Genomic DNA, 72,089 nt, shown 5'->3' with positions numbered 1-72,089 from the left:
CCCACTAGCCTCTTAGCAGTTTAACCATTTCGTTTAAGCGAAAATCAATGTTTATTTTTCAAATAATTTTTTTTTCTGTTTTCTGAGCAATAAAATGCATTTAGGATTAAATAAATTAAATACATTCATCTTTTTATGTCAATTAATTTAATTTATAAAACATTTTTTTGGACACCAGGTACAAATAATTATATTAATGTTTATATTAGTGAATAGAGAATTGAATACCCTTTCAAATGAGCTAGGCTTTCAAATGGGCATCACGCCCAGATGGATGACGCCACTACTAATGCCAAAAAATCCTAATTTAAAAATAAAAATCTACCTGTTTCAGGATTTTTCCTTACAATGGCAGGTTTACGGAATAATAAATGCACTGTATTTAAAATATTATGTACCGTACGGCTCTGGGTATAACAGAACAGAACAGGCACAGTATAAAGAGTGGAACAGGTATAAACTGTATAAACAGAAGGGGCGTGTCTGTCTGTCAAAATATTTTCTGAAGCCATAATTTATATTCGTCATAACTTTGTGGGGATTAACCAATTTTTATAAATATCGTGTAATACAAATCGATGTAGTTTTCGATAATATATGTATATAGATAATGTAAACTATTTATATTAATTTTAGTTGATTTCCAACAATGTTGTTGGATTCCTCATCGAGTTTCTAAAACCTACAAAGGCGAAAAAGTCCACGCCGATGGTCGTCCAGCATGTTGAATATGTATATTTTGATTTTCACAAGTAGAAATCTTTGTTTTTATAAGGATTTGATCAAAAATCCGCCGCTCTATTTTGCGTTTATTACCAAACTCATAATTTTTTAAATAATTTTAACAATTTTGAAATGAATTTTTTATACTTCTGCTCTGCTAACTAATTTTAACTCAAAAATAAATCTAACCATTTTAACTCGAATATAGACACATATGTACCTAAAGTTAACGTGAGAATTTATGTTACAGTATTTTTACAATAGTCTACCTATACAGGTTGAGGCTTCGAAAACGAAACAGGGACCGTCAAGATACATGTGCTGAGAAAAAAATTTAAAAACAGGTCAATTATTATTCCTATCTTCTTCTTCTTCTTCCTTTATTGGGTTATATCCCTCGGGATAATTCGCCCAGCTTACACCAGGGAAATACTCTTGTCTTGCTCTGGGCAGTCGAATATTTCCAAATATATATGTTAAAGCCTCAATTTTTTTTTTAAATATATATTAGCAGGAACATCTTCGTATAGGGCCAGACAGTCCCTACAGGAAAGGCAATATTATACCATAAGGGTTAAGGCTTCTATCATTTGGAGGTCCAATATCTTTTTATATCTTTATCTTCTTAATTTTTTTAATTCAAATTTGGGAATTGATTAATTTATAAATTAAGTTTGGCTAAGTTAAGGAATTTAAGGATCAGGTTAATCCTACGTGGATTAAGGTTGGACATAAGTAGGCAAATTTCAATGGGAGTAGGGATATTTGTCTTGGCTAATTCTTTATATAGGTCAAAATTGGGTGACATATTTATAGGGCACTCAAAAATCAGATGATTTAAGGACCCAACTCGGCCACAGTCACAATATGGGTCATCTTTTACTCCTATCCTGAATAGGTGAACTGGAGTAGCACAATGACCTGTCCTCATTCTAATAATGGTGGTTATATGTCTTCTGTCTTGGTATGCAAAATTGTGGTACCAGGGGAGTTTATCTATCTGACCTACAATTTTAGAGTAAAATGAATTATTTCGATTTTTCCCCTGCCATTCTTGCTTCCACCGATTCCAGATGGAATGCTTGATGTCTGGTAGAAAGTTGGAATAGTGAAGAGTGATACCAGCAGCTACATTTAAGGTTCTACCTATATTAGCTAGTTTATCAGCCACCATGTTCCCTTTAATATTCGAGTGTCCTGGAATCCATGCCAGACTAATATTAACGTTATTTTCTTTCGCTTCAATGATGCCTCTCTTGGTCATGAACGATGAATGTTCTGTTTCCATAGAATAGGTTGATCTGCCTATTTTCTGTAAGGCACTTTTAGAGTCCGAGCAGATGATTGCTTGTTTAATCCCATTTTTCAAAATAATTTGGAGGGCATGATTAATTGCGACAATCTCAGCCGTACATATTTGGGTATACTTAGGTAGTTTACTGGTATAAGAATAGTTGATCTCTCGGCTAAAGACACCAAAGCCTGCTGATCCTTCATCATCAACCGAGCCGTCCGTGAAGAATTTGGTGTGACTAGGTTTATTTAGAATTATTTTTTGGAGTTGAACTGAGGCAAGTTCATCTGAACGTTTAGATTGGATATTTATGATTGGAATTGTTGATAATTGATGGTCTAGTTCAAAGTTATGGCATGGGTATAAGTCACTTAAATATAAGTTGGGATAAGTACTTTTAAATTTGTTCTTTAAAAGCACTAGAAATGGAATACTTCTGTTTTTCCAATGATTTTGGTTCCTTTGAATTGCCAAATCTAACAGGTCGAGAGCGGAAATAATTGGGTTGCCAATTAACATTAAATTTTTTAATATAAATTTAGAGCTAAGCCATTCCCATCTAGATTTAAGCGAGATCTGACCACTTTCACTTAAGAGAGCATGGATTGGGGTAGATTTCATGCATCCAGTTATAATTCGGATACTTTTGTATTTTAGTTTCTCCAATCTTTTAATTAAGGAAGTTGGACAATCGAAAATTACCTGGCAGCCAAAGTCCAGATGGCTCTGAATCAGACCATTGTGTACAATTTGTAAGGTTTTTGGATCACTTCCCCAATAAGTCCCACAAAGAGCTCTCATCACATTCAGGCCACGATTTACTTTTAGTTCTATTGAGTTTACATATGAATTCCACTTTAAGTTTTTTTGAATATTTACCCCCAGGTATTTGACTGAATCCACCCAACCAATATTCTGGTTACAAAATATTACGTTAGGGGGAGAGATTTTCGTGTTTCCTTTTGTAAATAATATTGCAGAAGATTTGTTCTTAGACAGATTTAAATTGTGGTCTAGCAACCATGATTCCATCTGAATCAATAATTTATTTACATTAATTACCAATTCATTAATATCACTCCCTCTAATCAGAAGAACCAAATCGTCTGCATACTGAATTAGTTTGCATGAAGAGGGGATTAAATTATACAGGGAAAGACAATATAGGTTGAAGAGGATAGGGCTTAATGGGGAACCTTGGGGTAGTCCCAGACTTGATTTTCTTGGGCCATGGGTTTGTCCCAGTTTGTCTTTGACAAATAGCTCTCTATCATTTAGAAGGCAGAAAATCAAATTAGCCAGTTGGGTTGGAATGTTATACTTTAATAATTTGGAATACAAGAGTGATATATTGACATTATCATAAGCAGAAGAGATATCTAGAAATATGCCAACAGTGTATTGATTTTGAGCGAAGCCTATTTGAATTGTTGAGGTGAGGTATGTAAGACATTCCGTACAACCTCTACCCCTTCTAAATCCTAGTTGTAGTGGATTAAAAATCTTATTATGTTCCACAATCCACTCTATTCTATTCTTTATAAGAGTTTCGAGCATTTTGCCTACACATGAAGAAAGAGCTATTGGTCTAAAGTCCAACGGATTATTACAATCTTTATCTTTTTTGATTATAGGTAAAATTACTGATTGTTTCCACTGAACAGGAACTATACCCGTTCTAAGACTTTCATTGAAAAGTTGAATTAATAACAAAGATCCAACAACGGGAAGATTTTTTAACATTGAGTAGGAAATCTGATCCAAACCAGGAGCTGAGTCAGATTTAATTGAGAGGGAGTTCTGATACTCGTCGAGAGCAAATGGCGGTTCTAGGGCTTGAGGAGATCTAACCAATACTTTATTGACAGCGGAAAGGGGGGTTAAGCAACATAGAATTTCGTGGGATATAGGAGTAGAGGGCAATTGTGTATATATTGAAGGTTTCGAAGCCGATACCTTATTAATTTTCTCCCACACAACTTTTAGAGGAGTGTTTCTATTTAATTTACTGCAAAATAGTCTGAAACTATTTTTACGTTTTGATTTTAGGAATTTTCTTGATTTGGCTATATTCTTTTTAGCCTCGATATAGTTTTCCATTGAGGGGATATTTTTAAATTTTTTTAAGGCAGACACTCTCGCAGAGACGACTTCAGCACATGAGTCATCCCACCATGGAATGTGGTATTTGGAATTATTAGGAGGGTGAAGCCAAGGTATTGTTTCATCAGCTACCGATGATATGGAGTTAGTAAAAAATTCGTAATCTTCCCTGGGAGAAGCTAAGAAAATGCTGTTTAAATTGTTATGATAAGTAGACCAATCAGCTTTCTTTAGATTTCTTCTTTTACATGAATGCGGGGGAGATTGAGGACATACACCTATCTGACATATTATGGGGAAGTGGTCACTAGTTCCAGTATCTGAAATAGTGGACCACTTGCCCACACTGGCTGCCACATCGACTGATGCCATTGTTAGATCTACTACCGACTTACTGCCTCCTGGGGCCACCAGTCTAGTTGGGGACCCATCATTGAGAAATACTAGCTCAAGTTCCTCCAAAGAATCAAAAATAATCCTACCATTGTGACTGTCTCTAGAACTACCCCATGCCTTATGATTACAATTTAGATCACCCATGATTAAAAATGGCTTATTAAGTAATTTAACAAGGGAAAACCAGTTGGATTTGGAGATAGAGTTGTCTTGTGGACAGTATATATTAAGAATATTCAAATTAAAGTTAGGGAGAAATGTGAGTTGGAATTGGACATCATGATTGAAGCCTGGATTGGCAATTTGAATTTCCCTATAATCAATATTATTTTTGATAAGAGTAATTAATCCGCCATAGCCATCCTCTCGATCTTTTCTGATTATTTGATACCCTCTACATCTTATAACATGTTGGTTTGAGAACCAAGATTCGCTAATAAGGATTATATCTGGGTTAAGGTTTTTTATAAGGATTTTTAGATTGTCAGAATTAGTGTTATACGAACGTATATTCCACTGAATAATAGTTATCGGAGTGTTAGGATTCATTATAAAGAGTATGTTTGCTAGACCAAGGAGTCAAAAGATCTCGAATCCTCAGGCTCGAGATCCTCTATTCCCCTCCGACCCTGGTTTACATTTGTATTGAAAGGTGATACACTTTTGTTTATGCTAGTCTTTAGATCTGCCATATTGTAAGGAATGGAGTATGATTTTGAGTTTATTAAGTCCCCAATGAAGGTCATGACGAGCTCCCTGTGAGATTGGTTCAGCATAGACATGGCCTGATTGAAATCCAAATGAAGTTGGGATAAAGATTGTGAGTTAGTGATTTGAGAATCAGAGTGAGCAGGATTGAATTTTGAAGTCGAAGGCTCATTTATTCTTCTACCTGATGGATTAATAAGTAGTCTTTGGTGGGAGATTTTATCATAACCTGTATTTTCTTGTATTGAAGGTCTTCTTCTTTTTGGTGGAGATTGAGTGACTTGACTAAAAGGTTTTGAATATTGAGCTGAGGCTGCAGACCTCCTCTCCTGTGGTAAGATGCCATTAGAATTATTCTGATCGCTATGTAAGGGGGGGAAATCGTTTATGTTTAAAGATGAAATATTGTGGATCCTAGGAACCTGCTGACTTGCCTCATAGAAAGATAGATTAGAAAAGGACATTAGATCCTTAATATCTTTTTGTCTGACTCTCTCTCTACAATTACGACTATTTGATTCATGGTCAGAAGATTTGCAGAAAATGCAATATTTTGTACACGTATTAGATGAAGAATCCTCATGAGAAGTTCCGCATCTAGCACATTTCTTTTTTCCTCTACATTGGTTCGTAGAATGGCCATAAAGTAAGCAATTTCCACATTGAAGAACAGGGCTGATGAATGGTGTGACCCTCATTGGTAGTTGATATATGGAAATTTCTTTAGGAATAGTTTTTCCTGAAAAAGTTATGCTAATAGTTCCCGTGGAGACAAATTCAACCTTTGAATCCACTTGTACTCTCCGGTTCATTCGCTTTACACTTAATATCTTACATAAAGCCAAGTTGGTTTCTGATGCCTCCTTTATTTCTTCCTCTGTGAATCTTTTATTAACTCCCCTTACTATACCCCTACAAGAAATCTGATGAAATGGAATGAACACGTCATACCCTAGGGCTTCCCAATCTTTCCTCACAACGAAATCGTTGGCTGCTTTTCTAGTGGCAAATAATACCCCTATCCTGTTTTTACCTTTTCTACTGATTTTCGTGATGTCTTTAATTTTTAAAACAGAAATAGATTTAGCTATACTTAACACGTGGTAATCTCCAATATTTTTATCCTGACCCTGGACAAATACTTCATAAGGACCTATGTCGGTCTCCGAAAATAGTATTTGTTTTTTTCCTTTAAGACTTTTCTGAATAATTGGAGGTTGAGATTGACATTCATGTTGGTTGATTTTATTAGGAGGGTCAGGTGGTGGAGGAGGATCGGGAGGAACTTCTTCCTCCATCTTATGCGGCAGATTGACGAATTTAAAATCTATGCCAGTCGATGCAAATTAGAAATTAACAGGGAAATATAGATAGTTTTGGACCTTACCCTTTGGATGAGTCGTCCGTTCACCTCGAACGATAATCACAGATTTGTCTATTTTAAGTTTTCTTCCAAAAAATCAAATGTCAAACACAACAAAATTCACAACAGATATTCACTGCGAAAAGAAGCCGAGGCTGTTCATCCCAGCGGACCTCGACTTCTTATCAACGATAAATAAAAAATTAACAAGAATTAACAACTGTTTTCACACTAAATTAGGTTTGATGAGGTTTTTTTAGCAAAAATTAAAAACTGTCAACTGTGACGTTTTCAACCCAAAAACTCTATCCATTATTCCTATCTTTCTATCTATCAACATTCTATCATAACCTCAACTATCATACCTTTCTCCCCGCCCCTCGGTGACAGGTGACTGTCAGTCATACAATTTAAATAGGGAAAATACTAAGTGTGACACCTCGTTGAAAAGGTAATTTTATAAGTAATTCAGTCATGTGAATACTGGATACGTAACTTTATTTTGGCGGTATAGTATTTATAACTCTTGCGGTAAAAACAACTGTTGTAAAAAAGGGGTTTTAAAGAGTGAGCTGTTTATAACTTTATTTTTGTAAATATAAGTGTAATATTGGTGCAACTTTATGATGATAATTAGAGAGGACACCAATATATCCTTTCGAGTGGCGTACCTAGTTGTCCCTGTATATGTATATATAAAAAAATCCAATATGGAGGCCGAATTTTACAACATCAACCAAATTTGGTACTATACGGGGTTTTTTGGGATTGCTGATCATTAACACGAGATCACATTTACAACATTCAAAATAGTGATGTAACGAATATTCGTATTGGCATTCGCATTCGCGAATATTCGCATATTTTTGCATATTCGCATTCGCATCCGCATTCGCGAAGTTTGTGCGAATGTTTTGCGAATGTGAATATCAGAAAAAAAATCATTTGAAGATAATATTAGGTTAATAAAATCAAAATCTATTCACTTCTCTACTTTTTTTTTAATAAGAAAAGGTAACTTAACCTCGAATAATCACATTATCAGCTTTCACTTTATTTTATTATTTGGTATTATGTGATAAAGATTAAGATTCAGATTGATTTACACTAAATACCAATTAACTTTTCATTATAGATTTAGGAAACATTACAAAAATAGAAACAAATTATTAAAAAACTGGACATTCGCATTCGCATCCGCATTCGCGAATGTCGGTAGGAGATATTCGCATTCGCATTCGTATTCGCGAATGTTCAAAAAATGACATTCGTTACATCACTAATTCAAAATCGCGGATCCAATATTGGAATCTATTTTGTGAACATCAACCGATTAGCACCAAATTTTGGTATATAGAGGTGTTTGGAATCGCTGATACTAAATTCGGTTACTGAGTTTCAGCTATGTTGGGTCCACCATCTTGATTTTTGTAAATTTGAATACGGATTCGTAATCAGCGACGCCAAAAACCCCCCGATGTCGACTTTGGTGCACATCAAATATGGCGGTCAAAAATCCAATATGGGGGATCTTTCTGGGGATCTATGGGGGAGTCTTTGAAACTCAACCAAGTTGTTCCCGATTTTGTATACACAATCACGAATCTGAAATCAAATTTACAAAATTCAAGGGTGGACTCATATAGCAGAAACAGAGTAACTAGAGTTGCACAAGTTTGACTTGAATGTTTGAACTTGACTTGAGTTTGACTTAATTTCAAGTCAAACTCAAGTCAATCCTTCCGACAAATAATTCAAGTCAAGTCAAACTGGTCAATCGTACAGGTTTGAAAATTCAAACTGTTTGTCAAACTAGTTTGAAAAAGTTTGAAAAATAATTTTTTCTACGAGCGTGCAAAAATGTCTACTTCGCGCACGCGTTTTATTTTAGAAAGTTTTACTTTTCCGCACGCGTTTTACTTTTCCGCACTATTTTTCTGCACTGCATTTAGATATTTTAATATGGCCTTAAAATAATTATAATACATGCAATAAACTAATATTTAGATATTATTTACTAATTTATTTCAAATGTATCTTATTGTGTTCATGTTTTAATGAAATTCGATGAAATAAAATTATTTTGACATAATCTTCGAAAGTCAAATCAGTAGACAATAACAGTGGTTTTGAATCGTCGTCATGGAAACCAAGATCGTCGTCATGCTAACCAATTATGCTGAAAGTTTGGTTTTGACAACCTTGTCAAAGAATTAATTTGTGTATGTATTTTCATATTAATTATATTAATTGATTAAGATTTGGTCATTTTTTAAAGAGTCGTAGAAAAAATGTTGTTCCTAACTCTTGCAGAAAGTCTCTCTTCCGCACTCGACTGCTTGCCGAACTCCAGCTTCGCGTCGTTCGGCAAACTGCAGTCGCGTGCGGAAAAGTATGACTTTCTGCACTTGTTAGGAAAATAACTATATTTCGTAGAGATATACTTTTTTGTTGAGATAGACATACTGCCAATTAAGATAAGAAATTTAATAATACAATGAGTTCCATACAAAAGTAACTTGATATAGGAAGCGATTATAGTCAAAACAGGGTAATAAATTTCTTAAAAATGATTGCTATATGCTTAGAATTGCTTGCAAGTTTCGTTTTATCGATATCACTGTTTTATATTTTTATTTGAGTGGTGTTATTATATTCCTGGATCCCGCGAACAGTTTAAAAATTTGGAACGATCAGACCACGAAAACGGCACATGTATTTTGTCCGACAGAGCTCCCAATTGATTTGTTACCCTTTCATTAAACTCTCATGCCAAAATCAGGCTGTTATTTATCACCAAATGGGCATTATAATGAGTGGAACACGTAGAACATGTCAAATGACAGGAATTATGACAGGTGATAAATAGCAGTCTGATTTTTGCATGAGAGTTTAATGAAAGGGTAACAAATCAATTGGAAGTTCTGTCGGACAAAATACATGTGACGTTTTCGTGGTCTGACCGTTCAAAATTTTTAACCTGTTCCACAATTAAAACTTCCCCTGTTCCAGTGTTCTCGTACACCAAAGTTTGTCCGACTAGACACCCTTAAGTTATTAACAAATTTTCAACTTGCTATTAATCAACTTTTTTTTCATACGCGAGATGCAGATTAAAACAAAGAATTCGTTGAATGGTTTTTTTATCATAACAAGTATAATTTAGTCTACTTTAACAAAAATTTGTGAAGGAACAACAAAATATAATATTTTTAATAGAGTAAGTTTAATGCATTTTTGCGACTTTTCAATTTCGTTTTAAAGAATTAGCTCACTATTTGTAATTTTATAACGCTCTTCTTTATTTTTTCATATTATGCACTTTGCAATTGTGATTGTTTTGAAATAACCTGTCGCAACATCAAATAAATCAGTATATGTATTTATTTTTCTTAATTATTAATACTAGTTCAACTACAGATTGTTTCTCTTAATTTTTGCAGTGGGAATACCTTCAAAATCAGACTCAATTTGTTCTGGTACTTATTCTGAGCAGAAAAAAATATCCAGGTTCAGGTTCAGATATTATCTCACAAAGCACACACTTCAAAACGAGCGTAATAAACAAGCCAAACATAGACGTCTAAATATGAATTTGTGGATTAATTTTTTTTGACAAATTTAAATGTATATATGTAGTATAGAACAGGGGTCGGCAACCTTTTTCGGATGGTGGGCCATGTTCAAAATAAAATTTTTTATGCGGGCCGCATATTCAAAGTCTTCTTCTTCAGTCTGTTTGCATCCATCCATGGACAAAGTTCTCCCCATGAGTTCTTCACTTCTCTCTGTTTTGTGCTATTTAGTGCCAGTATCTACCCATTTTTGCTTTGACGTCGTCTACATCGTTTTTGTGGTTTTGCTTTAGTATGACCGGGCTCGTGTGGTTTCCAATGTATAATGTTTCGCGTCCACATTTCATTGCTTTGTCATGGCATGACCAGTTCAATTTTATTTGCGCAATTTTTCCAATTACATCTTCCACCTTCGTCCTGCGTCACACGTACTTATTTTTGTTTATGTCCTTTCAGCTTAGTCCTAACATAGCTTGTTCGATGGACCTCTGTGTTGATCTTAATCTATATTCATCTGTCATCCATTTTAAGGGATTTATAACGTCCTCGTTAGTAATTTTGGTAGTTCAGATTTTACATTTAATATGCCCATACCGCGGTTTTCTGGATTTTCTATGTTGAAAGAGTATAATTCTGTATAAATAGTAATATTCAATAATATTTATTAAATTATTTTTGTCATTCATAGTGATTCCATTTATATCTGTTGTCAGGTGTATTGGTTGTTGGTCTTTCCTATTTAGAGTTTTTAACAATTTCATACCCTTGATTTTCCCTATAATATTTTCGATTTGTTCGGTATTTTAGTCCCTGATGTCTTGTCTTATCCTTTTTTATTGCCTTATTAAGTTCCTTATATTTTAGTGAATGTCGGTCCATGCAACTGTTGTCGTTAAGCGTCTGTTGTCTTTCTGTCTTTAATTTATCATTTTTCATAAGTTTGTTGATTTTTTCCTAAAATTACATTAGTGCATTGACGGGCCGCGCAAAAAGTTTCAAAGGGCCGCATGTTGCCGACCCCTGGTAAAGAACATAGAAATGTATTAGCTGATATGATATTTAAATCACAAACCGACAAATAAACCCCAATAAACTAGGGTGACCAAATCTTAAACTGAGAAAACGGGACACATCCAAGGAGCAGTGGCGCACCTAGAATTTTTCTCTTTAGGGGAGGGGGGTTGGCTTGGGCGTCGAATTTTTTTTGTATTGTTTGTGAAAGACAAGTTACATTTTCATACTATCCTTTATATATTTTTCATATGCCTGGGGGAAAGGGGGTATAACCGCCAACCCCCCACCCCGTGCTCCTTTTTAATTTACCTTTTGATGTGTAATTTACATACGATCAAGACACTGCGAAACAAACAGAAAACTAAGAAACTCCGACAGAATGACATGGATCTACAACCCGTCAGAACAAAACAGAAAAATACAAAATAGAGAGAAACAAAGCCAACTCAACAAATAAAAAGAAGAAAGATGACTGTTTTCGCTGGAGGATATTGAGAAAGGCAGAGAAAACTATCGAATACAACAATCTTACAAATAAGTCAGAGCAACAAAAAATAAGCCCAGCATTAAAAACAGAGGATTAAAAAACCCAAAAAGAACAACCGTGTTTAAAGACAAACAGATCAGCAGAATATGGGAAGAATGTTACGATAAAATGCTATTCATCATGAAGGAAACACACTGCGATGAACAAGTAAGACCGTAGGTACAAGATAACGACGAAGTAGAAATTTTCACAGAAGACGTACAAAAACAAATATTAAAAACCTAGAAAACGGAAGAGAGCGGGAGAAGATGAAATAACAGTGGAATAAAATACGGAGGAAGAGAATTACATAAAGAAATAAACCAACTAAGACAAAAAATATGAACAAAACAGACTACCAGCCGATTGGAACGCAGGTAATAATACCTAAAAAAGGAGATCGGGAGGAGTGCGAGAATTACAGAGCAATATTTTATTTAACATACTAAACATAAACATAAGACTTAAATCATGCGCTGAACGAATATTAGAAGAATACAAAAATTGGTTCAGACCGGGGAGGTCGACCATTAATTCCATACATACAGTGGAGCAGATAATTCAAAAATTAAGAGAATACAAAAGAAAAATGCACCTAATATTCATGGATTTCAAAATCGCTTTTGATACAATCAATCGGACGAAAATGATGGAGGAGCTAGAGAATGTTGGAATTCCAGAAAAATTAAGGCTAATGCCGTAGATTGAATACACGAAGTATTCGTGTATTCAATCAACGCTTATGCTAACAGTGAGCCTAAAGAACACCAGAGCAAGGATCAGTTTCAACGAAACAACTTCTAAGGAGATTAGTTTAAACAAAGGCGTGAAATAAGGTGACTCCTGACTCTATATCTCCGACATTATTTAATCTGATAGTGCAAGTAATCATGAGGAGGACAAATTTTGCAAACAAAAACATTATTACTAATAACACAGAACCATAAATTTAAAACTGTATCCAACTTTAGCTACTTGGGAGTAACAATAGGGAAAACCGGAAAAGAGAGAACAGAAGAAAAAATTTTGAAAGACAGAAACACATATCTGCTAAGAAGCAACACTCTAAGTATAATATAAACCTGTATAAGACCTTAATAAGAGCTGTTGTTACATATGAGATAGAAACAACGACGATTAACAAGAAAGAGGAATATAGCCTTCTGAAATTTGAAAAAAAAAACAATAATGAAAACAATACTCGGCCACAATTTAAAAAAAGGGGGAAAAATCGGAATGAAAACAAATAATGCAGAAATTGATGAAAAATTAAAGAGAGAAAATATAGTCAGATACAATCATACCAACGCCAATACGGGACATTTAGGCGTCCCGAGAGACTTTTTCGCGACCCCGGACAAATCGTTAAAAAACGGGACAATCCCGTTTTTACGGGACGTTTGGTCACCCTACAATAAACTCGCTATTTAGAATAATTAAGAAAACTTAATGCATCTACATTAATTTATTTAAAATTTAAACTCAAACATAAAATTATTTGTAGCCTGTATCCGAAAAAAATATAAAACCAATAACCCTACAACGGTCAGTTTTGAATAGAAATACTTCTGTATTGTCGTATTTTCCAGGGAACTGCAGGTTGGTTGTTGGTAACCAGATGTTATTTTCGATGAGATAAATGCCTCTGTTACTAAAAGAAAGTCATAAAAACTCCAAATGAATATTTTGAATTGTCCATTGATAAACCAAATAGTATTTTTTTGCAACCATAAAAGGCATAGGCGTAACATGTCCTCTGTCAAAATTATCAATGTGTTTTAAATTTATTTTTTTTTTCGAATCCTGAGAAAACTAATAAATATTTTTGAAAAATTTAAACGCAGCATGAAAGATTACATTATTTCTGAGGGCCGAAAATCCCTGAAAACTTCTATAATTTTTATTTTAATAAGTTACAGAGTGAAAATAAAAGGGAAAATTTAGTGTGATTTTTAATTGAAATATTTCATTCAAAGAAACTTAGATATTATTTCAGGTTTTTAAAATTTTCGATCACAAACTAGTTTAAGGTGTATTTACTGCTGTTATATTTATTAATTTGAAGTTACTAATACTTTGAAGCTACTCTGCTCTATATTTTGTGCAATATTATCAGTTAGTGATTTTTTGCCCAAACAACAATAATGAATTTTGGTAATAACTATTTATTACATAATAATATAATTATTACATATTATTATATTTATTACATAAAACATTGTAATAAGTTATAAAAAAATATCAAAAAAGTTCCTCTTCTTCGTCATCCTCAACAGTTGGCTCGGTTATTGTATCTGGTATATTATTGGCTGTTGGTAGAGAAGCATACTATCCATGCAGTTTCTCTGGTATAATTTCTTTTTTACATAATTTCATCAAGTTCATCTTTTTCTGGTTACTAATAGGCAGCAGTTGATTGTAAGCTTTAATTTCATTCACACAATTTTGCCGACTTCCTCCGTGTACATTTAGTAGGTACAACGTAGGACTCTGTGTGACTGTAGCGAAATTTTATTATGTCTGGATTGGCTTTTTCATATCGCAAAGACTTGATTTCAAGCCATCTGACTATGTTACCATTCTCATCTTTCAGACGATTTTTAATTGTGCGTTTGAGAGATTTGTAAGATTAAAGATATCAGAAAAAGGCAGCTGTTTGACATGGTGGGGATTGTCGGAGCTTTTGTTTCTGTTTAATCTACCCCTTTTTTATTATGTTCATCCACTCCATAACAGAATTAACAGACACATGCCTTTTTCCCTTTCAATGGCACTATGCATGCTGTCAACTTCCATGAAAGGATCACCGGATTCTAGGTATTTCTGCTCTATGATTTGCTCATATAAAGCAGAAGCGCAGAGATGTACTGATTGCGATTTTGACCCCCACAAGTGTCTGAAAACAATGAAAACTCTGCAATATCCTTTGGAAGTCCATTAATCCACTTCATTAAAGCTGTATCAATTTCATTGCTGCCTCTTCTACCATACACCTCAGACCACAGCATGCAATATGCTTCATTTGGAAACCATGACTCGTAAACAGTGAAATTATAAAGGCAGAGTTTACGACAGTAATATAACAGATACTCTTCACCAGACGGTATTATTTGAAGAACACTCTGGAGGTCAAGCGTTGCAGACATAAATGAGGGGTCATTTTTATCGGATCTCATATTCTTTATTGCAATTGTCGCCTGCTTTTTTCTTTCTAAGTGGGCATTGTATTTTTGTTCTAATTCAGGTGTTACAGAATCTATTCGTTTTGCGTGTCTAAATTTACTACAGAGGGTACCTTGATCCTTTTTCGACAAGAAAAATGAAAAATTGTATCATTCGCAAAAAATTTGCCTGTACCTACTTTGAATATGTCATCGGAATTCGATTAATCTCATTGCAGTGGATAGTATACAAAGAAAACATTTTTCTAATAGACAATTTTTCATCTAAGTAACGTCTGTGAGTATTTTTCCTACAATAATGAGACTCTAGTGTAGGAAACATCTCGATGTGTTACTTCACAAAAGCCACATCTTCTGGTTTAATTTTAATACGAGGAGATTTTTTACCTCGTCTATCTTCTGCAGTAAAAACACCATCGTTGGAACCTTCAAAGTCTTTATTAATCGGACCGTTACTAATATTAAGAGTTTTTTGAAAGAAATTCAGACATACTCCATATTCATTGCTTATAAGAAAGTATGCTCAGGTGCACTTTCTCTTTTTATTATTTGAAACATTTGCCAAAGGTCTTGTCGGTTCTTTTGTTTGAACCATTTTTAAAATGAAATATTTCTGTCTTTTATAATTAGAAAGAGACCAGTACTTTTTACACATGCTGATCCTATCCAATTCTGAAAAATTTTGACTACATTTAAATTCACAAGATCTTTATACTCTTATACCTTTCGTTGTTTTATAGGGCAAACAGTTATTCTTCTCAATATTTTTTGACCATTTAGAGGGATCAGCTTTTCTATATCGAGAAAAAACTTTGTTTAGAGGTGTATTCTCATCATTATTCCCAACAGAATTATATATTTTTAACTATTAAACTTCAACAATCAGTTGTTATAACAATTCTAACAAGTAACGTCACCAAGGAATATTTTTTAGCAAAATAATTCGGGTTCACTCACTAACTGCATACCAATAACTGAAAAATACAAGAGTAAAATCAAACACAGCAGTGGTTTATTATTCTGGAAAAAGTCACTAAGTGCCATTAATGAGTTTTAACGCATATCTCTACAATTTATTCGTATGTAAAAAGTTACTAAGTCACTTAGGTATTTTTGGCTGCTTAATATTTTCTGTATTAACGGATTAGTGATTTTTCAATACACAGAAATAGTCATTTAGAAACACATTCAGCAAGTAATGACTTTTATAATAGAAAGATATAATGAATTTCATTCGATCGGCGAAGTTAATAGGTTTTTTTACAAAATGTCAGTTAGTGACTTTTCGCCGGGATATGACGATTTATTCTATGGGACTATAACTATAGCAAACCCTATAACTATAGGAAATCATATTTTCAACAATTTCAGTCCTTACTCTTTTTGTCGAAAAGTTAAAAATGGCGGAGATATTGAGCAAAAACGGTTCTTCTTTAAAATCAAGATGGCGGCTAACGTAACGGCGGAATTCATTCGCGATTTTAAATTTACACTACTATTGACCCCCTAAAGATTAGAAAAATAGAATCTTGCTTGGGTAGCTCGGCATGCAAGATCAAATGCTAACCCGACTGGACTATATATAATTTTGACTCTAATATTACTGCATGTAACTTTTCTTGTATTGTAAAATTATATAAATTCTTCGAACCAATTAAAGTCCTGTGTTTTGGCTATGTGGGGGCAAATTTTCAGCCAAATCGAAGAACTTATATTTTGGGAATGGAGGAACATGTAAAAAACAGTATTTTAACGTTTTCTACATTAAAATTTGATCAAAAACTTGTTTTAAATAAAAAACTTGTTATAATGCCTAATATTCATATTTTTGAGGCCCTTCTATTAAAACATTCTTTTTTCCATTGATATGTTACGATAAAAAAATGCAAATTTGTTTAAATAAACACCAAATCACTGAAAAATCGCTTAAAAATGATGGTTTGAGAAAAAAAGAAGAAGAAAACGGTTCGACTATCAATGTCTTATTTTTACCCCCCCCCCCCCCCCAAAGGCAAATTTCTCAGAGAGAATTGAAAATATACACGTTGCCCAATATGATATTCAAACTTCAAACTGTTTGAAGAAGTTTGATTTCAAGTCAAACCTAAAGATATCGAAATCAAGTCAAGTCAAACTTTTTTGCAAAAAAAAGTTTGGTTTTCAAGTCAAGTCAAGTTTGCTGAATAAAATCAAACTAGTTTGACTTGATGCATCTCTAAGAGTAACCGAATCCCTTATATTGGGTGCAAATATGACCTCTGATTCGTGATCACCGATTTCAAATACCTCCGTGTGCCAAATTTTGAGCACAATGGTTAATTTTCAAAAAATATGTTCGTCATATTGGATCTGCCAAATAAAAAAAAATCAAAATAATCTGAGAGAAGCGGTTTCAAAGAAAATGATAAACCAAGGCTTCGAACTACTACCGGAGATCTGAACTCGTAAGCAAAAACGCAGTATCTACACAAGATAACAGAAAATTAGGTTAACTTTGCAAAGCTGTCCTGAGTTTGAAAGTTACCCATCTGTCAAGGTTTTTTTTATTAGCAAGTTTGAATTTATAGAAAATTTGGTTTTTAATTAATATACAAAATATTTCATATTTATCAATAAAAAAGACAGATACTGTGTTAGTGCTAACAATTTGAGACTTTACCTTGTGTGGTTTGCTTAGAAAAGATGCGGCGAGATATATAAAAAATGGTTACTGCATTTTCGCTAAGTAACTCTGTCTAGAATAATTTAAATTTTTTTAGGAAAAATACAGTAGGAGTTGAGGAGAACTAATAATAATACTAATGATAGTTTGAACAAACATTTATTTAAGTTAGTTTTAAAGAGTAAATACTTAAACAGATACGAAAATATTGTAAATACACAACTATTTTTTTAACAGCAAAATAGTTTCAACAAACATACATTTTAAACAAATTGTTTTTGATATTATACAATACCGGCGCTAGGGTATAAGGGGTCTGCAAAAACTAGCATAAGGCGCCCTTCGGTTTTTTATAAATAGTATATAATAATATAAATAGTATTTTGTAAAACACCAATAAAAAAGCTCATTTTGGCGCCCCCCAAACAGGGGCGCCCTCCTGCAGTGCATCCCTTGCAGGCCTGTTATCGCCGGCCCTGATATTATACAGTATGTCCCTGTAAGTTGTATCCATATGGAAAACTTTCTTATTATTAATTTTACGAAAAAAAGTTATTCATCATAAAAAGCTTTGCATGATCCAAAACGTAACATTCAACCATCAGATATCAAATTTTTTGAATATTATACGAGGTATGTCAAAAAGTTTGAATTTCACTCAAGAGTAAAGTAGCTTTATTTTTCACAATATTGAAAATTGCTTTTATTAAAATTTGTTTGAAATTATAAATTATATTCTAGTATGCAATTACATCCTTCTAATTAATTTTTTTTTGAAAAATTATGGATGCCTGTTCAGTTATTTCAATTCAGATAACTCTTCTATTATTAATTTTACGAAAAAAGTGATTCTTAATAAAAAGTTCTGCATAGTCTAAAACCTAAAATACAACCATCTTATGTCAAATTTTATCAATTTTATACGAGGTATGTAAAAAGTATGAATTTCGCTTAAGAATAAAATACGTTTATTTTTCACAATATCGAAAATTGTTATTATGAAAAGTTATTTAGAATTAAAAACTATGTTTCAGTATGCAATTGCGTCCTTTTAATTGAAATATTCTGAACTATAAAGGTACTTTACATTAGATCTAAATTTATCTTTTTTGGCATACCTCCTATAACATTGATAAAATTTGATATAAGATGGTTGTATTTTAGGTTTTAGACCATCCAGAACTTTTTCTTAAAAATTACTTTTTTTCGTAAAATTAATAGTAAAAGGGTTATCAGAATTGAAATAACTGAAAATAATGTTAGTTATCCATAATTAAAAAAAATCAATTAGAAGGATGTAATTGCATATTAGAATATAGTTTTTAATTCCAAACAACTTTGCATAATATCAATTTTCAATGTTGTGAAAAATAAAGCTACTTTACTCTTGAATTAAATTCAAACTTTTTGACATACCTCGTATAACATTCATAAAATTTGATATAATATGGTTGAATCTTGGGTTTTGGACCATGCAGAACTTTTTATAAAGAATAACTTTTTTCGTAAAATTAATAATAAAAAAGTTTTCCATATGGATAGATACAACTTATAGGGACATACTGTATATTCTTTAACTTTCGTTTCTCACTCATCACGCACAGGCAAATTAATCCAAAAGTTTTTTCTGTTTTCAGGCATAACTGTATTAAGTTGCTTCAATAAGTTGTCACGTTTATTTTTTGAAATCCCATTGGTTTAGATAGTGATGGAGGGATTTCCACGTTTTTACATCAACTTTTGTTGTAAATCTGATATCGGATTAATGAGTTGTAATCGAAAAAATAACTACATATATACCAAATTTGATTGATGTTTATAAATTCAACTTCCACAGTAGATTTTTTATATACAGTGAGGACGTTTAGGTTTCCATAAATTCGATTATACATAAATGGGGCCGTAGTTAAAAAACGCTCACACAGGTCGATTGTTATTTTTAGTTGTGCATTTTTTCCAATAAAAACTTTTCATACAGAGCGTGTCGTGTAGCAGTGGCCAACACCAACTTTATTATTTTAAATACAATACCCTGTATATTATACTATTTTTGTAATTATCAGAATATTGTCACGGTCCCAGGCCGGCCCTGTCAACGCCAGAACTTTCTGGCGCCGAAGTGTCTGAAACCCTGTTCGTCGGCGAGACAGCTGTTTACGAACGTATCGGCATATCTAGAAGGTCACCTAATACACCTTTCTTTTGTTGCTTTGTAAATAATACATATCTTTCGATTTTTTTCTGGAAATCAGTAGATTAATTTTTATAACTATATAAAGAGACATTTTTGAAATTAGAGTTAGTTATAAATTTGTAGTCGTCGGTCGAGTAACATTTTTCGATGTTCGGACGCGAAATAAATGTAAATGTAAATGGTACATATTAGACATTTAGATAAATTGTTGTTTTAGTGTAATCTTTAATAAAGCCGTGGTTATTTTGTAACGAATAAAAATAATGTAGTATTTTAATGTTAAGTTTGTAAATTAGTGTTATTAAAGGATATAAATTCAGTGTTCTTTATTTCTTTAAGTGTAAGTTATTAAAAATAAATAAAGTCAATTAAATTAAACTTAGTGCCTAAAAACATAAACAATAAAATAGTAGAGTCAATCGCGTAACAAAATGGTGCAGAAGTGAGGATACTTGAAATACATAAATTTAACGTAAATTTTCGGTTTAAATAGAGTGTGGAACTTTTAAAAATAAATAAAATATAAATCGTAATAAATAAAGTGTGTGACAATGTCTTCACAACATAAGAAAATCACTGAATTGATCGTTAAGGAGCTCCGCAACCAGTTAGAAGAGAGAGACATGGACACTACTGGGAAAAAGGCTGATCTAGTCGAACGTCTAAAGAACGCTCTTCAAGAAGAGGGTCAAGATCCAGAAACCTATTTGTTTGAAGACAAGCATGCTGCTGTGATCTCGTCGATTTCGAAAGTTTCCTCCGATGTTTCTAAAGTATCGACAGACATTACATCGCTAGAGAACAAAGTCTCGACAGACATTACATCGCTAGAGAACAAAGTCTCGACAGACATTACATCTTTAGAGAACAAAGTTTCCACAGACATTACATCATTAGAGAAAAAGGTTTCTGGTGAAATCTCCCAAGTTTCTAGTGATATTTTGAAAGTTTCGGGTGATATTTCATCCCTTGAAAGCAAGATGACTGACAAGATCTCTAAAGTCACTTCGGATTTTGACGACAAGATATCGTCCATAAAATCTACTTTTGAAGAAAAGATCAAGGAAATAGAAAAGAAAATGGAGGAAACGGAAAAAGTAGACAAAGGGATGGAACCCATCTTAACAGACATCAAAGATGATGAAACCAAATACAAACTGGAGCCACGGTCGATAGTTGAAGGGAGTGTAGGTCATGCCCGTGTTAAGGTGCCAAATTTCGACGGAAAGTCATCATGGAACAACTACATGAAACAGTTCGAATCGGCGGCCAGAGCGAACGGATGGTCCGAAAAAGAAAAAGCTGTAAACCTCACTATTGCTCTTCGAGGCGACGCTTTGGATGTCCTCCAGACCATAGCCGTAGAGGAGACAGATGACTTCGAGCAGCTTAAAAAGAGACTGAATATGCGATATGGGCACGAACATTTAGAGCATGTCTATCAGTCGCAGTTTAAAAATCGAAGACAAAAGAAAGATGAAGCTCTTCAAGAATACGAGGTCGATATTGCCAGGTTGGTACGATATGCATATCCAACAGCTCCCGAAGACATGATGGAAAAGTTGGCTGTTCAAACATTTATTGATGGCCTTCGTGATCATGAAATGCAAAGAACACTGCGATTAGCTCGTCACAAGACGCTGGTCGATGTCTTGTCTGCCGCCCTCGAATACGAATCAGCTACCCAGGCCTCTGGTGGGTACAGTAAAGTGAGGACTGTGAAAGAGGAACAGGATGAGGACAAACTTGACCAGCTTGTTAATATGATGAAAGACATTGCATCCAAGAAAACGAAGACCATAAGGTGCTGGAACTGTGGGGAAATGGGACACGTACGGAGTTCATGTAAGTACCCTAGGTACAATAACAATCAAGAGACTCACCAGCAGGAAAACTAGAACGGGTCGGCCTTAGGGGGCAGCTTCGACCCGCAACTTTTCCAAAGACCCTCTCATACTAATAGCTTCTTTGAAATGTCGTGAGGATAGTGTATATGTGGATGGAGAAATAAACGGTAAAAAGTATACATTGTTGGTGGATACCGGAGCGACCAGGACCATTATACGACCGTCAGTTATAAACAGCCGTAAGAAACTCTTACCAACGAGGTTGCGACTGCGGACTGCCACAGGTGAAAATGCCAAAATCCACGGAGAAATCCAGATACAATTAGGGATTGGAGCAGAAAAGTTCGTCCATACTGTCATAGTTGCAGACATCGAAGAAGATGTTATATTAGGAATGGACGTAATGAATTTGCATGGATTTCAGTTGGATTTTAAGAACCGGGTAATCAAAGTTGGCAACGAGGAGGTATTTCTTCATCCACATGATGACATCACTGTGCTAGCAGCCATTAAAGAAGATACAGTTGTGCCTGCGAGGAGTGAAACGATCATCGTAGCGCGGCTACAGGGAATTGTGGAAGAAGGAACACCTATTATGATGGAGCCATGGAACCACGACGAGGAGGTTGGCCGAGGAATCATAATTGGAAAGGAATTGGTTACTTCTGCTAAAGAAATTCCCGTGAGATTGATTAATGTCAATGACTACCCAGTGACCATCAAGAAGGAGACAAAAGTAGAAACTTGTGTACCCGTGACGTCCATAATCCGCCAGACGACAACATCAGATAATTCCAACGACAAGTTCGACCAAATGGTTGCAGTTGCAGGCCAGTCTCTAAATCAAATGAAAAAAAGAAAATTAAGGGAATTTCTTAGGCAATATCGTGACATATTCGTACCGAAAGGAGGAAAGACAGGAAGAACGACAGTTGTCAAACATAAAATTGACACTGGTACCGCTAGGCCAATTCGTCAAACAGCTCGGCGATTACCACAGGCGAAGAGAGAGGAAGCTGAAAGGATTGTTCAAGAAATGAAGAAAGACGGGGTGATAGAAACTTCTACGAGCCCATGGGTCTCTCCGGTGGTCCTGGTCAAGAAGAAAGATGGAACTACGAGGTTCTGTGTGGACTACCGTTTGTTGAACAATGTTACCAAGAAAGATAGTTATCCTCTGCCTCGGATCGACGACACGTTGGACACATTGGCTGGAAGTAAATTGTTTTCTACGTTGGACTTGAAGTCTGGATATTGGCAGGTAGAGATGGATCCAATGGACAAAGAGAAGACGGCCTTTACGACAGGATCTGGATTATGGGAATTCAACGTTATGCCGTTTGGACTCTGTAACGCACCTGCGACATTTGAGAGGCTTATGGAAAATGTGTTGAGAGGGTTATCTTGGAAGACGTGCCTGGTGTATTTAGACGACATAATCGTTTTGGGGGAGACGTTTGAAGACCACCTGAAGAATTTAGAAGACGTTTTTAATCGACTTAAAGCTGCCCAGTTAATGTTAAACCCCAAGAAATGCCAGCTATTTCAAAGTAAAGTCAATTATCTAGGCCATATAGTCAGCAAAGAAGGAGTGGCCGTGGACAAAGGAAAAATCGATTCCATTAAGGAATGGCCGGAACCAACTGATAAACATCAAGTGAGAAGTTTCCTGGGACTATGTACTTACTACCGGAGATTCATTAAGAAGTTTGCAGATATCGCTAAGCCATTAACGCGACTTACAGAGGAAGCAAGGGATTATTGCTGGGATGGAGACTGCCAAACGGCCTTTGAAACTTTGAAGAGGCATTTAATTACAGCGCCAATATTAGGGTATCCACTGCCAGACGGAGAGTTCATCTTAGATACGGATGCAAGCAATGTGGGAATTGGAGGAGTGCTGTCGCAGATCCAAGGAGGACAGGAACGAGTCCTTGGATATTTTAGTAAAGTGCTTTCAAAACCTGAACGAAATTATTGCGTCACGAGAAGAGAACTTCTAGCAGTAGTAAAATCAGTGGAACACTTCTATCAATACCTCTACGGAAGGAAGTTTCTAATCCGAACCGACCATGCCGCCCTTAAATGGTTAATGCAGTTTAAGAATCCAGAGGGTCAGATAGCCAGATGGATTGAACGACTTCAAGAATATGATTTCAAGATCGAGCATCGGGCCGGAGTTAGCCACAGGAACGCTGATTCTCTATCTAGAAGACCGTGTCCAGCAGAATGTTGCCATTGCAACAAAACAGAGTCAAAGGAAGCAGCAGTACTAAGAACAACAGTGGTCAACGACGAGTGGACGCCTACCAAGATCAAGGAAGAACAAGAAAAAGATCCAGTTTTACAGAAGATTCGACAATGGAAAGAAGAAAATCGTCGACCATCTTGGCAAGAAATATCAAGCCTAGGCTCAGTAGTTAAGACGTATTGGGCCCAGTGGGACTCATTTATCTTGGAAGACAGCTTGCTTAAACGAGTAATAGAAAATGATGATGGTTCGGTGAGGAGAACACAGTTGGTGATTCCAAAGAGCAGAGTAGCCGAAGTACTTCGTCAGTTACACGACAGTCCATCAGGAGGGCATTTTGGTGTAAAGAAGACCCTTCAGAGAATTCGGGAACGATTTTATTGGATGAATAGTTCCGACGATGTGAAGGACTAATGTAAGAAATGTACTACCTGTGCTACAAGTAACGGGCCCTACCGGAAAAGAAAGGCTCCTATGAGACAGTACAATGTTGGAAGTCCGTTTGAAAGAATAGCTTTGGATATTGCCGGGCCATTTCCAGAAAGTGACAATGGATGCAAATACATGTTGGTGATAATGGATTACTTCACGAAGTGGGTGGAGATCTACGCAATTCCAGACCAGAAGGCCGCCACTATTGCAGATGTGTTAATCAAAGACTGCATCAGCCGATTTGGAGTACCTCTGGAGATCCATAGTGACCAAGGAAGGAACTTTGAGAGCGATCTATTTCAAGGAATCTGTGATAAACTAGGCATGAAGAAGACAAGAACCACGGCCTATCACCCGCAATCGGATGGAATGGTGGAGCGTATGAATAGGACAGTCGGCAAGTATTTGACAAAGATGGTGTCCAATCATCAACGAGACTGGGACCAGTACCTTCCGTTCTTCGCAATGGCCTATAGATCTGCTGTTAATGAATCAACTGGCCAAACACCAGCAAAAGTCCTATTTGGACGTGAGATGCGTCTACCCTGTGATCTAGAGTTTGGATGTCGACCTGGAGAAGATGTTGCTGGTGAGGATTACGTGAATGAATTACGAAGAAGAATGGACGATATACATGAGTTGGTCCGTTCTAATCTTCAGATCGCTAGCGACCGAATGAAGAAACGATACGATACCCAAGCTGAAAAGGGATGTTTCAAGGAGAACGACAAAGTCTGGCTTTATAATCCAAAGAAGCGAACAGGCTGCTCTCCCAAGTTGCAGCAGTTCTGGGAAGGTCCGTACCTCATTGTCAAGAAAATCAATGACGTTATCTACCGAATAAGCAAGATTCCTAGGGGAAAGCCGATGATAGTTCACCATAACCGGTTGGCGCCGTACGAGGGAGACCACGACGTAGATGAAGAAGTGGAAGTCAACCAAGTTCGAGAAATACCTGACCTCACGTTTGAGGAGTTCATGGGGGCCTATGGAGGTACCGGTAAAGCAAGCCATGGTGTTACCACTGAAGAAAAGCGAGATTTACTCGCACTTCCCGATGACTATTCACTGGCCCATACCATCCCGGCCAGTATCAAAGACGCACGAGGGTTGGCATCCGCCTTCCGAATGAAGTTTGGTCGAGTTGCAGAACTTCAATGCCAACTGCCAGCTCCTGGCAAAGCATTGAAACTCCAAGATGCATCACGTTACCTATTCTATCTGGTAACAAAAGACACTGTCCATGACCAACCTACCTACCAAGATGTATGGGATGCATTAATTCAATTGAGAGAGCACGTGTTGGAGTCCGACGTGCAAAAGTTAGCCATGCCAAAGTTAGAATGCAGCCAATTAGACTGGAGAGTTATCCGAAATATGGTAGAAGAAATTTTCCAAGACACCGAGGTCCAGGTGTTAGTCTGTTGCAATCCGCATAGTTACTGGTGCGGAGAGAAGACCGTCCCCTGTCACTTTTATACAACTGGGAGTTGTAAAAGAGGGTCCAGTTGCAGATACCAGCATCCAGTTCCAGTACCGACAAGGTTCCAGGAGGAACCATCTTTTGAGGAGGGGGCAATGTCACGGTCCCAGGCCGGCCCTGTCAACGCCAGAACTTTCTGGCGCCGAAGTGTCTGAAACCCTGTTCGTCGGCGAGACAGCTGTTTACGAACGTATCGGCATATCTAGAAGGTCACCTAATACACCTTTCTTTTGTTGCTTTGTAAATAATACATATCTTTCGATTTTTTTCTGGAAATCAGTAGATTAATTTTTATAACTATATAAAGAGACATTTTTGAAATTAGAGATAGTTATAAATTTGTAGTCGTCGGTCGAGTAACATTTTTCGATGTTCGGACGCGAAATAAATGTAAATGTAAATGGTACATATTAGACATTTAGATAAATTGTTGTTTTAGTGTAATCTTTAATAAAGCCGTGGTTATTTTGTAACGAATAAAAATAATGTAGTATTTTAATGTTAAGTTTGTAAATTAGTGTTATTAAAGGATATAAATTCAGTGTTCTTTATTTCTTTAAGTGTAAGTTATTAAAAATAAATAAAGTCAATTAAATTAAACTTAGTGCCTAAAAACATAAACAATAAAATAGTAGAGTCAATCGCGTAACAATATTCTTATTTTAGATACATCTCATGTTCAATCTACTATTTCTATCTTTAACCAAATTTTGAATAATCGAGGTTTGAAAAGTGAAATTTCTGGTACTTAAATTGCTTACAAAATCTAAACCGTTTGACCTAAAATGAAATTGTTTTCACATTAGTATCATGTCCGTAAACCTATATTGCCCCAGTTCCCCGTATATATTTTTTCACAGTTAGTGCTAGGTTTGTTCTAGTTTGTTCTGTAATTTGGAAGTTTGTTCTAAAAAATAAAAGAATTATTGAAAAAAATATGTAGCATTTTAACTTTACATAAACTTGTACGGCCCACTCGAAAACAAAAACTTTCTGGAATATTCTAACAGATAGCCACTTAGTGCTAGGTTTGTTCTAACACCAGGCGAAAGAGAGAATTTTACGTAAAGCTGTACTGCCTTATAAAGAATCCAAACGATTAGAGAAAATCTGAATAAACCACAAGTTAATGCTAGGTTTGTTCTGCATTTTTGCCAAAGCGTGTAATTTGTTCTGCATTAACAAAAAAAGATATAGAAGTTATAATGTGGCGCTCCAAGTTTACGTAAAGCTGTACTGCCCCATATAGAATCCAAACGATTAGAGAAAATCTGAATAAACCACAAGTTAGTGCTGAGTTTGTTTCAAAACGCGTAATTTGTTCTGCATAAACAAAAAAAAAGATATAGAAGTTATAATGTGGCGCTCCAAGTTTACGTAAAGCTGTACTGCCCCATATAGAATCCAAACGATTAGAGAAAATCTGAATAAACCACAAGTTAGTTCTAGATTTGTTCTGCATTTTTGCCAAAGGGTGTAATCTGTTCTGCATAAACAAAAAAGATATACAAGATATAATGTTGCGCTCCAATTTTACGTAAGGCTGTACTGCCCCATATATAATCCAAACCATTGAATAAAATCTGAATATAGGTAATTCCACGAATATATGACTGTTTTAGATTATCGAGTCAACGGATATTTTAGTGTGCAACATAAAAAGTACGAAATTTATACCTGGTTGCACCAACGGATCTAAAGCTCCAGCTTAGCTAAGCTCTACTTATACATAGGGCCTCCTTGAATATCACTTACGTTGCACCATAATTTTAGATTCTTACGTTATTATCAATTATATCTATTATTATATTATGGTATTCTTATTGTAATATACAGTAGAGCGTCGATAATCCGAACCCTGGTAATCCGAACGATCGCTAATCCGAACGCAAAAAAATTGTAAAATTAAAAAATATGATCACGGATTTTTGTTTTGTTTATGCAGAAATACATACAATATAAGTATTTGTTTATTATGCAGGTGTTTTATTCCTTGTAACCAAAACGTATGTACATAATATGTACTATGTTTATGAGCTTTGTATGTATTTTTAACATATGTTCGATAATCCGAACAAATTGATAATCCGAACTACCCCTGTACCACTTAGTTCGGATTATCGACGCTCTACTGTATTATAATTATATTATATTAATTCTAATGATATTCTCGACTTAAGCTTAAGATCTGTTGGTGCAACCGGGCATAAATGGCTCCAATAATTATTTCACTAAGCAACAATGTAATATGCAATTTAGTTTCGTTCTTCATATTTTGCACAGTGAAGTATTCGTTGTTGAGATAATCCAAAACAGTCGTATATTCGTGGAATATGGTATAAACCACCAAGTTAGTGCTAGATTTGTTCTGCATTTTTGCCAAAGCGTGTAATTTGTTGTGCGTACACAAAAAAGTTATTCCAGATACAGTATAGCGCTCTGCCATCTATTATAGGATCCGAACGATTGGAGGAAATCTAAATAGACCATAAGTTAGTGCTGTGTTTGTTTTGCATTTCTGCCAAAGCGTGAAATTTGCTAAAAAAAAAGTTAAACAATATATTATGCGTTGCTTCAATTCTACCTAAAAATGTACTGCCCCATATAAAATCCAAAGAAAAATTTGAATAGACAACAACTAGTAAGTGATAACTTTAATAATTGAATAAGTGCCTAATAATTATAAGAATTTACTTTGCAGAATTAAGAGTACCCCGCTGATAAAGTCGAAACGATAAAGGGACCTCTGCCACGTCAGGTAATAAGTGGGGAAAAGGGCCGGCTTAAGAAATTTTATATTTCATTTGGTATTTACATACGTACTTAGCATTACATACATATTTATTTTAAATAAATATCTAGATAATTAAGGGAAAAATATAGAAACTGATGGAGTATTAGGATTAATCAATTATTATATTTTTGGTAAATGGTATACATTTTTATATTATATTTTTCTGTGTCGATTCTTTATATCCAAATTTTGAAAGTTATTAACAATTTTTGTTGTTAAATAAATTGCAGGTGAAATAATAAAATAGTGATTAACTATTTAGATGGGAAATAAGCCACAATTAAATTGAAAAAAATAATTTTATTAACGTTTCGACGCCCAAATCGCGTGCCGTTGTCAAAAACAAAATACTACTAAATTAAACAAAAATGCTGTTGCTAAGTAAAAAATTCTTCTAATAATTTATTTAATCTGACTTATTTATATTGGCAATTCAGACATACATTTTAAAGCAGAAGACTTTAAAATGATATTGCCAATATTTATAAGTTGCATTCCTGGGACGACTTTACTGAAAGATAGTTCATTCGATTACATACAATCAACCCCAACTCAATAATATCCGTCACAAAAAAGATCATAGCATGTGATCTGTCTTTAAAAAGACAACCAAATGCAACGATGGCAGTAAAATTCTCGCGTTAGAGATTCCATAGTAAATCACGAGGGAAAACCAGGAAAAAACCTCTTGATACTATCCCGACGTGGCAAGAATTTGGTCTTACATTTAATTTACTTTTAAAAAATAATACCAAATTCTGACTTTAATGTGTTTAAATTATAAATTATTATAGTTTATATTTTATGTAAGGGAAGAAAGTGAATATTACAATAATTTTATAATCAAAAATACGACAATAACCAATTATTGACGAAAAGTAGTTTGTGACAAGAGTGTTCATTTTATTTCATAGAAAAATATTATACAGGGTGGTTTATTGTATTCGCCTCGGTCTCTGTACGGAAAACGACTTGATATTTTAAAAAAAATTCTTCATAGAAATATACAGGACCATTAACACTACAGTCTAAAAATAATGTGAATTATGCAGGGTGCTCCAAAAGATAGTATATCAAAGTTATATTTTTTCTTATGGAACACCCTATATCAGGTAACATTTTTGAATTTCCCTTAAAAAATAAGCTATACTTTTATAAGGGCATAAGGGTTCTCCATTGGAACCGTGCAAATTCGGCAAAGCGACACCTGGTTTCTACGCTCTGCAACTTTATTCGCACTTTTAATTATATTGGCCAATTATATTAGTCCTGGTTACTGGACAATTGTCAACGCCATAGTCCAAAAAAATAATAAGGAGAAAAAATAATAAGAAGAAAAAATAAGATTCAGGTTATGTTATTAAAACGTAAACAATTGTATGTAGTAAATAAAACTAGTTATTAAAACGCAGTACTGCAAGCAAAATACAGTTAATTAAATTTACCTTTATATAATAATTGCATATAATATCAATACTGTGGAGCAATATATAATTTTTCTTATTCAACGAGAGTAGGTATGAAATGTACGTCAGTTTGACAATTTCAATTGACGATATGAATTATTTAAGAAAGTTGCAATATTTCTCCGCTATTCGCGCACGATCGTTTCTCGTATCCCTTCCAAGTACTTGCACACCGCGAATACCTAAGTTCAGGGTGTTTTGATTTACTTCGATTTTTATAGAAATGTAACGTTTTAGAAAAAAGTAAATATCTATGAATCTAAGAATCAGTGACAAATTTTTTCTTGGATCTTAATAATAGCCTACTCAGCGTTTTAAATAGATATTTATTGTAGCAAAATTTTGTATAGGGTGGTCAAAATATTAGATTGTTCTATTAACAAAATTCAAGGTGTAATAAGGTACTTATGTTAAATGAAACGCCCTGTCTTTTATTAGTTTATCGTATGTAAAATTTACTTAGCTTCCAATCTTTTTTAGGGTTTCCTATGCCTTTGTACATGGTGGTCAAAATATTAGATTGTTCTATTAACAAATTGAAGCTGTAATAACCTACTTATTTTAAATGAAACACCCTAGGGATTTAGAGATTTTTCGTATATCTCAAAATTTAAGACCTTTATGACATCTCAAATAAAGTTTTCTTAAAATAAACCCAAAATTCACCCCGTTAAATATTTCACTTTACTTTTGAAACGTTGTGTATGTAAATATTACCTTTTATTTTTTTATTTATTTATTATTAAGTTGTCGATCAACAACATACCAGATCTTTGTGCTAAGGCAAATACTGGAAAAAACCAATGAATTGTCCTAAGAAATAAATTGTATGAAGTCATGGATAATGTCCACATCCTTGCTGGCAAGGTGTACTGGCCAGATGTGCTGGGGTGTTTAACATAGCTCTGGAAAAGGCGATCAGACATGCCCGAATAGACAACAGAGGAAATATTTTTAATAAGTCATCCCAAATTTTGGCATATGCAAATGACGTGGACCTAGTTACTCGCACAACACGCAAGCTAGAAAAAATGTATACCACCTTCTTAAACTCCTCAAAAAATATGGTCCTGCAAGTAAACGAGGAGAAAACTAAGATGATGGCATCAACACCCAAAAATAGAGCCAGAAACATCGGTCACCAATTCACGGTTGATAACTCTACTTTTAAGTGGTGGACAAATTCACATACTTAGGCTCCCTGATCACAAAGGAGAACGTCATGACGGAAGAAATCAAGCAAAGGATAATCCTAGCAAACAAATGCTATTTTGGACTAAGTAGACATATGAAAAGCAAAAACTTAGGCCAAAAAACAAAAATAACCATATACAAAACCCTTATACAACCATTGTTGACATATGGATGAGAGACATGGACCATCTCCAAGGCAGACGAAAACCTTATGCTTATATTTTAACGAAGGATCCTCGGAGGAATATTCGGTGGCATCTGTGAAAATGGCATTTGGAGGATGAGGTACAACTACGAGGTATACCACAGATATAAACAAAAATTTGGTGGTAAAGACGTAGTATCTCTTATAAGAATAGAAAAATTAAGATGGGCAGGACATCTAGCAAGATCACAGCAGAACAACCCTTCTAGAAGAGCTCTTATGTCACAACCTGTGGGAAGTAAAAATAGGGGTAGGCCAAAACTCAAATGAAAGGATGGTGTAGATGAGGATGGGAGAAAAATAGTCGCAGCAAACTGGCAACGGTTGGCAATGGGTAGGACTGACTGGCGTAATAGACTTGGGAAGGTCGAGGCTCTTTCATACGGCTGTAGCACCATTGATGATGATGATAATTTATTATATTTATTAATAAGCTACCGCTTTTATTTATTTTATTACCCTGTATCTAAAAATTTAAAACGTTTTAGACATACGTTCATATAAAATAAACCAAAGAATCCGCTTAAATAGTATACCTTACTTTTGAAACACCCTGCATATTGACTAACATCTGTTTAAGTGTATCTAAATTTGTGAGTTTTATTGCTAAAAAGTACGCTAAAGATGCGCCTGATCGATCTTTCCAAATTCAAATTGTTTCTTCCGTTTTTTGCACAATTTCCACAGCCGGTCCAGTCAGTTTGACTAAATATAAATAGTCTATAATTTTGGGCTCATTTTCTTTGTTGAGACTTAAACTAATGAGAGTCTTTTGAAATTACGCTTGAATGATAATACATATTATTTGATCTGATGTTATGTACCTACAGTTGACTTGGCAATAAGCCGGTCTTGGTAGCTTGGGTAACTCTGATGATTATACAACAATAGAGTTTTTACAAGGGATTATTCAGCTATTCAGCTTTACAGCTGTTATTAAAATAACTTTTATATTGAAACACTAAATTTCTGGATACAGATACATTTTTCCAGATGCGATATCTATAACAAAATAAAAACTGAAATAATGAGAAATTTCAAATTCAGCAGCAAAACTTGCATTTTATAGGATCAATAAAAATTCAGTTTATCTGTGACACACAGTATTTGTCAAGGAAGGGAATCAAGAATTAGCAAAATGCAATAAATGTAACCATATCTATGTGTTCCGTTTGTGGAAGAGACTTTAATTGTTGCTACGTTTTTAAGCAATTTTTTTGCTCCCATCCAGGTTTTTGTCTGGAAAATTGTACATTTGTCGAGTTAACCGACATTCCAACAACAGTTACCTTAAAAAACAAAACATACCAAATTAAAGGCATTGTATTTAGTGCTATACGAGCCCCGAATCATATTGTTTCCGTAAACGTTTGGACTTTATACGGGCACTACAGTTTTAGATAAAATTGAAGCGCCACATTATATCTTGTATAACTTTTTTGTTTATGCAGAACAAATTACACGCTTTGGCAACACTACAGAACAATCCTAGCACTAACTTGTGGTTTGCTCACATTTTCTCTAATCGTTTGGATTTTATATGAGGCAGTAGAGCTTTACGTAAACTTGGAGCGCTCCATTTTATCTTGTATATCTTTTTTGTTTATGCAGAACAAATTACACACAATTCTCTAATCATTTGGATTATATATGGAGCAGTACAGCTTTACGTAAAATTGGAGCGCCACATTTTATCTTTTACATCTTCTTTGTTAATGCAGAATAAATTACACGTTTTGGCAAAAATGCAGAACAAACCTAGCACTAACTTGTGGTTTATTCAGATTTTCTCTAATCGTTTATATTATATATGGGGCAGTACAGCTTTACGTAAAATTGGAGCGCCACATTTTATGTTGAATAACTTTTTTGTTTATGGGAAACTAATTACTCGCTTCCGCCGGGAGGTAGAACAAACCTAGCACTAAGTGGCTATCATCTGTTTGAATATTCCGGAAAGTATTTGTTTTCGAGTGGGCCATACAAGTTTATGTCAAGTTAAAAAGCCACATATTTTTTTCAATAATTCTTTTATTTTTTAGAACAAACTTCAAAGTTACAGAACAAACTAGAACAAACCTAGCACTAACTGCTACAGTTGTGAAAAAATATATTGGGAACTGGGTCAATACAGGTTTACAGACATATTAGTATCTTAATTTTTGATAAGGTATCTTATAGCTTTAAAACCCAGACATGACTGAATTCGATTCAAAATGACAACTTTTGAAATTTGGCGCGGCCACGACAATTTTCGTTCCTTATTTGTATTACAACACCACTAGGTAGCTTATTAACAACTAAGATTGTAATGTAAAACCAATTTTGCAAATAAATTTAGTGCTCTGAAGATATTGGTTGGACATAGTGAAATTAATAACATATAAATAATGTTTTATAATTCACAAAATTTATGACCTAACAACTTTTAAATTAGTAATACAAACGTTTACCATACTTTGAAAAAGTCTGATAAAGTTCCAGACTAAACGTCAGCCAATTACAATTTTTACTTATAAGCCCAAAAAACAACACCCATCCTGAACTTTCCAGCCGTGAGAGCTTACATACTCTAAAAACATTACTGTTGTCAGATATGTCCTCAAAATCACCAATAGTCAATAGGCACAACAGTTTGGGGACATGTCCTCAAACTAACCGTTTCCCAAAACAAAAGTTTGAGGACGGTCCCCAAACTTGACTAATGTCCTCAAACTCACCATTAAGTAACCGATACTGTCCCCAAACTTTACGAGTTACATATATATATATATATATATATATATATATATATATATATATATATATGTTTCTAAAATTTTTCTACTATTAATCATACTTTTCCACCTTAAAATTCCGTTAATATTTTCTTTGGTTTACTTTGACCTATTCAATATTAAAAAAAGAATTTTAAATATCAGAAAATATTCTATGAAAATAAAATTTATTGCAGTTACCATAACTCCGAAATAATAAATGTCAAAATCAAAATTAAGTCAATGTCCCTTACGATATGTTCAAAAAAATCTAAATTAATACTCTTATAGTTGTAAGTAACTAAATATTTAGCTTTTGTTAATTTCTAATCTTAATAAATTTACAGTTTTCTCCTGAAGAAGTCACAAAAGTGTGATGAAATATTGAGAAATAACAAATAGAATTTTATTTCACATGACCGAATTGCTGAAACTTCAAACCACTATAACACAGTACGGTCGAAAATATTTGTACAAATATATACATATATATATATATATATATATATATATATATATATATATATATATATATATATATATATATATATATATATATATATATATATATATATATATGGTGAGTCATGAGGAACTGTACATACTCCTACCTCGTATAGAGGCTCCTATGGGGAATAACAAATGACCATTAAAAAGTGTCTGCTCCCATTGTTTAATAATATACAGGGCGAGTTTCGCATTTTGACAGAAATTTTTATTCGTCATAATTTTTGAACGGTCAGATCGATGTGTCTCTTATTTTGGCCAATCGTTACACTACCTAATCAACTAATTTATTCAAACTAGAAAAAAATCAGGTCCGGCTTTAAAAAAATTAGTTCGTTTGAGTCTTAGAAAAAATTTCACCCTGTATACGCTTTTTGACAACTCTAATATGAATTTTACAAATTAGACAAATAGGCAATTAAAATGGCATATTTATTTTTTTCCGCACACGATTACTTCATTTTTTATAAAAAAATCAAATTTCACTATGAATTAAAAGTTTGTTAAAGTGAACCATAGATTTAAAAAAAAATAACTTTTATTACAAAAATTAATTTTTTTTGCACAAATAAGTAATTTATTTTACCATTCAATCAACTGATTTATTCAAACTAGAGAAAAATCAGGTCCGGATTTAAAAAATTAGTTCAATTTGGTCTTAGAAAAAATTTCACCCTGTATACGCTTTTTGAAAACTCTAATATGAATTTTACAAATAAGACAAATAGGCAATTAAAATGGCATATTTATTTTTTTCCCCACACGATTACTTAATTTTTTATTAAAAAATCAAATTTGTCAAAATCGGAATTTTAACCTAAAAATGAAAAAAAATGAACTCACGGTTTAACTCGCTACAACTCTGTTCCATTTTAATATTTTTTTTTTTGAAATTTTTACAGCACATACCTCTTACCATTGTGAAGACTATGAAAATTGTTGTAGACTTTCAGTCTTCTTCTTGTAAAAGTTGCAAACTTGTAAATCGCAAAAATTAGGTGGAAAAATTTAAAATTTATCAATTTGATCACGTCTATGTTAAACTATAGAGTCCAAAAGAAGTGTTATGGGAAGTTTTAGATCTAGACGTGTTATAGAAAAAAAAAATGGTAAAACTTTTAATTTTAAGAAAAACGTTGTTTTTGTAAATTAATTTTTGTAAAAAAAGTTAATTTTTTTAAATCTATGCAAAAACTTTGCCAAACTTTTTATGCATAGTCAATTTGATTTTTTAATAAAAAAATAAGTAATCGTGTGGGAAAAAATAAATACGCCATTTTAATTGCCTATTTGTCTTATTTGTAAAATTCATATTAGAGTTTTCAAAAAACGTATACAAGGTGAAATTTTTTCTAAGACCCAAACCAACTAATTTTTTAAATCCGGGCCTGATTTTTTTCTAGTTTGAATAAATCAGTTGACTGGGTGATAACATAAATTAAATATTTGTTCAAAAAAAATTCATTTTTGTAATAAAAGTTTTTTTTTAATATATGGTTCACTTTACCAAACTTTTAATTATTCATAGTCAAATTTGATTTTTTTTTTATAAATAAAGAAGTAATCGTGTGGGGAAAAAAATAAATATGCCATTTTAATTGGCCATTTGTCTTATTTGTAAAAATCATATTAGAGTTTTCAAAAAGCGTATACAGGGTGAAATTTTTTCTAAGATCAAAACGAACTTATTTTTTAAATGCGGGCCTGATTTTTTTCTTGTTTGAATAAATCAGTTGATTGGTGGTAACATAAATTAAATATTTGTTAAAAAAAATTAATTTTGGTAATAAAAGTTAATTTTGTTAAATCTATGGTTCACTTTACCAAACTTTTAATTCATAATCAAATTTGATTTTTTTATAAAAAATTTAAAAAAAAAATCGTGTGCGGAAAAAAATTAATATGTTATTTTAATTACCTATTTGTCTAATGTGTAAAATTCATATTAGAGTTTTCAAAAAGCTTATACAGGGTGAAATTTTGTCTAAGACCCAAACGAACTAATTTTTTTAAAGCCGGACCTGATTTTTTTTTAGTTTGAATAAATCAGTTGGTTAGGTGGCAATAGTGTAACGATTGACCAAAATAAGAGACACATCGATCTGACCGTTCAAAAATTATGACGAATACAAATTTCTGTCAAAATGCGAAACTCGCCCTGTATATTATTAAACAATGGAAGCAGACACTTTTTAATGGTCATTTGTTATTCCCCATAGGGGCCTCTATACGAGGTAGGAGTATGTACAGTTCCTCATGACTCACCCTGTATATATATGAATATGTTCATCAATATTTTTAGTTGGTCATCTGTTTCCGCTAACACTACGGTGTCATCGGCATCTATAACATAACGTATTAGCAGTCACGGTTTAAGAATCTTGAGGCCCCTAGGCAACCCAAGCTAGGAGGTCCCTCAAGAAACTTTTACCTTTTCCCTCCAAAACCCCCCTCCATCTCCGAGCGACATCTCTTTGATATATTAATATTAGTGGACGTTTTATAGATTTAAACTTTTTGTAAAACGTTGCTTAAAGAAATAAAAAAAGCAATAGTCAGGAAACTATTTATATAATTTTGATTAAATTTTGCAATAAAATTTTTTTTTGTCATAGTTATCCATAAACGAACGATTCATTTTAAAGTATAATACTTTTTCTAATAATGAAAAAAAAAAGGTCGTACAAAAAGCATAGTATTCTATGTCGCAAACTTCATCATCATGAGTAATACCCATCATTACATGCTCGTTGAATAATATACAGTGAGCACGTAAAGGTTGGAATAAATTCATTTTTTCGAGAATGAACAATTTTGGAGATAAATCCCGAAACAGGTCAATTTTTATTTTAAAATTACGACTTTTTGGCACACATATCATACTTGTGACGTCATCCATCTGGGCGTGATGACGTCATCGATGATTTTTTTAAATGGGAATACGGGTCGTGTGATAGCTCATTTGAAAGGTAATTTAATTCTCTATTCAGTAATATAAACATTTACATAATTATGTATACAGGGTGTCCAAGAAAACATTTTGTTAATTTAATTTATTGCCATAAAAAGAAGAATGCCTGTAATTTATTTAATCCAAAATACATTTTACTGCTGCCAGAAAACAGAAAAAAAATGTATATTTGAAAAATATTTAATGCTTTTCGCTTAAACTAAATGTTCAAACCGTCCAGAGGAAGGTGGGTGGCGGCTTTGATATTGAATTTAAGCAAAAAACAATATTTATTTGTCAAATAAACATTATTTCCTGTTTTCTGATAGCAGTAAAATGTATTGTGAGTTAAATAAATTACACACATTCTTCTTTTTATGTCAATAAATTTAATTCAAAAAAAATTTTTTTTGGACACTCTGTATAAATGAATATGTTAATGTTTATATTACTGAATAGATAATTAAATTACCTTTCAAATGAGCTATCACACGACCCCTATTCTCATTTAAAAATTTTTAAGATGACGTCATCACGCCCAGATGGTTGACGTCACTAGTATGATACATATGTAAAAAAGTCGCAATTTAAAAATAAAAATTGACCTGTTTTGGGATTTTTTTTCCAAAATCGTCCATTCTCGAGAAAATGAATTTATTCTAACTTTTACGTGCTCACTGTATACTATTACTTATTACATAACTATGTAATTATAAATAATTTTGGATTAAATAGTGTTTGAGTTTTCAAAGCCTTATAATTATTATAAAGCAACTTTTCTGAGTTTCATAGAAACAAAACTACTTAAAATATCTTCTACTGCCAAATTTTCGAGCACATCATTTTCAATAGCCATAATTGAGGGAAATGCTAGTCTATTTTGTGCCACTGTCTATCGGTTTAAAGTTTTTAATAACTTCAATTTTTGAAAATGACCGTTCGCCTGTTGCATTTGTATTAATTAGCATAAGACAAATATGACAAGCTACTGACAAATCTCGAAACTTCGATTCGAATTTGTTCTCATAAAAATAACCCAAAGAGACTATGAAGCAGGAATAAATTGTTTTCGCTACAAATCCTGAAGATAGACTATAAAATATTTGAACTGCAGTAGTTCATCTTAAATTTCAGGTTTAATATCATCGGTATAGTTTTCATGTAGTTTTGAAGCACACTCCTTTGTTTGAGTATCACTCAGTTTTAGAAAAACACACAAAATACCAAATAGTGAGTTACTGACTCGTACGCTGTCAACTGACAACTCAGCTCAATAATTAGCTTATCCGAAATTGGTAGATTAGTTTCAACTTTTAACATTTCTCCACCCTGTAGAAAACCTTCATTGGAATTAGCATCATCAAAATGTAGTTTTCTTGCTCGCGTTTGTTTACTCTCGTCGGTATACCTATTCAGAGTACTGTAGATCGCAGACCTTCTGCCTCGTAGTAAGCAAAATTATCTCTTTGGGATTTTAGGAACTCCAAAAGTAATTTTAGAAGGAACTGCAGTTTCAAGTTCAATCTCTTCTCTATGGAATGATTGACTGACAGCGTTGATGAGTTCTAATATTGTTGCCCAAAACTCATTCATTATGAATGTTTCTGCTTTGTAATTTATTTCAACAAACACTTAGCCTCATGTTTCAGCTTTCTGATTAGGGTCTTCAGCAAGAGTATAAAGAGCAGATTTGAAGGCGTTGTAACCTTTAGACAAAGCTCTGGTTGCATCAACCCTTGCAGTCCATCTAGTGCTGCTTGTTCTTTTAAGGACAAGGTTTAGATGGGATCGCTTAGTGGAGTTTCATTTAAGCATTTGATCGTAGCTTCTTAACGGTGGGTAGAGGCTGAAAAAAGTTGTACACGGACTGAACAAATCCAAAATACGATATTGCTCCAACGGGTCCAACGCAACTTTTAGCAGCACTTACTCCGACTAAAGCGAGTGTGCGGCACAAAAAATGTAAATTGCTTTTAAGAGGAAAGGAACATTTTGACACCTGTCAAAATGTTCAATGTATTTTAAATGTAATAATTGTTTTCGAATCCTGAGAAAACTAATAAGTATTTTTGAAAAATTTAAACGCAGAATGAAAGATTACTTTATTACCGAGAGCCGAAAGTCCCTTAGAATGAATAAAAAGTTTCTTTTGAATAAGATATTTGAAATTAAAAATCACACTAAATTTTCTCTTAGTTTTTCACCCCTGTAACTTATTAAAATAAACATTATAGAAGTTTTCAGGGGCTTTTGGCTCTCGGTAATAACGTTATCTTCCATTCTGCGTTTAAATTTTTCAAAAATATTTATTAGTTTTTTCAGGATTCGAAAAAAATGAATCCCATTTAAATAGCATTGAAGCCGAAAGTTCGTACCCATCCCCTTAAATTAAAAGTTTGGTAATCTTAGATAAATGAGCCTAGAGACTATTGTATTTGCCTGGCATGTAGCGAAAGGCATTGGTAATGAAGGAGACGGTAGCGAGGGGGCACTGGCTTATTTGTTGCTCTTGCTCTTACTACTTTTCTAAGAAACCGTGCAGACTAGTAGGTAGTACTGGTACTGGTAGTAGGTACTGTTCCTTCTACCAAATGGCATTACTATTCATTAGCGACTTATTCTCACAACATAGGCTTTTTATTTGAACAAAAGTATGCATTGTACTTACTTACTTAGTCCTAAGCCTTTCTACCTTTAAGTGTAAGGCTGGTGGAGTTGAGTTTGGCATTGTAGTCTCCATGCTTTCTGATCTTGCGTTAGGTTTCTTGCACTTTCCAATGTCAATCCCTTCTTCTCGATTTCTTTCCTGATTTCATCTATACCCACATAACTCTTGGTCTCCCTCTTTTGTTTTTCCCCTGCACTCTCGTTTCGAACACTCGTTTTGTTAGCCTTTCGTTCGAAATTCTACACACGTGCCCGAACCATCTAAGTTGTCCTTCTACTATTTTTTCATTGATTGGTTCTAGTTTTAGGTTTTGTCTAATTGTTTCGTTTCGTATTTTGTCTGTCCTCTTTCTGTTTGCTATTTTCCTCAGGAACCTCATTTCCATAGCATTGACTCTGGATTTTTGTCTCCCCGTCAATGTCCATGTCTCGCTGCTATACATGATTGTCGGTCTAACTCCTGATTTAACGACTGCCGTTTTTACTTTTTCCGGCATCTCTTTTTTCCCAAAAAATGTTGTTTTCATAGTGTTAAATAAGCTTCCTGTTCATCCCATTCTCTCGTTTATTTCCATGTCTTGTTTACAATTTGATTCGATTATTACTCCTAGGTATTTAAAATATTCCACTTGCTCTAGTTGTTTCCTGTCTAATTCTATTGCGTGTGTCTTCCTCGTATTTGAATTTGTTTTCTCTGTATTAATTTTCATATTTATGTTTGATAGTTCTTCTTCTAGGATTTTAAGATTGTTCTGTAAGTCTTCTCTGTTTTCTGCTATCAATACCATGTCGTCTGCAAATAGTAGCTCCGATAGTTGAGTCTGTTTCATTTGCCAGTATCCTAATGTTAGTTTTCTCATTCTTCTCTTGGCTTTCTTTATCGCTTCATCCAGTACCACTGAGAATAGCAGTGGACTCAGCACGCATCCCTGTTTGACGCCTTGACTTGTAGTAAATTCTCTGGATTCCTCGTTATTGGTTCTTACTGTATTTGTATTATTTTTGTACATATCCTTTATTACTTCTATTATGTGTCTGTCGACTCCCCTTTCTTTGAGTGTCTTCCAAACGTCCTTTCTTGGGATTCTATCAAACGCCTTTTCCAGGTCAATGAAGCACATATGTATCTCTCTATTCTTCTTCATTACCTTCTCACTTACTTGTCTTAATGTGAATATTAGGTCTTGCGTGCTTCTGTCCTTCCTGAATCCACACTTGTGTGTCTTCCATAGTTGTTTCTATTTGGGTTTTTATTCTTGTCTCTATTATTCTTGCGAATACCTTCCCAGGGATACTTGATATGGTGATACCTCGGTAATTATTACAGTTTCTCTTGTCTCTCTTTTTGTGTATTGGTAATATAATGTCTTTCTTCCAGTCCTTTGGTAATTCTGCTCTATTTATGATATCATTCATTAGTTCTTTCATGCTATCCATTCCCTCTGTCCCCATGAATTTTATCATTTCCGGGGTGATATGATCCTTGCCTGGTGCTTTGCCCATTTTACTCTTTCTATTGCTTTATCTAATTCCTCTCTCGTTATGGATTCCACTTGTTGTTCTACATTCCTTTCTTGTATCTCCCCTATGTTGTCCTTGTCTACATGAGTTAGCTCTCTGAAATGTTCTCTCCATCTTTCCATTATTTGTTTTTCTTCTGTTAGTACGTTTCCATTCTTGTCTTTTATATTCGGATAATGTGCTCTTTCTTTTGTCTGAGTTGTTTTAATGCACCGTAGAAGAGTTTTTGGTTTTCCCTATAATTTTTTGTCATTTTTTGTCCAAATCTCTCCCATGACCTTTCCTTTCCTGCTTTCACCGCTATTTTAACCTCTTTCCTTTTTTCTTTATATGCTTCGTAATCTTCCGGGTGTTTTGTGCTTAGGTATCTCTTCCATTTGTCTTTTTTGTTTTTTATTTTCTCTCGTATTTCTTCCGTCCACCATTCCTCAGCTGCTTTGATTATGCTGGTTTTTAGATATTCCCATTTTTTTCTATATTTGTATTTTTTGCCCTACCTTACAAAGTGTTATCTGATTTTTCTTGGAATTTCTTCTTATATCTTTCCTCTTTTAATTTGTAACTTTTTATTTTTTCGTTTACTACCTTTCTTCCCTTTTCTTCTTTTTCCTCTGTTGTTCTCATTCTCATTATTACTAGATGGTGGTCACTGCCAATCTCTGAGCATCTTTTCACTTTCGTATCCTGTACTCTTTTCCATTTGTTGCTGCTTACCAAAAAGTAATCTATGATTGATTTTTCGTTTCTGCTGTCTTGTACTCTCGTGTATTTGTGTACTTCTTTATGTTTAAATTTTGTATTTGTTATAACTAGTTTGTTCTCCATACATATTTCTATTATTCTTTCACCATTTCTGTTTAGCATTTCTTCTCCTTCTTTTCCCATGCACTCCTCTATTCCGCTGTTGTTGTTTCCGACTCTACCGTTTAGATCTCCTTACTATTCATTAGCGACTTATTCTCACAACATAGGCTTTCTATGTGAACAAAAGTATGCATTGTAATGAAGTTTTATACGTCCACCATCAATTTTATGGTATTGCGTGATATTGGAATTTTTCAACATAATATGATTTATAATTTTTATTTAAATCTAATTATTATTTTTTCATTTTGGGCCCTGGGAGGCCCCCCCTGGGGCCGAGGCCTATAGGCAACTGCCTACTTTGCCTATTGGTTAATCAGGCACTGCGTATTAGCATTAAATTTTATTTTTTGATAATTTTTAAATAAAACGTAAAAATGATATTTTAATATCTCAGTTTTATTTGCAAATAGTTGTTTAATAATGTAATAATAATTTAGATCACCGTTGTCTTATACTTTACTTTATCTGTGATCGAAGCTTTTTTAAGTGAAAATATGAAAATCCGCAAATGAAAAAACTTGTACGTATATTGCCAGAACGCCCTAACTAAAACTAATCGCGGACTAGCCCCATGGATTTCAGCTTCAACTTCTGGCAGAGATATTTATTTGAAAAAGGTCGCATTATAGATTCTATTCAAGTTTTTGAATTCAATTTTCGGGATCGCAGAGTGCACGTGGTATTGGTCAGTCGCATTTGGGATTCAATTGTTTATCCTGGAAGATAGATATATTGGCCAGGCCGCAGGGGTATATGGAAATGACAAGCCTTCTTAGATATTCTGAAATCAGATCTTATTGGTACACCTGTGGCCAACTTATATTCGCCGCATCACAACAAATATTAACACTTGGGATAAAAAGCCTACACTTGAAAATTGGTTTTACTAAAAATACCAAAAAATTTACAGCCTTGAAAAATACGATAAGACTAACATTTAGGGGTTAAAAAGAGAACGTGCATCATTTAATTCAATCATTTAGGTATAGTTTCCAGACCGATAGTTGTACACTATTAACCGTTAGTTTCGTATTATTTTTATTATTGATAAAAACTCCACAAGAAAAATAATTTCCTGTAGTCGGCTGTATACCATTAATTGCAAAAAAATAGTTAAAATCCTTTATCTTGTTCTTCTTCCTCTTTATAGGCAATTCTGTTTGTTCAATGGTGGATTAATACCTCTATGGAAGGTTGTCACTTCATCTTTTGCGCGGTCGGCGGAAACTTCTACCGATTGGTGATTTATTTATTTTGACCACACGTGTCTCCCCCATTTAGCTTATTTAGTTATTCCATTTTTTTTCTATTTAGTGTCCATTCGTTTATACACTGTCATGGCCTATTTTACCACTAGACCTGCCTCGGGCCCGCATTTTAACAGGGCCCGAAAAGATCACCAAAATTTTTTTTTATTGCAATAACAAAATAAATTTTCAAAATTCTTTCATTTTACGAACGGGAAATGATATGATATCTAACAATAATAGTCTAATTCATAAACCATGAACCATTCTCCATAAACAGAGTTTAATTGTTTAAATATAAATTTTATTTACAGTCCCTGGCTAAATTATTAGACGCACTATAAGAATTTATAAAAAATGTTAATTCTGAAGTTAATTCTAAATGTTAATTTGAAATGTGGCTGCACAGACGTACACTGAAAATACCATGGACGGCTATGCTGGCAAATGTGGCAGTCCTTAAGAGAGCAAATGCTGCCTGCGAGCTGCTTGATAACATCAATAAATATAGAAAGATGGCCTATTTTGGACACGTAGTAAGGGGAGACCGGTATAATATTCTTCAACTTATTATGATGGGTGAAATCGAAGGACGCAGAGGAATTGGTAGAAAGCAGGCCTCTTGGTTGAAGAATATCAGTGAGTGGACAGGAATAAAGAAAGCAGAACAACTATTTAGAAAAGCTCGAGACAGAGACAGTTTCGCCATGTTAATCGCCAACGTCAAGGGGACTTGATAGGGCACGTTAGGAAGTTAATTCTAAGGTGATACTAAATAGGTTTTTTGTATGTACCAGACACAATGTATGTAGTTTGGTTGTCCATTTATTTATCCATATTTTATTACAAATAAAACATCATTATTAATCAACAAATATGTATTTATTAATTCTTGAAGGAAAACAGAAATAACGACAATTAAATGTTAATATTTTGTTGAGCCACCGTTAGCCGCTATTAGAGCTTTAATTCTGCGCGGCATACTATCAGTGCAAACCTGTACTATCTCCTGCATTTGACGATGATGGTTACACACATAAATTATTCTTTCTAAGAGCTGCCTTTTGTTTGTCATCATATCTTTAGCCACTTCTGTTTTCATTTACTCCCAAAAGTTTTCGATGGAGTTCATATCGAGGCTATTACTAGGAGATTATTGTTGTTAGGTATCGCCACATCAATTAGTGTTGTTTGTCTTGTTAATTTATTAACTAGTACGAGATCTGGTCTATTATGTGCCACTGTTTGGCCTGTGAGCACAGTGCGGTCCCAGTATAGCTTGTAGTTGCCATCCTCAAGCATACTCTCAGGGAAGTATTGATAATACGGAAGATAGTCCGTTTGGAGAAGTCCCAACTTGGTAGCTATCTCTTGATGGAGGATTTTTCCTACTGCGTCATGCCGTTCCTTGTATTCAGTTGCAGCAAATGCCTGGCAGCCCCCTGTAAGATGTTGGATGGTTTCTTGGGCTTGATACCCATATCGGCATCTGTCGTTTTGAACCGGAGGGTCTTTGATGACATATTTCAGGTAATTTCTGGTTGGAATGGCCAGTAATGAACCCTCCGTTTCAGGGAACATCTTTCCTGATGTCAACCAATAGTTCGACGTGGTATTGTCGACATAGTCTTGGCTGACCTCATTGGGATGTCGCCCGTGCAGAGGTTTACCCATACAGGTGCGCATTTTTTCGTCTTTAGTGAGGTGGTTTATGCGCATTTCTGATTCCTTCAGTTTAATCGGTGTTGTGTCATCTACTGCGCAGATAGCGCGATGTAGAGTCGATGTCCCAGCCTGCATCTGAAAATAAGTTCTTAAGTTAGCCATTTGTTTGTCTAATTGCTCATCTATATCCATAAGTCCTTTTCCTCCTAAATTCCCTGGTAATGTCGTTCTTTCTACTGCACTTTTGGGGTGGTGTTTTTGTGCCTTTGTGAGGTGCGTTCTTACTTTTCGCTGAAGATTTTCTATGTCCGTTTTTGTCCACTTAACAATGCCAAATGAGTAGCTAAGCGCGGAAAATGCGTAGGTGTTTAGTTCCTTAAACAAATTTCTACTGTTAAGGTGTGAGCGAAGCAGCTGTTTTACCCTTCGTGTAAACTCAGTAGTTATCTCTGTTTTCATTTGTTTATGGTCAATTTTCCGCGCTTGCTTTACTCCAAGATATTTATACATATCGTTTTCACCCATGGCCTCGATGTTCTGACCATTTTGCATATCGAATCCTCCGGGCTGTACTTTTCCTCTGACTATATTTAAAATACGGCACTTGTCTAGTCCGAAGCGCATACTAATATCATTAGAAAAAGTTTCTACATTTTTTAGCATCTCGTCGAGTTGGTTTCGAGTGGAAGCCATTAATTTCAAATCATCCATGTATAATAATTAAGCTTCGCTACCACATTGTTGTTATTTTTCATGCTAAAACCTGCGTCTGTGGAGTTCAATAGCTGAGATAGTGGGTTCATAGCTAGACAGAACCACAGAGGACTCAACGAATCTCCTTGAAACAGGCCCCGGCTGATTGCGATATTTTCAGTTTCGATGTTATTTTCACCAGGTATTTGAAGGTGAATTCTAGTTTTCCACTCCGTCATTATATGCTCTAAAAAGGTATTATCATCGACTTTATACAGGGTGGTTCATCTTATTCGCCTCGGTATCTGTACGGAAAACCACTGGATATTTTAAAAAAATTTCTTCACAGTAATATACAGGGCCATTAATACCACAATCTAAAAATAATGTGAATTATACAGGGTGCTTCAAAAAAGAGTGGTATATCAAAGTTATATTTTTTCTTATGGAATGCCCTATATATGATGACATTATTGAATTGACCTTAAAAAATAAGCTATACTTTTATAAGGGTTCCCTATACCTAAATACAGGGTGTTTTGATTTATTTCGATTTTTATAAAAATGTAAGGTTTTAGAAAAAAATAAATATCTACGAATCTAAGAATCAGTAGCAAATTCTTTCTTGGATATTAATAATTGACTATTTAACATACTTAAGCAGATGCTTATTGCAACAAAGTTTCTTACAGGATGGTCAAAACATGAGATTGTTCTATTAACAAATTCAAGCTGTAATATCTTACTTAATTTAAATAGAACACCCTATATATTACTAGTCTAGCGCATAGAAAATTTACTTAGCTTTCAATTTATATTAGGGTTTCCTATACCTATCTTTTACAGGGTGGTCAAAATATTAGATTGTTCTATTAACAAATTCAAGCTGTAATAACTTACTTATTTTAAATGGAACACCCTGTATCTTACTAGTATATCGCGTAGAAAATTTATTTATCTTTCAATTCTTATTAGGGTGTCCTATACCTATCTCCCTTCATTTGTTAAATATTTAAAGATTTCCTAATTTGTAAGCTTTAAAAATTAGAATTAAGTAAATATGTCGTGGTTACATATGTACAACACATCACCAACACCGGCAATATACTTAGACATGATACTGTCATTAATAAAATTTTCATTGCTATCATGTAATCACACAGAGTGTTGTATTTTTTTAGTTGATTTTGGCCTACATGTGACATTGAATATTATGTTTATATTAAACTGCATACCCTATATTAGATGCCGTATTCTGGAAGATATTTAAATTATATTTCATTCCGTATAAGTATTTTCCATATCTTAAACCAACGGTTATTAAGTAAATTTAAGAACACCACTTTTTGTTTGAATCTTTGAATCGCAATTACAAACAATTAAATGCAATGACGAAAATGAGCCTATTATACAAAATATGTAAAAATGGGTATTTACAGAATAACATGGGAATTTACATTTCCAGAATAACATGTGTATTGAGAATGTTTACATGGAATTGAAGAGATTTTAAATATCTTCCATTATAAAGAATAGAATATCGAGTATGTCATTTATAATAAGAACACTGTGTGTAATTAAATGATAAAAATATGAATTTTATTAACGAAAGTATCTTGACTAAAATATTTAAGAGATTGCCGGTGTTGGTGATGTGTTATACATAACCACGGCATAGGTACTTAATTCTAATTTTTAAAGCTTACAAATTAGAAAATCTTTAAATATTTAAAAAATGAAGGAAGATAGGTATAGGAAACCCTAATAAGAATTGAAAGCAAAGTAAATTTTCTACGCGATAGATTAGTAAGATACAGGGTGTTCCATTTAAAATAAGTAAGTTATTACAGCTTGAATTTGTTAATAGAACAATCTAATATTTTGACCACCCTGTAAAAGATAGGTATAGGAAACCCTAATATGAATTGAAAGCTAAGTAAATTTTCTACGCGATAGACTAGTAATATGAAGGGTGTTCTATTTAAAATAAGTAAGTTATTACAGCTTGAATTTGTTAATAGAACAATCTCATATTTTGACCACACTGTAAGAAATTTTGTAGCAGTAAGCATCTGTTTAAGTATGCTAAATAGACTATTATTAAGATCCAAGAAAGAATTTGTTACCGATTCTTAGATTCGTAGATATTTATTTTTATCTATAACCTTACATTTTCATAAAAATCGAAATAAATCAAAACACCCTGTATTTAGGTATAGGGAACCCTTATGAAAGTATAGCTTATTTTTTAAGGCCAATTCAGTAATGTCATCAGATATAGGGCATTCCATAAGAAAAAATATAACTTTGATATACCACTCTTTTTTGGAGCACCCTGTATAATTAACATTATTTTTAGATTATATTATTAAAGGCCCTGTATATTTCTGTGACGAAATTTTTTTAAAATATCAAGTGATTTTCCGTACAGAGACCGAGGCGAATAAGATGAACCTGTATATTCTTAATATATCTAAAAGCCATTCATGCGGCACCGAATCAAAGGCCTTCTGGTAATCAATGAAAGCAGTAAAAGATTCCTCTTTTTGGAATATGCCTGGCTAGAAATGACTGAGTCGATGATGAGTTGTTCTTTGTAACCCATGGAACCCTTAGCGCATCCTTTCTGTTGAGGCTCTATGATATTGTTCAGAGCACAGTGTTGGTAGATACGCCGGGCTACACAAGATGTGACCAATTTATACAAAGTCGGAAACAAGTAATTGGGCGGTATTTGGCTGGATCTTGGGTGTTATTTTGATCCTTCGGTATTAAATAAGTGGTTCCCTGAGTTAGGAATGACGGTGTATCCTGCGGATTAGAAATAACATGATTAATTAGTGTTGATAAGCATTCACGAACACTCCAAAACTTCTTGAGCCAAAAGTTTTGAACTCCGTCTGGTCCAGGAGATTTCCAGTTATGAAGCTCTTTGATGATATTTGAGACTTCTTCAGTAGTGAAGGGTTCGTAAAGGGTAGTAATGTAGTGTTGGCAGTTCTGTGTCGTATCTTCTATCCATCCAGCATTGTTGTTAAGAGCAGCTGGTGTGGAAAGTTGATTTCCCCAAAACTCATGAATTTCTTCTTGGCTTGGGTAAGTCTTATCGACACGTTCTACAGTGGAATTGAGTTTTCGGTAGAACGCCTTCTCAGAACTTTCAAAAAGAGCATTGTCGCTTTTGCGGTTGTTACTAACTTTGCGCCTCCTTAGTTGTCCTGAATAAACGGAGAGTTTTTGTTTTAATGTATCCAGACACTGATGGGCTGTGTTGTTTTCTGGATCATATCTTGAGTGTCTTTCAGCACTCAGCATTATTTCTTTAGCTCTCTTGATGACTTTTCTGCTTGTTACACCTCGTATGAATTCTGTGACTATACCAATATCCCTACGTAGTAATTCAATCTTTCCGAGTAGTCTTTTTTCGCAGGGTGCAATTCTGTTACTACTTCTTACGTTATTTGTACCCCGTCGTGTTCTGATCTTAACGCCCATTACATTAGCAATTGCTGTTGCTGCACAGTAGATTAGCATATGCAAATATTCTAACGTGGGAGCTTCTACGACATAGTTGGGTAGGACATCAGTGTTCACAATTTGTAACAGCGCACCTAGTTTCTTACAAGAGTTTATTCGTGGTAGCGGTGGTCTGCTAAGTGGGTTTGTTCCATTAAACTCTTGTACGGCACGAGCCATTTCGTTTACTAGACTATCGCGCAACTCGTTGTTTTCCTGCTGTGTATCATCAGTAGAGACTGGAAAATATGCACTAAAAAATGTCTAAAATATGCATGCAATATGCATTTTAAAACAAGCTGAATATGCACAATTAACATGCAAATATGCATTTATATATGCACTTATTTTTATATGAATAATTTTATGGTTTACGTTAAATACATAAATAAATAAAAAATAATAAAAATAAATAAATAGGTTTGAATTTAAACCAAATTGTATTATTATTTCTTAATATATTTTTTTAACTTCAGGTTTTGTGACAAATAAAACGGCAAAATATTTTATTTTGACCACAAGATAAATAAGAGTACAATAAAATAAATGTACATATTTTTATTGTTACAATATTGATTCATATTTTCTAAACTAATATTATAAAAAGAGTACAATAAAACAAATTTACATATTTTTATTGTTACAATAAATAATCATATATTGATTCATATTTTCTAAACTAATATTATGTCTTCTATCTGTTAATATTTGTTTATAGGCAGAAAAAGATCTCTCAACGTCACAAGATGTAATTGGGGCATATTTAAACTTTGCTATTAGAGACGGATCCATATTAATATTTTCATCGAAGTTTCCAAAATTGATTATATTATTTATTGAACGCAATAAAGTGAAACCCTCATTTTTGTTTAAAACGTCATCAAGTTTATCTTTAATTTTTACTCCAATTTCCCCATTCAGATTTGTTATTTTCTGTTTAACCGAATCAACAATAGACATACTATTGTGAAGACATAAATTTTGAGCCTCTAATTTTGTAATTGAACTTTCAATGATATCGAAATTCGATTTTATATACAACAATTGATTTTTAATAGACTTTTCTTTAAAAATATTTTGACAGTTATCAATAGCGGTACAAGTCGGATCAAAACTTGAAATAACGCTTTTGATGTCGTCGTAGTGTTCAGATAAAAATATAGCACTTTTAAGCCAAGTTCCCCATCTGGTTAATACTGGTTCTGGTGGTAAAGGAATATCGGGAAGCATCTCCCTATATACCTGTACACGTAGTGGTGCTTTCAGAAATACTTTTTTTACATTATTTATTAAGGTGTTTACATTGGGAAATTCAATTCTAACTTTCTCTGCAACTCTGTTTAGGCCGTGCGCCAAACATGTACAGTGAATTAAATTAGGGAAAAAGATTTTAAGATTGGATGCAGCTTTCATCATATATGAGGCGGCATCACTAAGCATTAATAATATTTTTTCAAATGGTACTTGATCAGGTAAAAAAAAATTTGTTAGGGATTCGTTAACAAATCTAGCTATTGTAGCATAGTTTGTTTTTTCCAAACATTTTACACTAATTAAGTATGAGTTTTTAAAATCGCCAGAGTCGTTAAGAACTCCAACAATTAGATTCGCAATTTGTCGACCCTTTGTATCCGTTGTTTCGTCGACGGAAATCCAAAGATATTCGGCTTTTAACTGATTTTTAATACTCGTCATCACATCTTTGTAACATGCACTGACATATTTTTTCCGAAGAGTTGAAGAACTTGGTATTTGAGCTGGTTTATCTTTAATCTTGCAATAAGTTTTTAAAAAGTTTTGACACGATTTATGTTCTAACTTGTGCAGAGGGATATTGCAGTTCAAAAAAAAATGGCATAAATCCTTTGCAAAGGTTTCTTGCCCAACTGACGTATTCTGAATCTGCAAACTGTTCTGTAGAATCTGCTGGCGAGGTTTATTATCATTTTTTGATAGCTTAGTTTGGTGAAGTGAAGTTTTTATGTGTTGAACTACTTGGAATTTCTTTTGACATGGAATCTGGAATATAATGATAATGATGTTTTAGATGTTTTCGTAAATAGATACCTACATTAAAATGATCAAACTTTTTAAACCTCCCCCAATTTTTTTTTATTTCTCAAAGTGAAATTGAAATCGTCAAACAATAAAGTACAGTCAGTGTACCGTAGTATACAGGGTGGGCCACTCTCAACACCTCGCTCTGTATAAGCCAAACCGTTGCGAACTTTAAAAAACAGTTTTTGAAGAAATGGGACGGTTTGTCATTTTAGAATAGACAGACACATAGATGTGCAAAGAAGTTTGATAAGTTTAAAAATCTATTGAAGTGGAGAACTTACCTTTTTATCACAAATGGTGCAAAACATACTTTCACTGTCGATAACTTTTAGATGATTGTTACTTCCAATCCAACTTCTGAGAAGACTTGATTTTTCCCTTGCTACTTTAGGCATTTTCACAATAATAATAAAATGATTTTTTTACACAGTATAGTCAATAACTTGCAATCACAAAAGTTGAATAATCGGCGATTGATTTAAGACTAACCATTCATAAAATAAAATAATCTATCCTACCCTTAAAATGCTTAAAATTTCGTTTTGGTTGGTTTTCCCAGAATAATTCATAGTTGGCCGACACCAGCAGAAAGTACAGGTAATATTTGTAATGTTATTCAAAATATAATCGGTATTTACTTAGGTAATTTGTAAATTCTGAGAAGTCTATAAATCTTAAATATCCGGATAATGATACCTGCAGCTATAAATAACGCCCATTATGTTTATGGGTACAACAACAAAGGAGCTTAACAGCAAAATATTTACTTTCACATTTTATTTTAATGGATGTTGATGTTACTAATATATACCTTATTTTTAAATGGGGTAGAGTAAATTCCCATCAAAATATGCATTTATATGCTCTTAAATCTCCAAATATGCAAGGCATATGCATTTATGAAAAACATGAGAAATATGCAGCATATATATGCATATGCATTTTGCATATAATCCAGTCTTTAATCATCAGGTTGAGTTTCTGGGATGGGAAGCTCAGGAATCTGCTCATCACCGATCTCATTAGGGACTTGATCTAAAATTAGCCTCTGGATATGAATCACCCGTTCGACTTCGCTTCTGATGGCATTGCGTCTGGTCTCTGGGATCAGGTTGTTTCTTAGAATTACCCGGTATTGGTCTGATACTCGTTGCTCCGATACTTGAATATCTGGGTACGTCCAGCAAAATTCGGCATACAGCTGTTGTCGGTAGCCGATTGTTTCTTGACCGAGGTTTGTCACCTTGTAGTAGAAGCGCAAAATGTTTTCATTAATGGACACAGTCCATTTCATGCGCTGCCTCGGTCGTCCCGCTTGAGTGAGCGCCGGCAGCGCAGCACCGTCGGCGGGTGGAGCTCTTGTTGTTGTTTGGCTCGCTTGTGGTTGTGGTTGGGCTGTAGCTGATTGTATGACAGGAGCCCGCCTCCTCAACACCCTGCCACCGACGTCCCGCATGCTGTCACGTCCAGCGCCGGCTCCAGACGTGCCCTGGCGATCCCCAGCCAGCGATCCTAAACATAAATCAGAATTCTCCATTTTAATTGGTGTGCATTTTATACCTACTGCCAGTTGTATTATTATCATTAATAAATTATACTTAGGGGCCCGAAAATTGTGTAGTGCCTCGGGTCTGATTTGAAGTAAATTAGGCTCTGTACACTATACGTTACATTGTCTTCTAATGTCTTCACTACTCTTTCGATTTCTCAGCGTATTTCCTGTAATTTTTCTCAGTACTCTCATCTCTGTCGTTTCTAGTAGTCTTTGAGTTGTGGCTGTATCGGGTCTTATTTATGATGCATATGTCATTATTGGTTGTACACTGGCTTTATAAATTCTTGACTTCATCTCGTGTTATTAAGGCATCCTGCCAGTCTATTTGCTTTTTATATTGATTTCGTACTTCTTTGTCCAGGTCTCCTTAGCTGGACAGTGTAATTTTTGTGGGTATTTCCAAGATATTTCCAGTGCTTGTTCAATACTAATACCATCAATTTCTATTTTACATCTTATTGGTTCTTTACTGGTTACTATTGTTTTAGTTTTCTGAGATGAAATTTTTCTATTGAATTCTTTTGCTTTTACGTTAAATCTGTAAACTAATTGAAACGAAAAAAAGAGCGACAGACTACCCCAGCTAATTGAAATAATATTCTAAAATAATACTTCAATCATCTAAGATAGCTATCGTTCACCCCAGCCTAGCTCAGTCTTTCAGGATGTGTGTTCTTATGTCTAATTATATTATGTCTAATATAATAATGTCCTAATCTTAGATATGAACTCTGAAAATTTAGAATGAAGCAAACAAAACATATACTTTAACTAATCATATTTATTGTTCAATAAAGATATAATAAAAATATTACTTTTTTTTATTTTTAATGGCTTTGGCTTAGCCAATTAGCCAGACTATTTGTTTTTTATATGGTATTACAATAACAATTAATTTAATCATCTAAGCCTACTTATAATCTAAATTTACAGTGTGTTATATATAATATTCATGGATACATTTTTCAATTTTGTGTGATATGTTTACAATTATTTTTAATTTTATTACCTAAGCCTATTTAAAATTTAAATTTACAGGACGTTACATATTTGTAAAGACATTTTAACGTCTGCTGATTATTTGAAAAAATAATTTCATTTAAATTAATAGGTAAAGGGCAATTTAGATTAACTAACTCTTCATACATTATTTTAATATTTTGTCTGTACTGTCCACACTCTAATATGAGGTGCTGTAGATCTCCAATTCCACCACAGGCGCAATATGGGTTATCACTGATACCTATGCTGTGTTCGTATGCTGGGGTTAGTGCGTTATTAAATATTACTTATTAAATGCATTACCACATATATTCAAATTCTTGCCAAAAACTAACAATTCTGGATTATACTTATGGCTTTTGGTATCTGGTCTTGATGTCGAATGGTACTGCTGTTGGTTCTGCAACAGGCTCTGGGGTTGTAGGTGTTCAGGGCCACCAGGCCTACAGGTGTTGGTCGTTACAGTCTAGGTAATGCGGTTGCAGTCTAGATGACATATGTCCCTCGTTGTTATATCGCCGGCGATTGATGATTCTTGAAGCTCCCGGAGGGAGGACTGTGATCTTTATCCCAAAAACTAGAATACAGACCGGGTATAAGTGAAAAACAAGAAGAAAAACCAAAAACGAGCCTTTGCCAAATAGTATTCAAAAACTAGTAGATAGTAAGGGTAAATTAAATGGAATTAAGATTGATACTACTAGTTAAAATTTGAGCACTAAACGTGCATATATATGTAAATTAAAAGGATATATTTAAAAATAAAATATGATAACACACGCTTTGACATTGAGGGTTAGGTTAGATACGTAAAAATAATTATAAAAGGCTGTTAGATGTAAAAATGTAATTAAAATATGATAATATGTATTCTTACCCCAAGAGAATAGGGTCTGATGAAATAGATGGGGCCTTATGGGCTCATCATCATCAAATAGATTAATTTTGCCCCTCCATTACTAATTGTCACTCTCATTGACATGACAGCGCAAAGTATGAGTAGATGGGCAACCATGTTCCGTATTGAAAGACAGATATCTACAGAGTAATAATATATGAAGTACGCTCCGTATGATGATTTAGATTTTAGATGAAAATAGAGATAGGAAATAGAGGATAATAAAAGAGGGCGCCAACGAGTTTTTAACGAAGAAAACAGGCAGTGCCGCACCTAGAATTTTCCTCTGGGTGGGGTTGGCTAGGCACCGAAATTTTTTTGTATTGTTTGTGAAAGACAAGTTACATTTTCCTATAGGCGAAGAAGTAAATCATTACACTTCTAACTTTTTTAAAGTCAGACGGATCGTTATGAAACCTTTTGCATTCAATTCGGGAGAGCTTTAGGAAAATTGGCGTGTGACAAGTGACAAACGAAAATTGCATTGTTGTAAGCGGAAAATGCATTTTCCAAAGTGCTTCTCAAAGTGTCAAAAAAAATAAAAATTCACATCTCAGAAAATAATCATGGAAATAAGTGCAATTTTCATACTCAGGAGTTTTGAAGTCGCTAAACAGGAATATTGGGTCGTCGAAGTTGTAAGAGGTACCTACCTGGTGCCCAGTATCCCGGTAGGCACGTCGGGGGAAATTCAATATGAAAGTCGTTGAAACAGTCTCCTTCGTTGAAACAGTCTCCTGGAGTTTTATAAAAATTCGTTATGAAAATTGTTGAAATTTATTACCTCGACGTTTTCGAGGTCGCTTAACACGAATATTGCATGGAAGATGCTGTACGAGGTACCTGATGCCCGGTATCTACGTCGTCTCTTGGAGTTTTATGGAAATTCGTTATAAAATTCAACAGTGAGTAACCATAATAGTAAGTTATTTTAATTCAGAGCGCAAATTATGAAAAAAAAAATAATTCGAAATTTTTTTCAGCGTTAATAATAATTTTTTTAAATACCGGGTGTTCACTTATATTTTCCCCCATTTTAACTGCCTATAACTTCTAAACGGCTTAAGATAGAAATATGCGGTTTTCGCTGAAATATTTTATTTTAGTAAAAGTTTTGTCTGAATGGACTGAATTTTTTATATCACTTTCAAATACGAAAAGAAAACTGGCGGATTTTTGAAAAAAACGTTGTTGGCTTTTTTTTAATGGAACACCCAGTATTTTTTTTGTAAATTGAAAGAAAGGTCATTCACTTATCCAGCGATATAAAGTTTTTCAAAATCGGTTGTCAAATCACTGAGTAATTAATTTTTAAAATGAGAGGTGCAACGTGGATATCACATACCTAAATAACATAACTAAGCAAATTGATATTATGTTATGTGATTTCCACATTGCATCTCTCATTTTAAAAATAATTGCTCAGTCATTTGACAACTGATTTTAAAAAAATTTATATCGCTGGATAGGGAAATTACCGTTTTTTCAAGATTTTAGGTAAATCACCATTTTTTATGTCGCTTTTAAATAAAAAATGGCAGATTTTTGGAAAAAAAAACGTTGTTGACTTTTTTATTGAAACACCCAGTATATTTTTCTGTAGCTTGAACAAACGGTCATTTACCTATCCAGCGATATTAAATTTTTTTTAAATCGGTTGTCAAATGACTGAGCAAATAATTTTTAAAATGAAAGATGCAATGTGTCTTCCGAACAGTAAGGTTGGTTTTGTGACACGCGCTTAATTACATTTTGCTCGAATTTAGGCAGGTAGATATTTTATTTTGGTTTGTTATTTCATAAACCCATAGTTAAGGTAAGTATAAGTTTTTTAATATTATGAGTAACTCTTCTGACGGGGGTACTCCCCCGTCTGGAAAAGACCCACCAGATGAGAAAGATATACAAGGCGAAATGGAAATTGATAATAAAATATATAATTTAGACAACAAATATATTTCGACAGACATCGGACCGTACTATGTTATCGTTGAACCGGTTGATCAAAAAAGTCATTTATCGGCTGTTAAAGTTGGTCACTATTTATTTAAAAATACTACTTTTAACAAGGATGTTGTTGACATAAAATTAGTCGGGAGAAGTAAAGTAAAAATTATTTTTAAATCTTATATTATTGCTAATGCCATTATAGGACATAAATTAATAAAAGATAACAATTTGATCGCGTATATACCTATTTTTTTCAACCATAAAAATGCAATTATCAGACAAATTGACACATTTTTGTCCGAAAAGTATATAATGAGAATATCGAAAGTGAACACAAAGTTGTAGATGTAAAAAGAATGAAACGTAGGATAGTTGATTCTGATAATGAGACACAGTTTGTCCCTAGGCAAATGATCGTCTTGACGTTTTTAGGAAATAGTTTGCCAAAATTTGTTAAAATTGATTTGGTGAGATTTGCTGTAGAGCCCTACATATATCCTGTAGTTCAGTGTTTCAGGTGCCTTCGATATGGCCACACAGCCAAATACTGTAAAAGCACTGCAACTAAATGTAAAAAATGTGGTCAAACATACGATGAAAATGATGATACCGATTGCACTTCTGACACTTACTGCATAATATACTGTGAAAAGCATGACCATCAGTCCGTATCAAAAATTTGCCCGAAATACCAGGAACAATTAAAAATTAAAAAGATCATGTCTGAAAAAAATGTACCATTTAAAGAAGCTGAAGTTATTGTAAGAAATCCGTCTTACGCTAAAATAGTAACACATAATAATTTCGATATTTTAAATAATTTAAACAATTTCCCTGAGCTGAATGGTAATATTGACACGAACAATTCCCCCTCCACGAGTAATAAAAATTGGGTACCACGTCCTCATTACCAACAACCGAAAAAGCGCAAAGTAAGTTCGCCCCTTTCAGTTAATAAACCCCCTTCATTTAAACTTAAAAATACCGCTTCAAATCCTATCATTCCTAATCCACATAGAGAAGCTTTCCATTCATACAAAGAAAAATTAGAATCACAGATACTGCAGAAACTTCCCTCTATTTTTGAAATCATCATCATCATTCTTTTTGCCTTATCCCTATGCGGTGTCGGCTTCCCTAATTGCATTTCTCCACACAATTCTATCTTGGGTCATATCAATGTTAATCCCCTTTACCAACATGTCCTGCCTTATCGCCTCCCCCAGTTCTTCTTTGGTCTTCCTCTCCTACTCCTTCCAGGAATCTGCACTTCAGCTATTCTTCGTATTGGGTGATTAACGTCTCGACGTTGAACATAACCAAACCATCTTAACCTATGCTCTCTCATTTTGGCATCAATTGGTGCCACACCTAGACTTCCCCTAATATACTCATTTCTAATTTTATCCTTCTTTGTCACTCCATTCATCCATCTAAGCATTCTCATTTCCGCCACATGCATTCGTTGTTCCTCTTTCTTTTTCACTGCCCAACATTCAGTTCCGTACATCATAGCCGGTCTTATGGCTGTTTTATACAATTTTCCCTTCAGCTTCATTGGAATTTTTCTGTCACACAAGACACCACTCGCTTCTTTCCACTTCATCCATCCAGCCCTAATTCTACTGCATGCATCTCCATCTATTTCTCCATTACTCTGTAATACCGATCCTAGGTACTTAAAACTATTGCTTTTCACAATCATTTCACCATCCAAAGATACCATTTTATTTGTAGTAGCTCCATCTTTAAATGAACATTCCAAATACTCTGTTTTTGTCCTACTAAGTTTTAAACCTTTTTCCTCCAGAGCTTGTCTCCACTGTTCCAGTTTTTGTTCTAAGTCTCTTTCACTATTTCCTACTAACACGACATCATCAGCATACATTAAGCACCATGGAATGTTACCCTGTAGTTTCGCTGTTATCTGGTCCAAAACTAATGAGAATAAATACGGACTAAACACAGAGCCTTGGTGCAATCCTACTTTCACATGAAATTTATCAGTCTCTCCCACACCTGTCCTGACACTAGTCGTTACTCCCTCATACATATCCCTCACAATCTTTACATATTCACCAGGGACTCCTTCCTTATTGAGTTCCCACCACAGAATCTCTCGAGGAACTCTATCATATGCTTTCTCAAGATCAATGAATACCATATGAGCGTTTGTTTCTTTACTCCTGTATTTTTCCATCAACTGCCTTATAATGAAAATTGCATCTGTTGTTGATCTACCCTGCATAAAGCCAAATTGATTCTCGGATATTTCGGTTTTTTCACGTATCCGTCTATCAATTACTCTTTCCCATATTTTCACGGTGTGGCTAAGCAGTTTTATAGCTCTGTAGTTCGTACATTGTATATCTCCCTTGTTTTTGTAAACAGGTACCAGTATACTGCTTCTCCATTCGTCTGGCATTTGTCCGACTTCCATAATTCTATTAAATAGACCTGCTAGCCACCTTGTTCCTGTCTCTCCCAAGGCTCTCTATACTTCCCCAGGAATATCATCCGGTCCTACCGCTTTTCCTTTCTTTATTTTTGAAGCGCTTGAGCCACTTCCTCGTTGGTTATTTTGGTGACCATTGCTGCTACTGTCTCCGTTGACTCTACCGGTTGTCTGTCAAATTCTTCATTTAATAAGCTGTCAAAGTACTTTCTCCATCTCTTTTTGACATCCCTTTCGTGAACTAGTATTTTATTATTTTCATCTCGGATACATCTAATCTTATTAGATGTAAATAATATTAGAAAAATATTTTTGAAAATATGCTTAAAAAGTTTAATTTGGTAAACCCAGATCCACTAGTTATCCAGGAAACACAAACAGAACTCAGAACAATCTTAGATACGATACAATACAATGATAGTGATAGTGACGAAAATTATTATTAAGTAGATGATAAATATATTGCAATGGAACTGTAACTCCATTACTAAAAACAAAGCTAATCTTATTAATTTTCTAAACGATTACGTTGTTAAATTTGATTTAATTATGCTTAACGAAACTTGGCTATCTAAAAAGAAAATATTTCATTTACCAACTTACAATATATTACATGTAGATCGAACTGATGGATTCGGAGGCACTGCCATACTTATTAAAGATTCCCTATGCTATCATGAAATTTCAATTCGTAAAAACTTTAATTCCAAAATATAAGTATGCGCAGCATATATCGATGACCTTAAGATATCCTTAGCCTCCATTTATAAAGCTCCCAACATAAAAGCAACTAAGACTGACTGGAATAATCTTTTTTCACAACTACAGGGTGATGTCATTATATGCGGTGATTTTAACTGTCATCACAGTCTTTGGGGCTCTACAATAGATAACTCAAAAGGAAATCGACTTGTAGAAGCTATAGAAGAAACTAACCTAATTATTTTAAATGACGGACGACCTACTAAGATAGTCAGACCTAACGAAAGACCTTCTGCCATAGATCTTACCTTTGTTTCACCTAGCCTTTTAAGTTTATCTGAATGGAATCCTCTGAATGATACACTTGGCTCAGATCATCTCCCTATCCATATTACTATATCTCGGGAATATATCCCTACTAACAAAACACCTTCTAGAAAATGGATTGAATCTTCAGCTGACTGGACGCTTTTTCAAAACCTAATCGAAACACAAATCTATAACAATAACAGTAATAATAACTCCTTTGATTTTTTTATGAAAGTAATAAATGATGCAGCTTCTAAGTCAATGAAATCTCGTTCAGGTAACAGTAAAAAACCTCCAAATCCTATTTGGTGGGATAATGAATGCACTTTAATTATTAATGATAGAAAAGACGCATACCATGAATATAAAATTACCACGAATTATGAAAATTACCTCAAGTTTAAGCATATTCAGGCCAAAGCTAAATTACTTTTTAAACAAAAGCAACAACTATGCTGGAAAAATTTTATTAACAAATTAAATAAAAATACCCCAATATCAAAAATTTGGAGTTTTATAAAAAAAATATCGAACAAAAACTCAACTTTTAAAAAACATCCTCTATCTGAAGAACTAATAAACCAAATTTTTGATATTGTAGCACCTAGTTTTGTGCCAAATATGCTTGAAGGTCCGAACGAGAAAATTGGCAGCCACTACATGGATGCCCCTTTTGATATAACAGAACTTGAAGCTGCAATTAAGACCTCTAGATGTACTGCTCCGGGTAATGATTATGTTACATATGACATTATTAAAAATCTTCCCCAAGTTGCTAAAGAATTTATACTAAATATATACAATGATTGGTGGGTGAATTCAAACTATGTTGAGCATCTTAAACAAATTACCATTTGTTTAATTTTAAAACCTACTAAAGATAGAAATATGCCTTCCTCTTATCGCCCTATCTATATCTTTAATGTCATGTATAACTAAAACGTTCGAAAGAATGATAAAAACAAGACTGGAGTGGTACATCGAGTATAACAATATCTTACCTAATACTCAATACGGTTTTAGAAGGGGATATGGTACTTTGGATGCAGTAACTCATTTAGCAAATGACATCCAGACTGCCTTTTCTGGCAACAATTATCTAGCTTGTTTATTCCTAGATATAAAAGGGGCTTACGACTCTGTAAATATAAATATACTTAAACAGAAAATGATTAAGATTGGTCTTAGTGAAACGACTGTTCTAAATATATTGCAACTATATTTTTCTAGACATGTCTATATTAGAGACCATAGAAATGTGTTACATGGTCCAAGGATTGTTTATCATGGGTTGCCACAGAGATCCGTACTTAGTCCTATACTCTTTAATATATATTCTGCCAATATTCATTCACTATTTCATAATTCCGTAAATTGCATACAATATGCAGATGATATCTGTATATACACCATCCAAAATAGTTATGAAGCATGCACTGAGGCTCTTGATAATATTATGCATAAGGTAAGTACATGGACAGAAGAAACTGGTATGACCCTTTCAACAGAAAAATGCTCTATTATGTTTTTTACCAGGCATAGACTACGTGCACCAGAGAGATTAACTATGTGTGGGCGCACCTTGTCGGCAGTTAAAGAGTTTAAGTATTTAGGTATCATTGTTGACACCAAGTTACTATGGTCGAGTCACATACGTCACTTAATAAACAAATGTGAGAAAGGCTATAATTTGCTAAGGTGTGTAACAAATCGAAGTTGGGGCGCAGCTACTGGTATAGCTTTATTGTTTTATAGAGCCTATGTGCGGTCTATCATTGACTATGGATGTTGTTAATACGGATCTGCTTGTAACACCAATCTAAACAAAATAAACAAAGTTCAATATAAATGTCTTAGAACTTGCATCGGTGGGATGATATCCTCACCGGTGAAAGCAATACTGGCAGAATGTAATGAATTACCTTTGGATTTGCGTCGGCAGCTATTATCACAAAAATATCTTTTAAAACTAAAATCCTTAGAGTAAAACATGATCAACAAATTAAGTGATATTGCAAAAGAAGATTTAACAAACCGCTATTGGAAAATAAAGAATTCTCCTCCACTGGCAGAAGCTTTCGTTGAGACCAATGCTGATCACATTTCTTTTGGTAAAAATAAAACATTGTTTATGTATACCATACCCTATAGATCTCTAATAAAACCACACAGAGTCATAATACCCAATTATACAGAATACCTTCATATAAATCACACCCTTCTAAAATCCATATTAGGTGGATTAGTCAATAAGCCATTTATATATACAGATGGATCAAAAACAAAACACGGAGTTGATTGTGGAGTTTTTATCCAAAATACAAAACAATCATTTATGTTTAAATTACCATCAATATGTAGCATATATACTGCTGAACTTATAGCAGTTTGGAAGGTCATTACTTGGTTAACATCAAATAATTTACGAGATGGAGTAATACTAACTGATTCTAAGTCTGCTTTGGAGTCAATAAAAAGCATAAAATTTGAAAGAATGAAATGTCCTATATTATGCAATTTAAAAAATTTGATAGCAGATTTAAATATAACATTTGTATGGGTCAAAGGTCATACAGGTATACTAGGTAATGAAAAAGCTGATAGTTTGGCTAAGGAAGCAGTACTTAACGGAGTTCTTTGTAATATTTATACATTACCAGACGTCTTTCATTTGATAAAAAATAAAATAAGAATAAAATGGGAACGACAGTGGGAAAATACTGTAGAAAACTCACAAAATGCCTATTTTAAAAACATCCTACCCTACCATCTCCACCTCAATATATTTTCAACTACCCTACTTCAAAATTCTTTTCGGCAAGTGTTTTTCGACTTAAAACAACTCATGGGCGATTTCCATCGCATCTTGCTAAGCTGGGCATTATACAGTCCTCGGCCTGTAGTTGTGATCAGAACACTTACGGAGATCTAAACCATATATTTTTCGGTTGCAAAAAACATTTTAAAAAATCCAATGATTTAATTCGTACACTTATTGCAATGAAATATTTTCTTACATTAAATCTCACACACATTTTGTTAGCTGCCAATAAAAACACCTTGGAACTTTTAGTAAATTTTATTAAAGAAAATAAAATACAAATTTAAAACGGCATAACCCACATCTCTGTAGTTATTCTATAAGAAAAATTCCTTTTAAAACTTTCTGTGGCAAATGGACTTGCTTCCATGCCATTATCTTTCCACACACACACACACACACACACACACACACACACACACACACACACACACACACACACACACACACACACACACACACACACACACACACACACACACACACACACACACACACACACACACACACACACACACACACACACACACACACACACACACACACACACACACACACACACACACACACACACACACACACACACACACACACACACACACACACACACACACACACACACACACACACACACACACACACACACACACACACACACACACACACACACACACACACACACACACACACACACACACACACACACACACACACACACACACACACACACACACACACACACACACACACACACACACACACACACACACACACACACACACACACACACACACACACACACACACACACACACACACACACACACACACACACACACACACACACACACACACACACACACACACACACACACACACACACACACACACACACACACACACACACACACACACACACACACACACACACACACACACACACACACACACACACACACACACACACACACACACACACACACACACACACACACACACACACACACACACACACACACACACACACACACACACACACACACACACACACACACACACACACACACACACACACACACACACACACACACACACACACACACACACACACACACACACACACACACACACACACACACACACACACACACACACACACACACACACACACACACACACACACACACACACACACACACACACACACACACACACACACACACACACACACACACACACACACACACACACACACACACACACACACACACACACACACACACACACACACACACACACACACACACACACACACACACACACACACACACACACACACACACACACACACACACACACACACACACACACACACACACACACACACACACACACACACACACACACACACACACACACACACACACACACACACACACACACACACACACACACACACACACACACACACACACACACACACACACACACACACACACACACACACACACACACACACACACACACACACACACACACACACACACACACACACACACACACACACACACACACACACACACACACACACACACACACACACACACACACACACACACACACACACACACACACACACACACACACACACACACACACACACACACACACACACACACACACACACACACACACACACACACACACACACACACACACACACACACACACACACACACACACACACTACTCATCCCAGATACCTACGGTATCAAAAGGATTGAGCTCTGGTGGGACTCTTTCCGTGTTATCGAGCCCTAGGTGACTTGGAATGCAGGTGTATCTCCCAAAAATTTTCTTACACTTCTGGCCGTCGCAAGTAGTACAGCTTTCTGCATGGTCTTATAAATATGTTCATTGAGACCCAGCTTTTTTATGCTTTCGAGGAGGGTCTTCGGAATGACTCCAGTAGTAGACATAACAATAGGTATCGTCTGGGTACTTTGCATTCTCCATTGTCTCCGTATTTGAATTTCCAGATCTCTATACTTGGCGATCTTTTCAGTAAATTTACTACGTAGATTATTGTTGTTAGGTATCGCCACATCAATTAATGTTGTTTGTCTTGTTAATTTATTAACTAGTACGAGATCTGGTCTATTATGTGCCACTGTTTGGTCTGTGAGCACACTGCGGTCCCAGTATAGCTTGTAGTTGCCATCCTCAAGCATACTCTCAGGAACGTATTGATAATATGGGAGATAGTCCGTTTGGAGAAGTCCCAGCTTGTTAGCTATCTCTTGATGAAGGATTTTTCCCACTGCGTCATGCCGTTCCTTGTATTCAGTTGCAGCAAATGCCTGGCAGCCCCCTGTAATATGTTGGATGGTTTCTTGGGCTTGACATCCATATCGGCATCTGTCGTTTTGAACCTGAGGGTCTTTGACGATATATTTCAGGTAATTTCTGGTTGGTATAACCTGATCCTGGATGGCCAGTAATGAACCCTCCGTTTCAGGGAACATCTTTCCTGATGTCAACCAATAGTTCGACGCTGTATTGTCGACATAGTCTTGGCTAACCTCATTGGGATGTCGCCCGTGCAGAGGTTTACCCATCCAGGTGCGCAGTTTTTCGTCCTTAGTAAGGTGGTTTATGCGCATTTCTGGTTCCCTCAGTTTGATCGGTGTTGTGTCATCTACTGCGCAGATTGCGCGGTGTAGAGTAGATGTCTCAGCCTGCATCTGAAAATAAGTTCTTAAATTAGCAATCTGTTTATCTAATTGCTCACCTATATCCACAAGTCCTCTTCCTCCTAAATACCGGGGTAATGTCGTTCGTTCTACTGCACTTTTAGGGTGGTGTTTTGTGCCTTTGTGAGGTGTGTTCGTACTTTTCGCTGAAGATTTTCTATATCCGTTTTTGTCCACTTAACAATACCAAATGAATAGCTAAGCGCGGAACAAGCGTAGGTGTTCAGTGCCTTAAACAAATTTTTACTGTTAAGCTGTGAACGAAGCAGTTGTTTTACCCTTCTTATAAACTCAGTTGTTATCTCAGTTTTCATTTGCTTATGGTCAATTTTCCGCGCCTGCTTTACTCCAAGATATTTGTACATATCGTTATCGCCCATGGCCTCGATGTTCTGGCCATTTTGCATATCGAATCCACCGGGCTGTACCTTTCCTCTGACTATATTCAAAACACGGCACTTTTCTAGACCGAACTGCATACTAATATCATTAGAGAATGTTTCTGCAGTTTTTGGCATCTCTTCTAGGTGTTCTCGAGTGGAAGCCATTAATTTCAAATCATCCATATACAACAGATGATTGAGCTTCGCTACTACAGTATTATTGCTTTTAATGCTAAAGCCTGAGTTAGTGGAGTTTAATAGTTGGGAAAGGGGGTTCAAAGCTAAACAGAACCACAGTGGACTCAACGAGTCTCCTTGAAACAGGCCCCGGTTGATTGCGATATTTTCGGTTTCGATATTGTTTTCACCAGGTATTTGGAGGTGAATTTTAGTCTTCCAATCTCTCATTATATGCCTTAAAAAGGTCACTATGTTATCATCGACTTTGTATATTTTCAATATATCTATCAGCCATTCATGCGGTACTGAATCAAAGGCCTTTTTATAGTCAATACAAGCAGTAAAAAGGTTCCTTTTTTTAGTGAATGCCTGGTTAGAAATGACTGAGTCGATGATAAGCTGTTCTTTGCAACCCATTGAACCCTTAGCGCATCCTTTCTGTTGAGGCTCTATGATATTGTTTAGAGCACAGTGTTGGTAGATACGCCGGGTTACACAGGATGTGACCAATTTATACAAAGTTGGAAGACAAGTAACTGGGCGGTACTTGGATGGATCTTGGGTGTTATTTTGATCCTTGGGTATTAAATAAGTAGTTCCCTGAGTTAGAAATGATGGTAATTCCTGCGGATTAGAAATAACATGATTAATTATGTTGATAAGCACTCATGAATACTCCAAAACTTTTTAAGCCAAAAGTTCTGAACTCCGTCTGGTCCAGGAGATTTCCAGTTATGAAGCTCTTTGATGACATTTGAGACTTCTTCAGTCGTGAATGGTTCGTAGTTAGCAGTGACGTAGTGGTGACAGTTGTGCGTCGTATCTTCTATCCATCCAGCATTGTTGTTAAGAGCAGCTGGTGTGGAAAGTTGATTTCCCCAAAACTCATGAATTTCTTCTTGGCTTGGGTAAGACTTGTCGACACTTTCTACGGTGGAATTGAGTTTTCGGTAAAACGCCTTCTCAGAGTTCTCAAAAAGTGCATTGTCACATTTTCGGTTGTTACTAACTTTATACCTTCTTAATCGTCCTGAATAGACGGAGAGTTTTTGTTTTAATGTATCCAAACACTGTTGAGCTGTGTTATTTTCTGGATCGTATCTCGAGTGTCTTGCAGTGCTCCGCATTATTTCTTCAGCTCTCTTAATGACTTTTCTACTTGTTACACCTCTTATATATTCTGTGACTTTACCAATATCCCTACGCAGTAATTCAATTTTTCCGAGAAGTCTTTTTTCCCAGGGTGCAATTCTGTTACCAGTCCTTCCGTTATTAGTACCCCGTCGTGTTCTGATCTTAACGCCCATTACATTGGCAATTGCTGTTGCTGCACAGTAGATTAGCATATGCAGATATTCCAATGTGTGGGCTTCTACGACATAATTGGGTAGGACTTCAGTATTCACAATTTGTAACAGCGCACCTAGTTTCTTACAAGAGTTTATTCGTGGTAGCGGTGGTCTGCTAAGTGGATTTGTTCCATTAAACTCTTGTACGGCACGAGCCATTTCGCTTTCTAGACTATCGCGCAACTCGTTGTTTTCCTGCTGTGTATTGTCAGGTTGAGTTTCTGGTATGGGAATCACAGGAATCTGCTCATCAAGGATTTCATTAGGGACTTGATCTAAAACTAGCTCTTGGTTATTAATCTCCCGTTCGACTTCGCTTTTGATCGTATTGCGTCTAGTCTCTGGGATAAGGTTGTTTCTTTTGATTACCCGGTATTGATCTGATACTCTTTGCTCCGATACTTGAATATCTGGGTACTCCCTGCAAAATTCGGCATACAGCTGTTGTCTGTAGCCGATCGTTTCTTGACCGAGGTTGGTCACCTTATAATAGAAGCGCAAAATGCTTTCGTTAATGGACACAGTCCATTTCATGCGCTGCCTCAGTCGTCCCGCTTGAGTGAGCGCCGGCTGATGTTCCAGCGCAGCACCTTCAGCGAGTGGAGCTCTTGCTGTTGTTTGGCTCGCTTGTGGTTGTTGTTCTTGTTGTTGGGCTGTAGCTGTTTGTGTGACAGGGGCCCGCCTCCTCAACACCCTGCCACCGACGTCCCGCATGCTGTCACGTCCAGCGCCGGCTCCAGACGTGCCCTGGCGATCCCCAGGCAGCGATCCTAAACATAAACCATAATTCTCCATATCAATGGGTGTGCATTTTATACCTACTGCCAGGTGTCAGTTTTTGTTCCACGGCAAGTATCCCTGCTACTCTCTGGGTACTGGCGCTACGAATACCCAGAAAGTATCCCCCATTCGCAGGGGGCCGCGCCTGATAGAAGAACTGACAAAAACTCCCACAGGCGAGTTATTATGTGAGTTATTATTATTATCCCAGATTTAGCCATACGGCTCACACTCCCTGTAAGGGGAAAATTGACTCATCCCAGATACCTACGGTATCAAAAGGATTGAGCTCTGGTGGGACTCTTTCCGTGTTATCGAGCCCTAGGTGACTTGGTATGCTGGAGTATCTCCCAGAAATTTTCGTACACATCTGGCCGTCGCGAGTAGTACAGCTTTCTGCATGGTCTTATAAAGGTGTTCATTTAGACCCAGCTTTTTTATGTTTTCGAGGAGGTTCTTCGGAATGACTCCAGTAGTAGACATAATAATAGGTATCGTCTGGGTACTTTGCATTCTCCATTGTCTTCGTATTTGAATTTCCAGATCTCTGTACTTGGCGATCTTTTCAGTAAATTTACTACGTAGATTATTATTGTTAGGTATCGCCACATCAATCAATGTTGTTTGCCTTGTTAATTTATTAACTAGTACGAGATCTGGTCTATTATGTGCCACTGTTTGGTCTGTGAGCACAGTACGGTCCCAGTATAGCTTGTAGTTGCCATCCTCAAGCATACTCTCAGGGACGTATTGATAGTATGGGACATGGTCCGTTTGGAGAAGTCCCAGCTTGATAGCTATCGCTTGATGAAGGATTTTTCCCACTGCGTCATGCCGTTCCTTGTATTCAGTTGCAGCAAATGCCTGGCAGCCCCCTGTAAGATGTTGGATGGTTTCTTGGGTTCGGCATCCATATCGGCATTTGTCGTTCTGGATCTGAGGGTCTTTGACGATGTGTTTCAGGTAATTTTTAGTTGGTATAACCTGATCCTGAATGGCTAGTATTGAACCTTCTGTTTCAGGGAACATCTTACCCGATGTCAACCAATAGTTCGACGCTGTATTGTCGACATAGTCTTGGCTGACCTCATTGGGATGTCGCCCGTGCAGAGGTTTGCCCATCCAGGTGCGCAGTTTTTCGTCCTTAGTAAGGTGGTTTATGCGCATTTCTGGTTCCCTCAGCTTGATCGGTGTTGTGTCATCTACTGCGCAAATGGCGCGGTGTAGATTAGATGTCTCAGCCTGCATCTGAAAATAAGTTCTTAAATTGGCAATCTGTTTATCTAATTGCTCACCTATATCCATAAGTCCTCTTCCTCCTAAATACCGGGGTAATGTCGTTCGTTCTACTGCACTTTTAGGGTGGTGTTTTTGTGCCTTTGTGAGGTGTGTTCGTACTTTTCGCTGAAGATTTTCTATATCTGTTTTTGTCCACTTAACAATACCAAATGAATAGCTAAGCGCGGAACAAGCGTGAGTGTTTAGTGCCTTAAACAAATTTTTACTGTTAAGCTGTGAACGAAGCAGCTGTTTTACCCTTCGTATAAACTCAGTAGTTATCTCAGTTTTCATTTGCTTATGGTCAATTTTCCGCGCCTGCTTTACACCAAGATATTTGTACATATCGTTTTCGCCCATGGCCTCGATGTTCTGGCCATTTTGCATGTCGAATCCACCGGGCTGTACCTTTCCTCTGACTATATTCAAAACACGGCACTTGTCTAGTCCGAAGTGCATGCTAATATCATTAGAGAATGTTTCTACAGTTTTTAGCATCTGTTCTAGGTGTTCTCGAGTGGAAGCCATTAATTTCAAATCATCCATATACAACAGATGATTGAGCTTCGCTACCACAGTATTATTGTTTCTAATGCTAAATCCTGAGTCAGTGGAGTTTAATAGCTGGGAAAGGGGGTTCAAAGCTAAGCAGAACCACAATGGACTCAACGAGTCTCCTTGAAACAGGCCCCGGTTGATTGCGATATTTTCGGTTTCGATATTGTTTTCACCGGGTATTTGGAGGTGAATTTTAGTCTTCCAATCTCTCATTATATGCCTTAAAAAGGTCACTATGTTATCATCGACTTTGTATATTCTTAATATATCTATAAGCCATTCATGCGGTACTGAATCAAAGGCCTTCTTATAGTCAATAAAAGCAGTAAAAAGGTTCCTTTTTTTTGTGAATGCCTGGTTAGAAATGACTGAGTCGATGATAAGTTGTTCTTTGCAACCCATGGAACCCTTAGCGCATCCTTTCTGTTGAGGCTCTATGATATTGTTTAGAGCACAGTGTTGGTAGATACGCCGGGTTACACAGGATGTGACCAATTTATACAAAGTTGGAAGACAAGTAATTGGGCGGTACTTGGATGGATCTTGGGTGTTATTTTGATCCTTTGGTATTAAATAAGTAGTTCCCTGAGTTAGAAATGATGGTATTTCCTGCGGATTAGAGATAACATGATTAATTAATGTTGATAAACAATCATGAATACACCAAAACTTTTTAAGCCAGAAGTTCTGAACTCCGTCTGGTCCAGGGGATTTCCAGTTATGAAGCTCTTTGATGACATTTGAGACCTCTTCAGTCGTGAATGGTTCGTAGTTAGCAGTAACGTAGTGGTGACAGTTGTGCGTCGTATCTTCTATCCATCTAGCATTATTGTTAAAAGCAGCTGGTGTGGAAAGTTGATTTCCCCAAAACTCATGAATTTCTTCTTGGCTTGGGTAAGACTTGTCGGCACTTTCTACGGTGGAATTGAGTTTTCGGTAGAACGCCTTCTCGGAATTTTCAAAAAGTGCATTGTCGCTTTTTCGGTTGTTACTAATTTTGTACCTCCTTAGTCGCCCTGAATAGACGGAGAGTTTTTGTTTTAATGTATCCAAACACTGTTGAGCTGTGTTATTGTCTGGATCGTATCTCGAGTGTCTTGCAGTGTTCCGCATTATTTCTTCAGCTCTCCTAATGACTTTTCTACTTGGTACTCCTCGTAAATATTCTGTGACTTGGCCAATATCCCTACGCAGTAATTCAATCTTCCCTTGCAGTCTTTTTTCCCAGGGTGCAATTCTGTTACCAGTTCTTCCG

Source organism: Diabrotica virgifera, chromosome 10, assembly GCF_917563875.1.
Source record: "Diabrotica virgifera virgifera chromosome 10, PGI_DIABVI_V3a".
NCBI classification, from domain to species: Eukaryota; Metazoa; Arthropoda; class Insecta; order Coleoptera; family Chrysomelidae; genus Diabrotica; species Diabrotica virgifera.
This window is presented reverse-complemented; position numbering follows the sequence as displayed.